Genomic DNA, 61,861 nt, shown 5'->3' with positions numbered 1-61,861 from the left:
TGTATGTTTTGTTTTGTTTTGGTATTGGGTATTCAACCAAGGGGCATTCTATCTCCAGGCTTTTTTATTTTGAAACAAGGTCTGACTACTTTTCTGAAGGTCTAAATTGCTGAGATTGGCTTCAAATCTGCAATCCTCTTGTCTTGGTCCCTGAGATTAAAGGTGTGTACCAGTCTTATACTTACAACAAACAATCCTGTAACCTAAAAAACATACTGTATTAATGCCCACACCATATTTCATTGTGATAGTCACCCTGGAACACCTTACTAGTTAAATGGGACTATTTGTTTGTTCCATCCCTCTTGAATTCAACCATTCTGTTCATATTCTTTTGTTCTATCAAACATGAAAATGAAACCAATACAAAAGAGCACAGTGTAAAAACAATTTCCAACACCTTTCCTATTCAAATTTTTTAATTAACTTTTCTTTATACAATTAGTTTTTCTTTTAAAATTTGCTTACATCTCAGGAAAAAAAATTAAAATTTCCCACAAATAGATTTTTTTTTTTTTTTTTGTGGTACTGGGGTTCCTGGAAGCCCTTCTACCTCCGGGCTACACTCCCAGACCTATTTTTACATTTTTATTTGGAAACAGGGTCTCCTAAGCCAGCGCGTGCGGCTGGCTTTGAACCTGCGCAATCCTCCTGTCTCTGCCTCCCAAGCGTGGGGATTACAAGCGTGCGCCACCATGCTCAGCTCATAAATACATTTTGACATTTACAATTTTACAAACATTTAACATGAGCTCAATTTCCATTAATTTTTCCCCAAATTTCTATCGCATGAATGTACCCCTCAGCAAAGGAATAAGGACGTTGAGTCTGTCATAAACTGCTTTGAGCTGTACAGGAGCGAAGTTGGGGGACCCAGCTTTAGGGTAACAATCATGCATGTAGTTGGCATGGGGGAATCAGATGGATCCGTGCCATGTGCGTCTATGATGATCCAAAGGGCCTAAGTAGATGTCTGTCAGGTTCTGTCTTTCAGAAAGCTTTGACCCTATGAGACAATACTCACGATACAGGTTAACCATGAAAACCTAAACATAGCACTTAAATGAGAAATAAAACCTTTTTTGCTGACTTAGGCTGAAACACACAGAAGTCAGATGTATTAAGTTTATTTTGCACCATGTAAATCCAGAAATTAGTGCTGTGGAGACCTGAAATAGGCTTTGGAATAAAGGTTTTAGATGATTTGATGAGTACCAGGTCATCTGGACAAAACAGAATTTATCCTTTTCCTCTGGCACTCTTTGAAGTTTACTTAAAACTTGCTAGTACGCTGACAATAGTGTAACATTGTTATCTAGGACTATGTCCTAGTCAGAAAATATCTAAAAGTTTCTCCTGGCATATGAGTGAAACCAAGCTGCCAATCTTCACCTGGACATGTGTCTCTAGATTGCTTGCCTGGAGGACTTAACAAGCTTTTGGAATTAATTTCTAAAGCAAATTTTGAATTCCTGTATGATATGACTTAGTCTCCTGTAATTTTTTTCCAGGTAAACAACCTTGAAGCCAATTTTAAAGAATTATTACAGACTTTGGGGTCTCCCAATTTCATTGCCAAAAGTAATCCAATAGCCTTTCTATCCATAGTACACCCCTGCTGAACTCTAGCACATTTTTTCTTGGGAATACACAAGTGGTAGGCTTATTAAAAACCTACACGGTTTTAATAATCCATCTTCATCACATATGCAAACAAACATACCACAAACCCTCTTCAACTTAACACAAACCTTCTGCCAACTTGCTTTAACCCTCTTGATTTTTTTTTTTTTTTTTTTTTTTAATCCTGGTCCTTTCTTTCCCATTTGGGACAATCTTAGGATAAAACTTACAAAAAAAATTCCACCAACACTTTACAACTTACTTTAACCTTCTGATTTTTCTATCCTGGTCCTTTGTTTCCCATTTTGGACAATCAGGATAAACCTTACAACAAGCTTTCTTAGGCTCACAACATTTCCTTTCTCTGTATTTACCAACATATAAAGAAATGCACTCTAGTCTCTCTAAATCTGTCTTTTCTGTATCTACCTTTGGCCTGACAGGTGTCAGAAAGTTACTAGACAAAGGGGGGAATGTACCAGTATTGGGAATAGCCTAGGAAGATTTTAGAAAGCTATGATTATTAATATATTTCAAAATTGGGTGAAGAGCAAATCTGTGCAAGGACTTGGTTTCTGACTAAAAGCAGGCAACTATTCCAATGTAAATTAACCCAGCTAAAAGCAATTAACCAGTCAATAGGAGAGGAGAACTAGGCCTGTCTTTATCTAAAGACAGATCTTAGTTGAGGAGAACTAGGCCTTTATCTAAAGACAGATCTACATGATTGGATAAGCTAGCTTAGATGGTAGGAGGGGTCGACCTTCATGAAAAGAGACACCCTGCCACACGAGGGAGGTACCTTACAAGGTTAAGGGGGGGGTACCTTACAGGGATGTTCACTAAGTCAGAATTACTTAAACAAGATGGAGGTCATGGGTATAAAAATTCCGCTCCACATGTAAGCCCTTTGGTGTATTCATTTCGAGTCACCCCCTCCCCCATGCCATTTTGGCATGGGGCTGTATTTCTATTTTCTGTATTTCTATCTTTATAATAAACTTCTTTAAATCTTCAAAAAAAAATTGCCCATAAGCTCACCACCCAGTTTTAACCATTCAGAGTATTTTGGTTTATATTTTCTTACTTTATGTCTTTATTTTTTACAAAATAACTATTACAATGCATTTTTTATTTTTAATAAACATCTTTATTATGTGTAACAATCAGGAAACACTAATTACTATAACAAATAGCTCCAGTGGCCGCTGTTCAACCTAACAAAGGTGCTCATTTACCCCATAGTTGAGGATGGTTCGCGTGGGGCATTTATTGCATTCAATCACTCAGAGGCCTAGCATACTTCCACCTAGTAGCTATGCCATCTTCTGGTGGCTTCAAAATTCTACACGCACTCTCCAGATCTAGCTGACAGAGAAAAAAAGCGTTAGTATGGAGGCATGGAGGTCCTTGTAGAAGATTTCAGGAGGCAGGATCAAAAGTGGTCCTTAGGACTTCTGCCTATATTTATTGACCAAACCCTGGTCACATGGGAGCACATAAATGCAAAGACTGTGAAGTGCAAAGAAGTTATTTTTTAGGAGGAAATGTCACAGTTTTGATGAGCATCTACTTAATCCCTGCAGCATGGCCTTTTCCCCAAGTTAATATAGTATATATCTTTAGAAAGTATAATTTTAAGTGATTAGATTGATGATTTTCTGGCTGTCAGATTTCTGTCTACGCCAGCGCCCATTTCTGTTTTGGAAACCGTCTCATTAAATTTCCATTTGTCTTTCTAAACTTTCCTTGTTTCTGCTCTCTTCTTCCTTCAGCATCTCATCATAGATTGACAAATTTTCACTCTAACCCTGAGCCTACAAAAATCTCATTAACTTCAAAAGCTTATATGCATGGAGAATAACGGGAGCAAAGGGATATTTGGAAACTGCCCATGATTCACCTTTTATTGGCTGTGAATGCTCTTATTTCCCTTTAGGAAGATTATGAACTTCAAATGGAACTAACTATATAACCAATTCTAGGAATCCAAATTAAACACAAGTGTAATTGATTAGAATATCCTGTTTTTTTTGACATATTTGTTCCTTTTTATTACTGAGTAGAATTCCTGTCTTTTTTCAAGTTGTTATTTCAAAAAAAGTAGACTCAGCTAGAGAGTGACTTAGAAGAAATAAAATTAGACCAATTCCTATTTTTAGATTTTTAGATTTTAGATACATCTATTCTTGAAATATTTATACCAATGGATTTTTTTCAGTTCATATAAAAATATACATTTCAACGCAGGCAAGACTTCATTCTCTTTCAAGAAAGATCTAATTCATAATAAACAGGAAACATAGGGATTAATGTTGGCTTTATCAGTTCAACAAGATGCTACTCCAAGAAAACAGAGTGAGACCCCGAAACAATGGAGTGTATTGAAAATGAAAATAAAAAGTAAAAACAGCTGGGAGGGGTGGCACACGCTTGTAATCCTCGCACTAGGGAGGCAGAGACAGGAGGATCGATAGGTTCGAAGCCAGCCGCGCTGGCTTAAGAGACCCTGTTTCCAAATTTTAAAAATGTATAAAATAGGTCTGGGAGTGTAGCCCTGAGGTAAAAAGGTTTCCAGGAACCCCAGTACCACAAATAAATAAATAAATAAATAAATAAATAAATAAATAAATAAGTAAAAGCATTTTTATGGAAGGCTGAGGCAGGAGGATCACAGGTTTATGGCCAGCATCAGCAACTAGCAAAGCCCTCTGCAAAATAGAGACTCTGTCTTAAAATGAAAAACAAAAATAGGGCTGGGGTTGTCACTCAGAGGGAGGAAGCCCCTGGATCAATCACCAGTGCCATAAAAGAAGAAAAATAAAAATAAAAGCATTTTTATGGAGAAAGTCAGTAAACTGAAATAATTTAGAAAAAAAGAAATACAGTAATAAAAATAAGTTCAAAATAGAACTACAAAATTTCAAATCTAGTTCAGTAATGAATTTATTAATTAACTTGTTTTGAAAAATACTGAGAATCTGTCATGGTATTCTTTTTTTTTTTTTTTTTTTTTTTTTTTGGTGGTACTGGGGGTAGAACCCCAGAGGCTTTCTACCTCCAGGCTATACTCCCAGACCTTTTTTAAAAAAATATATTTTATTTGGAAACAGGGTCTCACTAAGTTGCTGAAAGCCTTACTAAGTAGCTGAGGCTGGCTTTGAACCCGTGCGATCCTCCTGTCTCAGCCTCCCAAGTGTGGGGATTACAAGTGTGTGCCACCACACCCGGCTGTCATGGTATTCTTTTGGGGGATTTGAACTCAGTGACTATCACAAACTAATTATATACTCTGCCACTGAGCTACATCCCAGTGTCCCCTCCATGGATTCATTTTATGCAACATTGAGTAAGCTTCATCTGTGAAAACAGGGGCATATCCTAAATTTTCAAAACAGCAGAGCCACTCTGTCTACATTGTCTACATTTTTGTAAGGCTTAGGCTTAATGTCTTGGGATACAGCAACAATACCCCCCGCAAAAAAAAAAAAAAAAAAAAAAAAAAAGTCAATAGGATATGCTAGCTCAACCTGAGCAGAGATTGTGTGCAGATGATTCTTACACAGATTTCTAGATGAATAGTCATTTATACCTACATTTGGCTGGTAGTACCACCTTAGTGTGTTTAAATATGGATGGAACAGTTGGAATTGGTGGCGCACACTTATAATCCAAGTACTTGGGAGGAAGATCACGGGTTCAAAGCCAACTTGAGAAACTTAGTGAGACCCTGTTTCCAAATTAAACATAAAACAGGGATGGGGGTGTAGCTCAGAAGTATAATTCCCCTGAGTTCAATCCCCAGTACCACAAAAATATGGATAAATCTCGTAGAAGTTTGATTTTTTTATGATCTTTGTCTTTCCATTACATAAGAAGTGGTACTATAACCACATGATTGTGGTAGACCATTTCTTGGTTCTTAGGAAACCACAAAAAATGGGCCATTTGACTGTATAGGTGTTTTGTGGAGACTATAATCAGAAAGGAAAGTGTCTCAAAAGCTGTAGAATTTATGTGCTAAACTGTTTAAGGTGCCAATGTGAATGTTTATTGATGTTTCTTTCAAAGAACATCAAATACTCAAATCTGTATTTAGAATGGTGTGCTTCTGAAATAATCAAGTACCTTGTGAAGATACACGTACTTCCTCTGGAATACTTTGCCACAAGAAAATTAATGTTTATCAATGTCACTGACAAAATCGATGTTGCAGAATTCAAACAGTATTCAAGCATTAGTGCTGACTCCTTAAATAATTCTCAGTAACATCTGACACTGTGTTCATCCATTCCTGTCCAAAATATTCTTCTTAATTCTGCATCAGAATTGAATGCTACAAAATCTGGTTTACAAAAATAGAAGGTGTGTGTGTGTGTGTGTGTGTGTGTGTGTGTGTGTGTGTGTGGTACCCAGGGGCTTTCTACCTCCAAGCTATATTCCTAGCCCTATTTTATGTTTTATTTTTGGAAACAGGGTTTCACTAAGTTGCTGAGGCTGGTTTCAAACCTGTGTGATCCTCCTGCCTCAGCCTCCCAAGTACTGGGATTACATGCATGTGCCACCATGCCTGGCTCTTTTAATATACAAATATGCAAACTTCAGGAGCAGTGTAAGAAAAATTAGGGAGAGTTTGATCTGGGTTCTAACTCAATTTTTACACAGTTCTTTCATTTCTGCCTTTCTAGAAGAATCATAGTCATTCATAAATATGCTCTTTATGGCTACAAAGTAGCATACGGCAAGATCTAGAGAAAATTTCTCATTGACAACCAGAAAGAAAAGACTAATTGCCTTTAACTATAGAAAAATAAAATATTGGTTTTGCTATTGATTGGCATAAACTAGAATGAAATCTTATAGTTGAGATAACAACATGCACTAATAGACTAAACTAGGGCTCCCAAAATCAATTAGTGATTCAAGGGAATAATATTAACCTGATAGATTCACATCGATTTGGATCTTTTCTTAAAATGTGGTGAGATCAATCCCATTCAACTTTCACAGTCACCACATTGAGAAGAAGGAATAAAATGGAAGAAGCTTGGTCAAATGCACTGTCTATCACATCTTTGGTGAGGCCAAATATCCTTTCCTTGGTGTTCATTATTGTTCCTTGCCTCTGTCCAAATTGCAAATACCAGATGATTTAGCTCTTGACCCTGGACCTACTTCTATTCTCTATATACTTTCTTCCTGGCTGGCCTCACCTTCTCCCATGACTTTTAAATATTGTCCATTGGTGAATGAATCAAATTTATGTCTGTACCCCAGACCTAGCCCTTAAGATTCATGTTTACTTATCCAACTTTCAAAATAAGACCTGAACTTGAGTGCATCTCATATTAAGCATGTTCAAAGAATTACTCTTTTCCCCACAAAAAAAAAACTTTATAGCCCTTTATTGGCCCTATTGCTAAAATTTACATTTGGAATGTTACTTAGGGTCCCAGTTGAAATACAACTGAGTTCTGAGTAATGCTTTTGAGAAGTGAATGGATCTTGGGGTTTCTAACTTCATCAGTGGATTAATCCATTGATGGCTGAATGGACTACAGGGAAGTGGGACCTGGCTGGAGGAGGTGGGTGTGCCCAGAAGAGTCTCTCTTTCTCTCTCCTTCTCTCTCTCCTTCTCTCCTCTCTCCTCTCTCCTCTCTCCTCTCTCCTCTCTCCCCTCTCCCCTCTCTCCTCTCCCCTCTCCCCTCTCCCCTCTCCCCCCCCCTCTCTCTCCTTCTCTCCTTCTCCCTTTGTGTCTCTCTCCTGCCATACACTGCTGGAACCTCTGTAACTGTGAGACTATATAAACCTTTCTTCCTCTCAGTTGTTTATTCTCAAGGATTTACCACAGTAAGGACAAGCTGATTAACACACCTGTTAACTAGAAGGTTAGCTAGTAGCACTTCACCTATTAAAATGTCAAAAATTTCTAGAGGTTACCCCAATTTCTCCCCCTACTCTGTCATCCAATTCATCAGGAAATCTTTTCAGCTTTTGTTTCAATATATGTTGTGGTTCTGATTGTCTTCTCCTATTTTCTGTGGCTGCTGCCCCAGTCCGAGCATTATTGTTAATTCAGTTCTGCAGTAATCCAACTGCTGTCTTGCTTCCATTCTTACTTCCCATATAATCCATGTTTCACAAGAGAAACCTAGATGTATTTTTGAATTTAAGTCAGATATTGTCACTATCTTTTAAAAACCATATGGTTTTCCACAGCATGAGAACATTCATACAAATCACACACACACACACACACACACACACACACACACACACACACACTTTTATTGGTGCATTGTAGTTTTCTAATATAGTTCAGAGTGATAGGGATGTACCAGCACACAGCACTTGATGAGCTTTCCCCTGATGAGTACTCCTCCTCCCTGTGCCCTGCCCACTCCTTCCCCTTTATTTCCTTCCCACTTCCTCCCCTTCTCCATATGCCATATTGAGTTGGGCATTGGCAACTTCACATAGGTACATAATGGTCAGTTGAAGTGTTTCTTTCATCGATTCTCCCTTACTACCACTCTCCCACACCCCTTCCATCATTCCATGGGGGTATCCCTTCTACTGTCTAAAGTCCCTCATATCCTGATTACTCTCTAGCTTCTCCATATGAGAGAAAATCATATGACCCTTCACTCTCTGGAGCTGGCTAATCTCATACATGTCTTGATTCCCTCTTTCCATCTCCAGGATTGTTTCATTCTGTGTTTCACATTTCCACTGAGCCCCATGTGCCCTGGCCAGGCTCTTGGTCACCCGTTCTGGGGAGGAGTGTCTGCCATTCCTTTCACCCATAGCTCCCTTCCTCCCACTGCTTGCTTGGCTGACTCTTCCTTACTGTTAGGTCCCAAATAAAATGTCAGTCCTATAGCAGGTGTGGAGGTTCCCCATCCATATCCTCTTTGCTCTGCTGATTCCCATCCCAAGCTGCTTGGGGGTATTATTGTTAATAGCTAACAGCTGTCACCTTTTCAAAAACATTGCCCTCAGACCCTTGTCTAAGATGTAGTATGTCCCCTACCAGGGGGAAAAATGCATCCAATGGCTAGAGGAAGATAAGAGACCAGCCCTACTGCTTTAAGGTGGGACCAACACCATGGTGCAATTCATGGCATTGAGCTGCTAGTGGGGCCAGCCTGGGGGGACCCACATCTGTTACCTCCTCCCTGTTGACCTTTCTTCACCTGCCCTCTATTCCCCCTAGTTCTCTTTCTGCTGGGATCATTTCAATTCTTTGGTTCATTCATTTATTTGTTGTGGTACAGGGGATTGAACCCAGGGGCATTCCACCTCTAAGTTATACCCCTAGACCTTTAGTTATTTTATTTTGAAACCAAGTTTCTCTAAATTGCTGAGGGTCTTGCTAAGTTAGTGAGGCTGGGCTCAAATCTGTGATTCTCCTTTCCCAGGCTCCCAAGTACCTGCCCTGCTGAAACTTTTTTTTTTTTTTAACTGAGGATGGAACCCAGGGACATTCTACCCATCCCCATTTTTTATTTTTTATTTTTCATTTTAAAACAGTGTCTCACTAAGTTGGTAAGAGTCATGCTAAGTTGCTTATGCTGGCCTTAAACCTGCAATCCTCCTCAGTCTCCTAGTATTGGAATTGCAGGAGTACACCACTATAACCAGCTCTTGCTGGAAGTTTTAATATTAGCACAGGCAGTGGTCTATGGGCAAATCAGCTCTCTAGTATCTAAGACAGCAAAGGCCTGTCCAAAGGCTCTGACAGACACTTAAGCTTGAAAGAAGGCCCCTAAGGGGAAGATGGACATTGACACAGGAGCAGATTTGCAGGTTTAACTGCTAAGTGGCTTCATTAGAACCCAGAAGCAGAATGACTTAGAGGGATTCTGGTTTTATTTGATTTTAAGGTAATTTTTTAATTTCACATGCTTTGCTTGTTTCACACTGGGGTGCGTATTTATTTATTTATTTATTTATTCATTCATTCATTCATTTATGTATTTGGTACAGGGGATTAAATCCAGGGACATTTTACTTCTGAGCTATGTACCCAGCCCTATTGTGTTTTTTTTTAATTTGGAATCAGGGTCATGTTAGGTTGATGAAGTCCTTGCTAGGTTTCTGAGGCTGCTTTGGGACCTGCAATCCTCCTATCTCAGCTTCCCCAGTACTAAGATTACAGGCATGTGCCACTGTGCTCAGCATCCTAGTTGTTTCTTAAATAGATTACCCAAATGATAGCTCTACTTTCTGCATTGACTGTAGTTAGAAAAACCTTCCTGAATTTTGAGTATTGTTAAGCTTAGACTAAGACAAAAATCAGCAAATGGAAGAAATCAGACCATTGAGTAGTTTGGAAATGCCAATCACGCAGCCAAGTACACTTGTTTTATGCTCTTGTCTCCAGCGTTCATTTCATTTCTTGCCCTTTGCTCTAGAACTTCTGCCATCTGATCCTTGAGGGAATCGACAACGTGTCTTGTCAGACAGACTTCCTGTCAGCAGCCCAGCGGCTCAGTGTTTCTGAGTGATGTCTTCCTCTCACCCCTGCATTTATGCGGGTTTCTCTGTTGCTGGCCCAGTGTTCCATATCCCATATTCAAGTTGGTGTTAGTGGTGGGATTCCATGATCACTCCCTTCACATCTTGGAGACAATGCTGGGAAACCAGTGCTCACACTAAGCTGGGTCTAACAGTGTAGGTTTTAACCCCATCACCCACAGCAATGGGGAGAAATGGAGAGATTTATATGAAAGTCAGCTACCTTGTGGCTTCTGCTTGAACAAGACTATAAAATCTGGGAGCTTGAGAGATTCTCCTAAGATCCAAAGGAGTTTGCTATGTGATACAATTGTGTCTCCTCAAAATCCATATGTTGAAGTGCCAACCCATAATACCTTAGAATGTGACCTTATCTGAAAATAGGGTGCCTGTAATTGGTAAAGATGAGGTCCAAGAAGAGTTAGGTGGAAAACTAATCCAACATAACTGGTACCTTTATGAAAATAAAATCATGTGAAGAGTCAGATGGATATACAAGGACAATTCTGTATCAAGAATGGAGTTATGCTGCCTAAAGCCAAGGAACTATCTGAACCCAGGAGAAAGGCCTGGAACAAATCCCTTTCTAGCACTTTCAGCAGGGCCATGACCCTGCTGGAACCTTAATTCCACATTTATGGCCTCCAGAACTTAAGACAATACATGCTTTTATTTGAAGACATTTAGCTTGCAGTTTTGTTTTGTTTTGTTTGTGGTACTGGAAATTGAACCCAAAGGCAATCTATTGCTGAGCTATACCACCAGCTCTTTTAATTTTTTTTTTTTTGTTTGTTTGTTTGTTTTGAAACAGGATCTTGCTAAGTTGCTGAGGCTGGCTTTGAATTTATCTTCCTATCTTAGCCTCCAAAGTACAAGGATTACAGGCATAAGCCACCATGCCTGGCTAAATTTGTGGTATTTTGTGCAGAAAGCCCTGGAAAAATAACACATAGGATTTCTGAGTTTGCAGATTTTGAATTGGATACTATTCCCCATCCACTAAATTGTGAATTTATGAGATGGAAGGCACAGTGTCGGTCACTAGGATGAAATATGAAGAGATATAATAAATGATTGTTACCGTCAGTCAGCTTTTGGGGCAACACAAATTTAAGTGCAATTAATAAATCAATAATAAATAAGAGATATATGAAAATAAAAGTGATACTTGCCATCAATGGCACAGAAAGGCAGGATACACCAGACTTCCAGACCATTGTTTCCTTCCTTCTCAGTGTTCCCTGTCTCTCTGCCCCACACCCAGTTAGTTTTGAGGCAGGCACGGCTGCTCCTGTAACCACATCCTAGGTGTTACTACTAAACCTCTATTTCTCAGAAGATAGCTCTTTCCAATTACTACCCATCTTGAGTTTCATTTAACTTGAGTATAGACTATCTATGGTGAATGAATATCACATCATTTTTGAATTAGCACTATTCCTGTGTTCTAGAACAAAATTGGACAAATTACAGAGCCTTGCTGAGCCTTGGTGTGTGTGTGTGTGTGTGTGTGTGTGTGTGTGTGTGTGTGTTGCTTGGGATTGTGCTCAGGACATTTTTCCTCACTAAGCAGAGGTTTGACCAGTGAGATATTTCTCCTCCAGTCCTTTTTTAAAATGTTTTATTGGTGCATTGTAGTCAAACATCTTAATGGAGTGCAAGATGGTAGAGGCATACATGCACACATCAACCAATTAGCCCTTAGCCAATTCCTGCCCCTATTCCCTCCCCTGCTCTCCTTCTCATGTTTTGATTAATGATTGACTTTGATATGTTTGTTAATGTACATCATGAACATTACAGAATTTTCAACTTCCCTCCTCCCATCCTCTCAGGTCGCCTTATTTGCTCATCTATAGTATCTCCTTTTTCTAGAGTTCCTCCCATAACCCATTTTATCCCTAGCTTTTGTATATTAGGGAGAGCATCCAATTTCTAATTTTGTGTGTGTGTGATTGTCTAATCTCACTTAAATTAGAATATTGGCTTTTTCCATTATATATATTTTTTTGCTTTGGTTTTGTTTTTGTCCTGAGGATTGAACCCAGAGGCATCCTATCCCTTAGCTATACACCTAGTCCTTTTTATTTTTTTATTTTTGAACAGGTTTCTTGCTAGGTTGCTGAGCGTCTTGCTAGGTTGCTTAGAGTCTCACTAAATGGCTGAGGCTGACTTCAAACCTGTGACTCTCTTGTCTCTGCCTCCCAAATATTGGTATTACACAATGTGACACCATGCTCAGCTCCAGTCTATTCCAAAATATGTGCCTGAGTATCAAATAAGAAAGAATATCTAGAGGCATTTTAGTAAGCTGTAGTATCAAACATTTATAAATAATGATTGGTTTAGTATAGTTACATTGGGCTAAACATTCCCCTTTTACTAGGAGTCTCTGGATACTATCTTCAACCAAATTCAGAAACTTAAAATCTCTGCATTAGTCTGGCACTTTCAACAGATTTACAAGTCTTAAAAATCAGATAATCTCATTTAATTTGTACCACAGTTTAGTAATTTAGGCATTTTTGTGCCTGTTTCAGATGAGAAATTGTTTTTCTTAGAAATATTCAGCAGTGTGATGTGAGGTCCAGTTCAATGCCCATCTCCTTGCATCTGGCTACCCCGAGTGAGTGTAGAATTATGAATCACCCAGTTCTTTTATAGCTTTTAGATTAATCTTTAATTCAGGCAATCATAATGTTATCACTGATAAAGAATATTTGGGTTTTTGAAAGCCCTCTGGTGACACCCCACATTTTCATATATGTTTTTTAGGAATGTCATAATAACTATTCTCTGTCAAAAGTAACTAGAGAAATCTAGTTAATAAAAAGTTTAAAATTTTAAAGCCAGATGTAGTGGCACATGCCTTCAATCCTAATATTTGGGAGGTAAAATAAGAGGACCACAGGTTCCAGGTAAGCCTCAGCAACTTAGTGAGGTCCTCAGCAACTTAGGACAACCCTGCTTCAAAATAAATAAATAAGTAAGTAAATAAATAAATAAATAAATAAATAAGGCTGGGAATGTATCCCCCTAGGGATGGAAACCCTCTAGGTTTAATCCCTAGTACAAAAAAAGAAAAGAAAAAAGACATAATCATCAGTTTAAGCTAAATACAGCAGCTTAAACTGAATCTACAGATAACTATATTATTTCATGGGTTGAATAAAGTACATTTTTGAAGGAACACAAAATCTGGTGATACCCTTAGAATAAACTTGCCCTTATGTATGAGAAACAAAACAGTCAATACTTACACTTTCTCTTTACTTTATATATCACCTTGACTTTGAAACTGAATATTAAAATAGAAGAGAGAGAGAGAGAGAGAGAGAGAGAGAGAGAGAGAGAGAGAGAGAAAATATGAATGAATTTCTGTAATAAATGCTGTGTGTTTTCTTTCTGTCCAGAGTTGTGGAAGTCAGGGACAAGTGGATCATGCTGGCTTAGAATCCTTATGTAAGATGTAGAAAACAGAATACATTTGTCAGTATATTTAGATTATTTCCCATGGTCACCCTCCATCACTCCACTGGGGTCTCACTAAGTTGCAGAAGGCTTTGCTAAGTTGCTGAGGATGGCAGCACACTTGTAGCCCTCCTGTCTCAGCCTCCCAAGTACTAAGAACACAGGTGTGCATCTCAATGCCTGGCTCTGTTCATGTCTTAGCTGTCACACTTAATGCATTGACAACTCTATGGAAACAGAGTTCATTTAGTTTGTTTTTGTTTTACCCATTGTGTTTCAAGTACCTGTTGCACAATATAGTAGTTTGTTTATTTATTTATTTATTTATTTATTTATTTATTTATTTATTTGGTGGTACTGTGACTCCTGGAAGCCCTTCTACCTCCAGGCTACACTCCCAGACCTATTTTTTATTTTTGGAAACAGGGTCTCTTAAGCCAGCGCGGCCGGCTTTGAACCTGCGCCATCCTCCTGTCTCCGCCTCCCAAGCGCAGGGATTACAAGCGTGAGCCACCACGCCTGGCTATTTTTGTGTACTTTTTTTGTGTGTGTGGTACTGGGGTTCCTGGAAGCCCTTCTATCTTCGGGCTACACTCCCAGACCTATTTTATATTTTTTATTTGGAAACAGGGTCTTTTAAGCCAAAGAGGCTGGCTCTGAACCAGCGCGATCCTCCTGTCTCTGCCTCCCAAACGCGGGGATTACAAGCATGCGCCACCACGGCCGGCTATTTATTATTTATTCTTTAGTCATTTTTACAAACTAACTTGTATAATTAAGAACTGGTTGTGAGTACCCCCCAAATCCTATGAATTTCAAATTTCTTCTCTGCCATTAGATACCCAGGTATATTTATTTAAAATACTTTTATATCCCAAATGGGATATGATTTCTAAATGGGATCAGTTTTTTTTTTTAAGCTGAACTCGCCTTTGATTATATAAAAGAGAAGTAGTAGACTTAGGCTTAAACATTAATACTTCTGCTTTTTTATTTTTTATTGGTGCATTGCAGTTCTTTCTGCTCTTTCTATTCTCCATGGCCATTGGACTTTATATGTGCCTTTAGAATAATGGCAACATACTCATTTCCATTGTTTTTATAAAGATGGGCATGCCCTTCCCCATCTCCACTTTTGTCAAATCCTTGAGAAGCAGTCCAGTAGACTCCAAGGACATCTATAGAAAAGGTGGCTTTCATTTGTGACATTTATTGTCATGCACACTTTTGTTGGCTTTGTGCAGAAGAACTTCATTTGGATTCATAAACCTCTTCATAAATGTGTCTAATGCCTCTTTTACCTTGAATTTATAAAATAGAAACATTTGTCAAAGCTATTGGATTCAATCCTGTGGCTTCAGAAAACTGTCAAATGTCCTTGAAGATCCTTACAACATCTTAGTTGGAAATTCACAGATTAGAAGCTAAATGAATAAAAAAAAGAGAAATAAGACTTGTTTGCTGGGGAAATTGTCATATATGGTTTGATTATTTTTTGTAGTTTAAAATACAAAATATCTACATATGAATTCCCATAATAAAACAAATATTGATATTTTATCATATTTGCTTCAAATCTTTTTCCAAATGAAAAAATGCCAAATTAAAATTTTTCTCTGCTTTGTTCCTTTTTATTTTCAGATGCAACTATCAATGTTCATATGTGTATCTGTTCAATTTATGTTTTTATGTTCTTACTACATAGTATGTTGGCATGTTTTATAAGTATGTATCATGATATTTTATGTAAACAATATTTCATAGTGCTTTTTGTTCTATTTTTGCTTTTGGAATATAAAGCTTATAAAATATAAAACAAAAATAATGTCCATACAAGCATAAATAACTCAACAACAAATGCTGGTGAGGATGTGGGGAAAGAGGAACTCTTTCACACTGTTGTTAGGAGTGCAAACTAGTTCAGCTGCTATGGAGATCAGTGTGGAGATCTTAGAAAACTGTGAATGAATCCACCATATGATCTGGCTCTACCACTCCTGCCTATCTTTTCGAAGGGAATGAAATCAGAGAACTACAGTAACATATTAATTCCCATGTTCATAGCAGCACAATTTATATTAGCCAAAATATGGAACCAACCTAGGTCTCAATTAACAGATGAATGGATTGCAAAATTATGGGTAATACACACAATGGAATTCTACTCAGCTATTAAAAAAAAGAATGAAATCATGTCATTTGCAAGAAGATGGAAAGACCTGGAGAACATTATGCTAAGTGAGATCAGCCAATCACAGAAAGAGAAGGGACTTATGTTTTCTCCAATATGCTCAAACTAGGTAGTATTAGGACTCCAGACGGACTCCAGACAATGGAGGAGAAACTTCATCAAAGCTAGAATGGAAGGATAGGAAAGGAAAAAGGGTGAGATTGATTAATGAAAGAGCTACATCTGAATTTGTGTAAAAATATAAATATAGCATGGTTAACCTAGACACTCATTGTTGGGAAGGGGAAAGAGAACAGGGGGGTACCAAGCATAGTCTGAATATATGCCACTTTCAGTATGTTCTACATTAAAAAAAATATAATGTCCATAAAAAGTCTGTGTAATTTAGTAGTGGGAAAATACCTTGAGATAGTTTCCAAAATAGCCATTGTGAGAGATTTACCATTTAATTCACACTTGACTTTTATTTAATTAACATCATGGGCTAAGGAGACAGAGAAATGATACCTGTCAAGCAATTAACTAACATACAGGATAGTGTGCTAAGCATATTATATGTTATTGACTTAATCACAATGCCAGACACAGATGAGGTATGAGAGAGCTCTATTATGGATTGCAGAATGGAGGATCAAAGAAACTCAATAGCTTTCCAAAGTCACATAGTTATTCCTCAGCAGTGGGTTGTAGTGATGAAGAGCAGACTAGAACCAGACTGCTTTTGCTCACATACTAACTATGTGTTACAGCTTTGTACCTTGTATAAATTACTTACCTTTTCTGTGCCTCATTTGTAAAATTGTAAAGTTGCCTCATTTGTAAAATTGAATTTATGATAATATCTACCCCAAAGGTTTTATCATGAAAATTAGATGAGTGTATGTTATTATTATTTCTGAATCCCTCATTCATATGTTCCTCCAAAATAAAATAAAATGTAAATAACATCTAAACAAACAAACAATAAAAGACAGAAACCAAGTCCAAATGAATGAAATAGATAAAATAGCAAATGAGCTCAAAAATGTGTTGCTAAGCTTCCTGGAAAAGGAGACTGGCGAAGAAAAAGAAAGGCTCCATGTCCTTTCACAACTAAGTGTAGCCCCTGCACTAATGGATCCGGAAGAGCATTCTTCAAACCTTTAGAAATACAAGGATCTTTATCTAATGCATATTGGGCAAGTTAACAAAACATGTCTTCAAATATAACTTAACAAAACTAGAGTGATTTCTTCATTCTTTTAACCCCCGGTGAAAGCCAAAGTTTTTATTCAATAAATGCTGCAGAGAGTGGACAGAGCACTGGGGATATGTACATGTTGTGTTGTTTTTAGATACCTACATACACTTGGGGGGCAGGAGAGCTTGGAGAAGTCTAAGCATTTTAAGAGGCTGAATAACATTAGTTCAAGCTTTACAAGTAAAGTAGTATTGACAGAAGCTGAATGAAAATTCAGGTTTGATATCTTGGGTAAGGATAGAGAGAAAAACATGAATAATCCTTTCAATTACATTACTACAAAAGGGAATACATTTCAATAGCCACTTCGTGTTTCTAGAAGTAAAGGCAGTAACATATAAGTGAAGAGGAAGAACACAACAGAGAAAAAATTCAAAGAGAACTGAAAAGTGCATTTAGAGGTTAAGGCCACATCCCCATCAGAAAATGAATATGGCAGTAGAGATGGTGGGTGCTGGTTTTCCCCAGTGCTCTAGACTTCCTGCAGCATAGGGTCTCTGAAATGATAAAAGCTTCCTCACTTGAAAAAATGTGTTTAGAAGTGGACACAGAAATCATCTGAAGGCAGCCTATCTTTGGAAGTGTTGGGGGCTTAAGGAAAATTCTTTTTCAGGGTTGTTAGTGAGAGCCTGGCTCCAGGAGTTTCTCCCGGTCACGTCTATGTGGCCTCACTGGACAGCTGGATGCTCTGCAAACTAGATCTGTCTTCTCACCACTGTTTCCCCTGTGCCTTGTGTAGTGTAGGTACTCAAGAAGTGTCCATCAAGTAGACAAATTAATTAGCAAATGAACCCCACAAAAGCTAATTGCCAGTAGTATTCTATGAAGAAAAAATCTGGAATAATACACCACAGAGGGCAGCTTGATCATCCATCTTGGTTAGAAAAGTTAAATGTGTGTGTGTCTATGATTTTGAAATTCTCAAAAGTGTTCACCCAAACAAAATAAAATAAAATAAAATAAAAGGGACACAAATATAAACACACAATGACATTTGTAACACTACTGGTTATGGGAGCCAAATATTGGAAATAACTAAAAATGCATAAATGATAGATGAAATAAATAGGTAACATTTAAAGTTGTGTGTTGCTTAGCAACAGGAAGAAGTTCTTAGAAACAGGTCATGAGGTGATCTTGGCATTGTGAGCGCATATAACATGAAATTTGTTTAAAAATAAACTTGTTTCGTAAGTTACAGTGGGTACCACATGCTGTACTCTATGCAACTGCATGTGCTATATGTTTATACACTGGACGTGTGGTAGATTAGTTTACACAAGGGTCATCAGAAACACGTGAGTGTTTTGCACAATGCTTTGCACAATGACATTGTGATGGCTACCAGGTCAGTTAGCAAAAGAAAATGAAAGTTGCTTTCTAGTCTTACAGGGCCACCCTTGTACATGCAGTCCATCATTAACTGAAGCATCATTATGTTAAGTGTGACTGTGTTTTATGTTATAAAACAAAACATTAAACTAGAGAACTCTATTCAAATAGTATAATATGCTTGCTATACTATTAAGTATAAAAGTGCATTGTAAAAGAAAGTCAAGTATAATTTATAATTTGAAAATTACAAAATATATACATAAGTTTTCTATGGGTTTTTTAACATAAAATATTTTGAAATGCTAATAGTGTCTATGTCTGAATAGCAGAATTATTGATTACCTTTACTTTCATTGTTTTAAATACCATTAGTTAATGAAGCTTTCCTCACTACCGCCACCCAATAACACATTTATAATCAGAAAGGCAATAAAAAATCAATTTAAAGTAAAAAGAAGACACTTTGTTGCTATGGCCAGACAGTCTATATTTGGTTCTGTCCTTGCCTGGAGATTGTTTAGGATGTTAATAAGACTTTCATAGACTTAGTCTCCTTACCTAGAAAATAAGAATAACTAATAAAGACATGTGGCCTTTCAATTTTACAAGGCAAATCTGAAAATGAAATGGAGGAATGCATGGGAAAACATGTTGCAAAGTACAAAATATTAGATATCTATTATGATAATGAGTAAAATAAGGAAAAAGAAAGGACAAAGGGGGAAAAGGGACCATGATCTTGTATGATTGGGTTTAAAGGAAATGAATGTGGCCAGTAGTAATAACTGAAGACATCAGTAGAGCAATTTTCATACAGGAAATTTAAATTGTGTAGAATTTGCGAAGTTATGTAGTGTTTGGGTCAAGAACGTTCATTCGTGCCGTCACATTATGAAGAAATGGCCCAGGAGTCACCACAACAATTAGACTGGGACTCTGGCTACTCTTTTTGCAGAGGAAGGTTGGAAGAGAAGCCACATTCCTTCAAATTCCACCCACATGCAAAACTGAGGCTCTTTGTGTGGTTAGTATGGACATAGTGACTTAAAAATAAATAAATAATGGTTGAATTAAATAAAAATCAGGTTAGAAATAAAAGTCCAGCTAATCATAATAATTTACTTCAAAATCCGTAACAATTTCTCTGTACCCTTATTTAAGTATGGTCTCTTTATTGACCTTCGGTTTCTTTGTTTTTGTTTTGTTTTGGGTTCGTGTGCATGCATATGGCAATAGTGATTGAATCTAAGGGCATTGAATATTGGGTGTTAGTACTGAACTGACAAGTTTCAAGCTGTTTCCAAAATTTTCTTTAAACTTAGCAGCAGTTGTGACAATACTGTCATCAAAAGATAAAATTTGACTCAGAGACCTACTTCATAGCTTAAAATCGTCTCTACAGTAACACATCCCACACAGTCAGGAGAATGCCATGTTCTTCCATTAAATCCCAATAGGCAAAAAATACTGTTACTCTTGAGCCTTAATTTTGCTTCACCGAAATATCCACAAGCTAAGTTTATACTAAAGCTACAAACTAAATCAAATAAACCCAAATTAATATGCTGCTTATTACAAAAAGGATAAATAGAGCATTTTATTAATACTTTTTTTCTGCAACAAAATGAGATCCACATCTTTTTATTCATCACAACAAAAGCTATGATCACATCACATCACTTTGAGACACAAAGCGAAAGGTACTTTTATTGTCTTGAGGTCAAGGATGGTTTGCATTTTTTTTAAACAAACTTCACACTTTATATTTGCAGTAACAGGGCCTCCAGTCACAAGCACAATACAATGAACAGGATCAGATATCCAGAACAGACAATTAAATACATCGATATTTTAAGTTGAGCTGGGAAATGCATGATTATCATTTTAGAGCATTATAAAGAGATCTGATGTCAACTTTTTTAAAAGAAACAAATCATTCCAACAACCCAAATAGCTACCACAAGCAAAATGAAGATAATATACAGACAGGAAATGTTTTGCATTGCACTTATTGCTTGGTACACAAATGTTGCAATTCCTGGTGAGTGATATTAAGAAACGGCAAGCAAAATGCCTCTTCACCATCTAAAATGCTATGACTCTATGAAAGTAGAAATTGCAATTCCCTAACCCAACATTAGGTGTATGCTATTTTTGGTTTTGTGTGAAGATTGTTAATTATGTTTTTGTGTGTATGGATATGTATAAGATATACAGATATATATATAGATATAGATATAATTTTAATATAATTTATTGTCCTATATATTTAAGACAATATCTCTTAAGTGGGACTTTAATAAAATTGTGTACTTACAATATCTCTATTAAGTTTATCTTTTCATATTATATATAGCTCTGTGGCACAAGTTTCATATAGTATTTGTTCTTAAGGAAAAATGATCTCTAAACCATCTTCTATTTCTTTTGTTGTTAATATTGCATTAGAAGGGCTATATCTTCATAGTAAATTTATTATTAGATTCTTTATGGTGTATTTATCTTTTTCCTCTAATGCAAGTTACAACCAGTACAAAGTTGTAATAAAAAATACATCGAAGTCTATTTGTTTTTATATTTTTTGCAAAAATTTTATGTGATATGCTACATGAAAAGTTGAACTTTATTGAAATGTGAAGTGTCTTATACTGTTAGGTAATGAATGGAAGAACATGAAGCATACCCCTCACTTTACAAGTTCTTTCACAAAAATAAGTGTGTCCAAGCATTTCATATAAAACACTGCAAGATATTCCTTTTGAAGATCACAAAACTTCTCACATTATGAAATCCTAATAATTATTCAGTACAACTTGCTAGCTGCTAGTACCCAATAAATGTACTTTTTAGATCAAGAGATAACCTTAACTGGATGACTTTTACTTAGTAAATGATGGCAACATCTAATGTAGCCAACATGACAGTTTCACTTTCTTAAAAACAGAACTTTCTGTATGATATCTTGCAATACAGGGTAACAAATATATATAAGTGCATTTTGCATGATCAAGTAGCTTTGGCTTCCTAACTGTTGTAGTATGAGATGTGCCAACTGTTTCAGTTGTGCTTCATTAAATGATGATGAGTTTTAGCTCAGATGAATCCAATGAATAACTACTTGCTTCTACAGTAAACTGTTAAATCACAAACACAAGAATGGGTGGTTTGAATGGAAAGGATGTAGCCTCACAATGTCTACAGGTTGCACTTGATGGGAATTTCATGGGTTTGTTTTTACTTCATTTTTATAGCAAGACTTGCCTGGTTGATATGTTTACATGTTTACAGCACATGTGTTTAATTTTTTGTGCAATCACAATTAATTTAATCACAAACACCAAAAATAAACCCAGTGATTAGTTTTGTTATGAATAATCATCCCGGTCTTTATAGGTATATGAGTCTTGTGCTTCTTCTTGTACAAACTCTTCTTTCTTTTCCCAGCCATTGGGCCAACCTCCATTGGCCTGTGTGGTGGCACCATAAGATTTGGCGGTACCATAATTTATGTAATTCTGAGTAATGTCCCCTGTTTCTTCATCTAGTTCATCTTCATGGATAAATCCACATTTTTCTTCACTTGTTTCCTCTGGGTCTGCCCAGGGTTGCTTCTCTCCTGAGGCAAATATGCCATAAAATATAACTCCGCCATAGTGGACAAGGGCAGCAATCAGGAAGACATACTGCCACTCTTCACGGGACTGCAGTGACATAAAGTGGTACTGTAAGAATAAACTCCCCACAATTGAAAAGATTAGCATCTTTTCCAAGCACTCTGCCATTACACTTTTCATGAAACATTGTCTTTGGGGAAATCCAAGTCCTGATTGTGTAATGCAAATACTTCTATAAAAACTTTTTATGATGAAACAATTTCTTTCATTATTTAATTTTAATTTAAAAGCTCCAAAATAAAAGTACAAATACATCTATAGTCTGCTGATTTAAAAATGTTAACATTCCTTTTTCAATTCCATTGATTTACTTATCTTTTGTTCACTCCTTCTACTTCTTTCTATGAAGCCAGACTTTTGAAGCTCTACATATATAATATATATATATATATATATATATATATATATATATATATATGGACAAATAACTGATACTATTCTCTCATGGAGAACCACAGAGGAGTCTCAGTGGAGGCATATAAATAAAGCTAAGAAGCCTTCTGTTTGCCCATTTTAATAAGCTAAGAGCAAGCCGGGCATGGTGGCGCACGCTTGTAATCCCCGCGCTTGGGAGGCAGAGACAGGAGGATCGCGCAGGTTCGAAGCTAGCTGTGTGCTCTGGCTTAGGAGACCCTGTTTCCAAATAAAATATAAAAAATAGGTCTGGAAGTGTAGCCCGGAGGTAGAAGGGTTTCCAGGAACCCCAGTACCAAAAAAAAAATAATAATAATAAGCTAAGAGCATATCAAGGGCATAATAAATGTTATATTCAAGGTCCTGGGAGAGGGAGAGAGAAAGAGAGAAGGAGAAGGAGGAGGAGGAGAGGAAGAGGAGGAGAGAGAGGGGAGGAGGAAGAAGAGGAGGGGGAAAAGAGAAGGGAAGGGAAAGGAGGAGAGGAGAGGAGAGGAGAAGAGAAGAGAAGAGAAGAGAAGAGAAGAGAAGAGAAGAGAAGAGAAGAGAAGAGAAGAAACATGTCAAAAGAGGTTGAAAAATATTTTGCCTAATTGAAAAAAAAAAGACTTTCACCTCAAGAGATATTTTCTTTTGGACCTCAATTATCTTTTCTACTCAAAAGTGTGGCTACCCATCCAAAAGGATCATGCCACGAGAACATATTAACTCTCTTATAACCATGAGAAAGGATCTTCTATAACTGTACATCTGTCTTGCTTTATCTTACCTTATTCTTTGTCATTGCACCAACAATGATAGGGCAAACCATTCCAGACAAGGTGCCAACACCATTCGAAATGCCCATTAAGATACTGGCATATCTTGGAGCAATATCCAGGTGGTTAACATTGAAGCCTGAAATATACATGCAAAGCACAAGCTTTGGCTCCAAGAATGAGAAACCTTAGTAAGTGCCTACAGGACATGATACACAACTCCTTGGAAAATACTAGGCACAGAGCATCTACTCTGTGGTAATTTATCTCAGGGATATAGTCAGAATGGAATGAGCCACGATTTCTTTTTCCAATACTTAATATGTGATGCTAATTTCTTTTCCAATACTTAATATGTGATGCTACTTTCTTAAGATGAAGGAAATAATCTCTTAATAAAACAGATAGCAACAAAATAAATATTAAGTAGAGGGGAGGATTTGCTTTCTAAATGTTTTGACTATTATTTGACATATAAATTTATACATATGTATGTATATAATCACAAGCTAAAATCAGGATGTTACACACCCTAAGTGGGGAGAATCTTACCGGATATGGCAAATCCGCTGAATCCCACTGCAAGTACCAGGAATGAAATTGCTACACCTCTAGTGTGAGAATAGCCAACAACCAGAAGCAGTGTGGCTTCCATGCCAAAACCTGTGGAAGAAAATACATAGAAATACTTCAAAAACTTATGAAAATGTTAGCAATAAGTCAAAACTGCTAAAAAATATTAATACCTATTGACTTAGACATTCTACTTCACAAAGTCTCAATTACAAAAAATGAGAATAACTTATGCCAGAGATTGCTAAAGTATTCCTGTGTTTTAATTTAAAAAATACCCTGAACAAACAAAAGTTTTCACGCTAGGCAAGGTTAAGTTAGTTAAAATAAATACAAATGATATTATTGTGCTGTGACTAAAAATAGTAAGTTACACATAGTTTGAAGTAAGATGGAAAAATGATTTAAATGAATAATAAAGGCACAAATTTAACTGCAACTAAGGAGGTAGACAAGTATTAATAGGTCTTCACTTGTTTAGATCAGAACTTACTGAACTAGAAACAATTAAGATGCTCTTCCTGGCACGTGTACACTTACCTCCACAATTCATGATCTTTCTCACTGTAGTAGTCGAAAGAATTTGCCTGCTTCTCAGAAAGTCTGCAATTTGTCCTCCGATAGGCACAATGATTGTCATGACTAAGTGTGGCACAGCAGACAGCATGCCAACCTGATGGTAAACAAGGAGGAAGAGAAGTGTGCATGGCCATAAATGACGTGGGTCATTTAATGGAATTGGTTGTCTGAATCCATCATTGACTCTTTATGGGAAAAGGGAAACAAGATACCGTCTCCAAATGACCACTTACTCATTCCCAGAATAAGCAATAACTTCCACAGAATAAGTGATGAAAGCTAAGTAAATTTACTTTGATCCCTGGTTTTCTTCATGAGGAAGAATTTTTTTTATTGCTCTGTTATGACTCAGTAAATTTTGTGTTTATGAATCAACTCTCCTGAATCTTAGCATTAAGTTTTTCACCTTGTTTGTTAACTTTATATTTTTAAATGTGTTTGCAGAAATTTCTCCTTAGCAAGAAGGAAAAGAGAACGGAGAGATGGAGGAAAAATGCATTTGACACACTTTGAAGGGGTATATTTATAAATTCATTTTTAATTCATAAAGCTAAAAACTACATATTTACATGTCAGATATAAAGTCTCTCTTATGAGTTTTGAAACATAAATTTAACTTTTATACAGTTAAAACCCATAGAGTGCAATATAATTCTTTATTTTTAGATATTTTCTGTCAAATATAGTATGTGAACACATTGTCATACAAAGGTATAAAATGTCTGAACTGACTTCATAGTATTAGCTCAATCTAAAACCTAGCCCATATATATCAATTTAACAAACATTTTTACCTTTAATTATGTGCAAGAAATTTGGGGGGAGCATTGGTAGGGCAGAAAGTATAGATAAAATGCATTTAAATTGTATATTAACATATGTGAGCTTAGCAAAATTTACTGTAAACATATAAGGAAGTTTCTCACTATGTATACTTTGAAGGACAATTTTTGTCTTATGGTAAGAATTCTATCAGTGTTTATTATATGTAATGTAATATAATAGAAATCAGTTAACAAATACTGTTCACTTACATAAGTTAATGCATATGCACATACATGTTATTTCTAATATATGATATATAATTACATGCTATAGTTAACTTATATGTGTGGCTAACATAAGAAAATGAGTAGAGTCCTCGGAATGAATATTAAACCACTTTACATGTGGTTTTCTTTGCAAGATGCCCAATTTGAGGAGGATTTGAGAGAACGGACTTCCATGTGAATGTTTTATTTTACTTGAAATTTACTCCACTTCTGAAAGTTGGTATTAATACCATCATTCATAGATTAGAAAATTGAGGCTGATGATTATGCAAAAACTGTAAAGCTTGTATTTGGAGTCACATAAGTCCTCCATCACCTCCTCTACACAGTTTCACTTAAGTCAATGTTTTATTATTTTTTTAATTTTCCCAGCCTAATAAAAATCTTCAAATTAAACTGTGAATATGGAATTTATCTACAACTTATTAAGATGTAAATAACACATTTGTCTGTTATGTAGTTTTTGAAATGCTAAGTTTTACTTAAGCATTTATTAATAGCCTCTCAGTGTCCTATTTGCCCTAGATTATGAAAATGGACTCACACCTCCCACAGACTTCATTGAAAAGTGTAACACCTCTTAGAGCTCCCAAAGGCTACCCTGCAATGTTTGATCAGCTCCAGAGTGAAGAGCCCTGTCTAAAGCAGTCATTCTTCTCAGGGATGGAGGAAACAGTTTCCTTAGAAACAGGGATTACAAAAGAGCTCTTAGAATAGCTACTCCTAAACTAAGGTTTCCTTCAGTCCCAGGCCTGGGCCTCACATAGTCTTTCAAGTAGAGACATAATATGAATAGCAAGAGACCAGCTGGACTTACGTAAGGACATGGAGAAAAATGGCAAGACCATTGCCAGCACAGACAAGTGTATTCAGGACTGAGAAAAAGGCTTGGCACAGAGATGGCATTCAATAAATATTTGCTAAATGTTTGAATGAAATTTAAATGGAATTAAATGGTTTACCTGGATTTAAATGGGATAGTAAAGGGAACTGAAAAAGAAATCAAATGATCAGGACTAAACTTGATTCTGTCCATTATTACTACCATGGCTTTAGAGAATTTAAATAATGTGACTAGTATCTTTTACCCATCTGTTATATAGAAATGATGATAGCTGCCCAGCTGGTCATCCAAACAATATTGTTCATGAATATAAAGGGCCTTTATAATAAATTTCAAATATACATATATATAGTAGTATTTTAAAGTTCGTTTTATCTTTGCAGAAAGTCTCAAAATGAGTATATTTCCATAGCTATGAGCAAATGGCTGTGGTGCTTAACAAGCTGTGCTATAATTGGTAAATTGGTTTTTGTCTGTGCCACCAAGCTGTGACCATTTGGGAGATAGAAACTGTGTTTTTATACCAGAATCTAACACAAAGATTCATATATCATATTCAACAAGTACATGCTAAATTAATAAATTGGATGAACAAAACACACACTTTCAGAATTTTTCTTTCTTTGTTCTGTCTTTCTTTCTTTCTCTTGTTTTTTCTGTTTGCTAAGGATATGTTTTAACTGGACAGACCTCTGAGAGCATTGAAGAAGAGTTACATGGTAATTACCAAAGTACGATTCCATTTGAATAGAACATCTTTTTGTTCACTATTATATCTGACTTCAGGTTTAAAAGAAGCTGTATCTCTCTATAACCAAAATGCTACACTGATTGGGATATCAGCTCCATCCATATAGGCAGAGACTAGATTTGTTTTGCCCTTTTCCCCAGTACTGGACAACAATTTCTAGAAGACAGCAAATTACGCCAGAACAGTCAAACACCTGACTAAGCTTATATTTACCAGCATTTTTTAAATAACTCATTAAAGTTAGAAGGCAAACTCTTGCCAAAATAATTTCAAGTTTACTTAAACACAAAACACCCCTATAAAAATAGGGTTAATTTTTACATACCTTGCTAATTTCAAATCCAAAGACTTCTTCAAAATATGCTGGCTGGCTAATAAGCAATAAATAGAAAGTCCAGCTTCTGCAGAAGTTCGCGACAATTATTGCATAGACTGGCATAGATGTAAAAAATTTCCTCCATGGAGTCTTGAATTTCTGAAATCCCCAAAAGTCAGTTATTCTGACCATCTTTATCATTTTCTAATTTAAATGGGAATAACAGGTGCTTTCAGGATGCATATGGTGGGGCATGAATAGGAGTGGGCAAGAGTTAGTGAATTGACAATTTTAACCACCCAGTGTACCTTAGCTATATAAAAAAATCATTGGAAGAGAAAGTAAAAGAAAATATTAAGCTTCTTTTGATTAAATTCCAGCTTTAAGAATATGCCAGTTCTGTGTGTATAAAAAACAATTCCCAAAGCATAGATTCTCATCTTTTAATATTTTAGTATATTTTCCAGCTAAATACTTGCAGCTTTATGATAGCCAAAATATTTTAATTATGATGTTGAAATTTTGATGTAGTTGTGAGAAAAAAGTAAGAAAATTTTAAGAATCCAGCATCTTAGGTCCTCTCTGAAGTCAAGTAATTTATTACTCATCTATAAATTTTCTTAATTGCTAATGAATATCAAAATGCTCTGTGACAATGGACTTCAAGGGCCTATAAAGGTCACATGATATGAAGCTGAGTTAAAGCACTTGACCACCCAGCACACCCTGGGTACATCATAACTAGTTATCTATGATATTCAAAATACTAAATTAACCTGGATATGATTGCTTTTGCTTATGATGCCCTTTAAAAATTAAAAGTAATGCATTTAAATAAATATCTCTCATACTCCAAAATATAAAACAACACAGTTTGGTTAAAAAATAGTTTAAAATAACTTCATTTAATATTAGTTTGTGACCCTTGACCTGACCAATATATTAAAACAGGGGTAGGCATATATTTATACAGATTTAGCAATTATTTCTGAATGTGGAATGTCAGAATTGTTATTATAACGTGAAAATGTAGTGATCACAAATATATGCAATAAAAATATAATAAATAAAAGCATGAATCCTCCCTAATGATAGGTGAGTACTGTGGTTTTGGGTAAAAATATATAGTGACACCTCATCAATAGATTCAAATTGAGAAGTATTACTATAATGCACCAATAAAAATAATAAATATGTGTAATTTATAGAATATTTAATAAATTTAAGAAAATTGTCCTAGATGAAAATATAATCTCAGAGATAATAAAAATAGCTGGACAGGAACAATTGCATTATACTGTATTTATATAAGAAATAACCAGAAAATTATTAGAAACAAACAACCTTTTTCTGCTGGAAAAGTGTTCCTTTATTCATAGCAGGATTCCTTTATGGAAGAACTATTTTTCAGGTGGTAGAAAATGTCATTAAATGTAAGAAAAAATATCAAGTTTTATACCATAAAAAAATATTAGGAGCAAGAGATTGACTCAGATATCCTTATAACATTTTATTTATTGCACTGGCTCCCTGCTTCACAGGTGTGCTTGGGTTATTAAAAAAAAAATCAACAAGGTGTCCATGTAGGATTTTTGCACTTTTCCATATGCATATTTAAGTATTATTCTTGAATATAAAAAGGAAATTTAATGAAATTTAATGAACATTCTTGTCCATTGCAGTCAATTGCCACCTGTGCTTCTTAATTGGCTCTGGACTCAATGCAAATAGTTGCAAATAGACATATGAATATAGACTAGATGTCAGAATATGGACTGGGTATTAGAAATTGCCAGGTATGGAGCACTTGCTTGTAGTCCCAGTACTTGGGAGGCTGAAACGGGAGGATTGCCAGCCTCAGCAACTTAGTGAGGCCCTCTGCAACTTAATGAAAGCCTGTTTCAAAATAAAGAATTAAAAAAAAAATAGGGCCGGGGTGTAGCTCAGAGTTAAAATGCCCCTGGGTTCAATCTCCAGTACCACAAAAAGAAAGAAATTTCAATGTGATTGGCTATGAGATGATGTTCGAAAATTACTTCCAATTGTGTTAGATGTGATACTGTATTATTTTTCTTGAGATGCATGTGAAGATATTTATGGGCAAAGTGTTTTACTTTGAAAATGTTCAGCACAACAAAACTTAAATATATACCTCAAGGTGTTAATACTTACTGCACTGACTTGGTAAAAAGATGCTTTCTTTTAGGGTACCCAAGTTTCACCTCCCTCATTTTCTTTCTGTGTTCTGACTGAGAAGTGCAGGGACCCAGCTAGCTATGTATTTTCCCCACAGACTTGAACTCAGGCCCATCCTTTCAATATTCTCAGGCTCTGGGACAGATATCTAGGTTAGGTCAATGTGCAAAATACTGGAATAAAATGGCCCTGCCTTAGCCAAATTCCTTAACCCTCACATAAACTCAAAGCCTGATTCCCTAACTGCAGACATAGTAGGAAGAACATCCCTTTTTCCAGCTATTCAAGGAGTTTAAGGTTTGGATTGATTTCCCCAGAGTTTAAGGCTTCTCCCTTTGAAATTCTAACAAGCTCCATTTCCACGTGTTTGGGACACTCCCTTATGGAAATTCTCCTACTGCCACTTTTGAATCATCCCACCCACTGGTTAGGTGGGGCAAATCTGTCTGTGACTATTGTTTCTGCTTGGTTGTGTATTGAATTAGTTCACAATAAAAAATTCAAAAAACTAGGCCTGGTGGTACAAGCCTGTAATCTCAATATTTGAAATTCTGAGACTGGAAGATGAGAGGTTTGAGGCAAGTCTCAGCAACTTAGCAAGGCCCTTAGCAACTTAGACTCTTTCAAAATAAGTAATAAAATAGGATGGGGGTATAGCTCAAAGGTAGAATGCCATTCGGTTCAATTCCCAGCACCAAAAACAAACAAATAAACAATGATAACTAAAGTACCAGTTCTAAATTAATCCAAATAGAGACAAAAATATAAACGAAATAAAAATCCATATCTGTTTTCTTAACAGAAGTTGGTTGATAAGTCTATTTGGATTAACTTACAACTGATATCATAAATGCATCAAGGAAATGAGAAATTCACTTAATGTTTACTATAAAAATCATTTTAGTTATTTTAGTAAAAATACAACTTTTTACTTCCATATGTAAACAGCAAACATCACTAAGAAGTAAAATATTGTTTTTATTTTATTTGGTTTTTTTTTTTTTTTGAAACAGGGTCTTGCTAGGTTGCTTGAGAGGCTTACTAAGGTACGGAGGCTGTCCTTGAACCTGAGCTCCTCCTGTATCAGCCAAGTACCGGTACTACAAGCATGTGCCACCATATTTTTTTTTAAATAAAATACTGTATTTTTTAAAAAGCAATAATGCATAGGAAAGGGGGGTTGGATGTTATGCTGTTTTGCTAACCTACTTGCTTGATATTTGAAGGTTCATTTTTAGAAATTGGATTTCACAAAGTTTAGGATTTTAAAAATTTTATGTCTAATCTAAACACATGTCCTTTCACTAACTGGTAAATTAAGAAAAGAGAATGTACTAATGAGGATAAAGAATGATTGCATTATTTTGGCTAGGAATGGAGGCTAAATTCACAATGGGCCAGCTTATATTTAGCTTTTGTTCACAGTGAATATGAGTGATCTTTTACAGACGTACTAATACCAATCTGTCTAGTTCATGGAGTAACTACAAATTCAAAATTGTTTTAAATCATGAAGATTTTCTGAAAGATCTTCATTATGAATATTTATTATTAATTAAAGGCAAGTATATGCTCAGGAACAATGGGTGGCAAAACTTTTTTACCTAGATCTTAAAAAATAAAAGTATTCACTAGCAAATGAAGAGTGAACAATCCTGTTTAGATAAAAATTTGGGGAAGAAAGGGAATAACTAATTTTATTGATAAATTACTTGACCAGACTTAAAAAATACTATTCTTGCTAACCAGGTTTTTTTTTCTATAATATCAGATGGATATTTATTAACTACTATGTATGGTATGGTAATATCATTTGGAGTAAAATATTTAAATTTTCTCTCCCTAGGCAAATCCTAAGAAACCAAATTGTAAGAAAAAGGCTCACAACACTATAATACCTCACATTCATAATAATCATCCTTAAAATGATGACATTTTATAAGAAGAAAGGTTAAAGTACATTAAGAATATTTTCAATATAGATATTGTTTAGCATTCCAATGTCTCACTATTTCTTCACCACATGTAACTAAATACATGTATATAATGCGTACATGTAGGATATTCAATAAGCAAAAAATAAATCTTTTCCTAACTGATCTGAATATCTCCTATAAATGAATATTAACTAATATCAATAAAACTTATTTAAATTATTAACTATATTAAGCTACTTTTGAAATTTCCATAGGTTTGAAGGCATGGCTATAATCCAGGACATTTTTAAGGATGCTTGAGAAAAAATTATCACAGATGGGGGAAGTAGCAATCATTCCTAAGTGAGTCAGGGAGTATGGATGAGAAAAAAAAGAAATGATGGTCAGTACCAAATTAGCTTACTGAATAGAAACCTTTTAAATAGTTTGGTTGGTCAAAGAAGATGAGATGGAAAATAAAGATAGGAATATACACCATAATAAAGTTCTTACTTCCATTGCACCTAAAAGATTTGCACTCTCTCCAATGCTTTCTTCTATGTACCTACGTTCTTCATCTGTAATGGTAGGGTGCTTTGCAGGGCTCTCATAAGACACCAAAAGCCAAAACATGTACCAGACCATTCCAAAGCTTCCTGCAAAAAAAGAGTTCAAAGGGAGGAGTTCTAAGAGAGTCAGAGTAAGTACCCATCTAACAGTTACATGCAGAAATAAAGCTACGGTCGTCTCATGGCAAACACATTATTTGCAATGTAGAATTAGAGTTTATATTTGTCCTATCAACATTAGTGATTTCATCTTGTCTTTTTCATTTGACATAAAGTTTCCTGAAGGTTGGTTTTGTGTTTTTATTTCTCTGTATCCTTTAAATAGCATTTCTATCAAAGAAAGTCATAATAACTATTGATGGTATAGTCTGTAAGATATTCGTTTGCCCAGCAAACATTGACTAAGCAGGTCTTATTTCAGAAACTCAGAGACATATAACGAACAAGAGAAAATTGTGATCCTCAAGTAATTTTCTGATGGTGAATACATTCTTATTTGTCTACCTTGAGTATATAGAAGTGGTTATTTTTTTCCTCTGCATTTCCAGAGAAAACAAATGTTCATTTCACTCTCCTGTTAATACTTTTAGACCTAGTAATCAGATTACTAAATAAAATCAGATTACTTTATCTAAGTGGTTATATTGCATAAAAATGGGCCTCTGTAATCAAGGTGATAACATTTCACACTGTATATCACATTGTTTGCAGCACATACTATTTCCTATTGATCATTCTTTGGGCAAACGAAAGTTATAAATTTCAAGTCCATAAATTGCTTGTAAGTCTTTTTTGTCCCCTTTTATATTTAGCACTCTTACCATTAAAACATGTTCTTGTTGTGCACCATAAATCTGTAGGCATTAATAATAGAAAGAATTTCAAGTGATTTATTCTATTTTCCCAGCAGCTAGTCATTTCATTTTTCCCTCATACTGTTCTTTTTGTCCCTTGGGTAACAATCCAAATGCCCTTGATCTCTCTAATGCTTTATTTTTGCCTATTGAATCTCTAAAAAGTGTTTCTTAATACCACACATAGCTTCTGATGTGCTGGGTTCCTTTTAATTACTGAATCTGGAAGCAAACATGATTTGATGCCAGATATTGTGTGAAAACTTGATATGGTGGAGTGGTTTCAGAATAGAACCCTCCCAGATTCAAATGTGGGCTGGGTTTAAGCCTTAGCCATATAATCCAAGCAACTGAATCTTTCTAAACCTCTGCTATACAATGAAAAAAATTCATTGTTAAGAGACTGTGGCAAGGAAAAGTTAAAGGAGATGATGTAGAAATAAAATTGTGTGAAAACTTGATATGGTGGAGTGGTTTCAGAATAGAACCCTCCCAGATTCAAATGTGGGCTGGGTTTAAGCCTTAGCCATATAATCCAAGCAACTGAATCTTTCTAAACCTCTGCTATACAATGAAAAAAATTCATTGTTAAGAGACTGTGGCAAGGAAAAGTTAAAGGAGATGATGTAGAAATAAAATAGCACAGTAGATGGTATACATTAACTATCTGATAATGAGAGCACTTGAAAAACAGTAATAATTATTGTTTCCATGAACTGAATTGATCTAAAGTGTAATAGACTTTGCTAATTGCTTTTCATGCATTATATTTTTCAACTTACTCTCCTATACAAGTTTTACCTTGTTAGTTTTAAAAGCAATAGTATTAAATATGTAGTTCAATACACAATTTTTATTATAAACAGTGAGTAAGCAAGTACTATGAGATGAGATTTTCAGATAATCTAATGTTTATATTTCAAATTTGTTTCACTCAATGATAAATAATAAACAAGATATAACTTGAAATAGAGACTAGTTTTTATGAGTGCCTGTTTAGATTAATATTTTTTGTTCTCCATGAAGAAATGATCAGGTTTTGGGAGATATGCTCATTAATTTGAAGTCACAACTTATCTTCAATTAAATAATAAAGAAAGGTACAAAAGATTTAGCAGATAGGCATAAAATCTAAAACTACACACCCTGTAAACAAATATGTTTAAAGTAGTTGAACTTCTATGATAATCTAAATGAAAAGTGTGAATTAAAATGTTATAAAAGTATCTCCCAGATCGGTATGATGGTGCAGGCTTGTGATCCCAGCATTTGGGAGGCTGAAATATGAGGATCGTAGTACTCAGAAAACCTCAGATACTTAGTGAGTCCCTTTGCAACTCAGTGAGACCCTGTTTCAAAAATAAAGAATAAAAAATAGGGTTTGGGGTATAGCTTGGCGGTAGAATGCCCCTGGGTTCCATCCTCAGTACTGGAAACAAAAAAGGCTTATATAGCTTAAAATTTAGGGAATTTATTGATCCAAAACTTTTCCACAATCTTTGAACTGCAAAAGACTTCAGGCAAGTGTGGTGGTACTTAGTACTTAGGAGTAAGTACCAGTACTTAGGAGGCTTAGACAGGTTCACAGCCAGTCTGAGCAACTTAAGACTCTCAGCAATTTAGTTAGACCTTGTTTCCAAATAAAAAATAAACAGAGTATAGCTTGGTATAATTTGGAAGTAGAATGTCCTTGCATTTTATCCCAGTACCAAAAAAAGAGCTCCTATTACAAAGTAATATTTAATAGCACCCTTCATTTGCTCTCATAAGTACATTTCAAAATGGAAATGAATCAGGGCAAATTTGGAAGCATGCAGATACTTTTCTATTGCATGACTTCATTATTATTTCAGATTCCCATGTTCATATCCAGAGATGATATTAATTAGGGACACTATCAGGTAGAATCCAATTCTCCAATATATCTCCCTTCCTCATTAGTAAGAAAGTTGTCTGAGGGGAAAGACTTTGGGAGTTCTTTCAAGTGGTTAGCTTTTAATTGCTTGTTCAGATATTTAGAGTTTTATTCTTTATGGCAACGTGGGGGCTGAATTCTCTTAATTCTGGAGAAATGGTAACTAAGATGTGCGGCTGCAGGAGCTGGTTACTGGTATTTCCTCACAAAACTGAATTGTTACTTTGACACTATCACTGTCTTCTGACTTTCCATCCCTTTTCTGTCTTCAGAGGCAGAATCAAAGAAACAACTAAAAAACAATAACAAGAAAAGAGAGATGAGCTGCTGTCCAGTTCTTTCCCTTCCTCCTTATTGACTTTCAATAAACAGCTTTGTTTCAGAAACAAGAAAATATATTTTTCCTAATAAAAATTTCCCACCAGCAATGTGCTTGATTTTAAAACTAAGAACTAGCAATATAGGGAAAAAATAGAGATAACATATTTTGTTTCACCTGCTCAGAATACTAGGAAAGGGTTCATGCAACAAGAACATACATGAGGTCAACAAAGAAATAAATTCAGTGACTGATCTCTGTCTGTGACTATGTTTCTTTTAGCCCATGCACATTTCATATAACTCTATTATAAAAACATGTAACATACCATAGACATAAAACACGGAAGACCAGCCCGTGTACTGTACAAGGATTCCAGCTAAAGGCATTGCAATGACAGCTCCTGCATAGGAACCTAAAATAGGAAGGAGACTAGGAGAGTTAGTAAAAGCAATAGAAAATCTCAATTCCATCTCACATTTCTTTCTTTTTCCTTTTTTTTTTTTTTGTTTTGTTTTTGTTTTGTTTGGCGGCAGTACTGAGGTTGAAACTCAGGGGCATTCTACACTGAGCTATGCCCCAGCCCTTTTTTTTTATTATTATTATTTATTTTGAAACAAGGTCTCACTGAGTTGCAAAGGGCTTCACTAAGTAGCTGAGGCTGTCCACATACCATGTTCCTCCGGTCTCAGCCTCCCAAGTACTGGGATTCCAAGTGTGCACCCCCATGCCCAGCTACATCTCACATTTCTGGGTTAGTTCACAAAAAACTTGCACACTCAGGTGCATGTGCACTCACACCGACACGTTTCCCCACTTAACACACATAATCTGCCTACAAACATATATAAGAACTTAATAGTGCACCATGAACAGCAACCACCTACTCAGGATACAATGGAGATTTTTTAAAATCACAAAAGAGCCATGTTGGCTGGTGTGTGTCCTGCACAGCCTTGTGCTGGGCTGGGGGCAAAGTGTATCATCATTAACTAGACTCTAGAAACCTATTTCAAAACTCAAGTATGTATCTCATAGCAGAGACATGCAGTTTTAGCTTTACATAATTTTGGGGACTTAAATTTAAAACTTCTTAAAATGACTTTGAAAATAATGTCCAGATGTATATTACAAAACTTGCAATATTTATCTCTTATAATTTAAGCCCAAATGCTTTTAAATATAACATTGTAGGCAGTAAACGCTACTATTCTTTTAATAGGACTTAAATGTAAATGAAAATAACCTAATTTTTTATTGATTGATAAGATTATTTGCAATAGTTCTAATGATTGAATTTTTAAATGGATTTTTTTTATCTGATTCATAAAAGAAATTACTTTTGCATTGTAGTTTTGGTATAAAAATGGAAAATGCCAGCACTTCAAAAGACAAAAAAATGTTTACCTTAAATAATTGCGGCCTTCCTAAGTGATTTTAAATGTTAGCAATAAATGAAAAATAGTTTATGATAGCTTAAAAGACACCAAGTTTTAAAAGTTAAGATTGAAATTTAATAAATGTTTATTAATTATCTTTCCTAAAAAAGAGCAATGTTTAGTTCTAGACCCTAAAATAAAAGTTTAAATAAACATAAAACTATAGTAGTAGTACTTAGGAGACTAGTTGAAGATGATATTAATTTTTAGTCATCTTTATAAGATATCCATAATTTGGATTTTATCAATTTTTGTCCACTATAAATATTAAATATGTTGTCTCAAATATAAATTCTATTATTGTTAGACTTTAATACCAGAGAGGATTAAAGTAAAAATAATGTTTGCAAACATAAATCAATTGTCTTTATTTCTTGATGCTTTTACCTTTGTAAATGTATTTAAAATTTATATTATTTAGTTCTCAGGATTAAATCCAAGGATACTGAACCACTGAGGTACATTCTCGGTCTCCATCCTTGTTATTTTTTTATTCTGGGACTGAGTCTTGCTAAGTTCTCCATGCTGGCCTCACATTTGCAATCCTCCTGCCTCAGTTTCCTAAGTCATTGGAATGACAAGCATTACTGTGTCCAGATGCTTTATCTTTATGTCTAAACTTAATAAAAAGAAATAGTACTGAGATTTTCAAAAGCATACTATTATAATAAAAAACACCCATGAATATATTTGAAAACCAAGAAGAAATGGATCAACTTCTAGAGAAATACAAGATACAAAAGAAATAAGAGTGTTTAAGGAGACCAATAAGAACTGAAGAAAGGGAAAGGCTGTTCAAACTTCAATCCCCCTACAAAACCCAGCTAGTCTGATAGGTGATTTTGCCAAATTTAATTCTCATCCAAGTTGTTCCTAAACTTGTACCTGCCATTCCCATCTCTGCATGAGATACTCACCACAAAAGGAGGTGGTTGCCAGCCTACTCCTCTCCAGGGGAGGGGCCCATTTGCTCCATATCCCATGGCATGCTGGGTAGGTGACACCCTGTGATTGAGAAGATGGATATTACTGTTTAGGTGTACAGCACTGGAAAATAAGTGTGTCTCCTTTTCTGAAGCTGTTTCTTTTCTTTCTTTCTTTCCTTCTTTCTTTCTTTCTTTCTTTCTTTCTCTCTTTCTTTCTTTCTTTCCTCCCTTCTTTCCTTCTTTCTTTCTTTCTTTCTTTTTCTTTCCTTCTCTTTCTTTCTTTCTTGCGGTACTGAATATGAAAGCATTGTACCTTTGAGCTACACCCCAGCCCTTTGAAACAAGGTCTCACTGAGTTGCAAAGCACCTGGCTAAATAGCAGAGGCTGCCCGGAATCACTGTGATCCTTTGGTCTCTGCTTCCCGAATGCTGGGATTACAAGTGTGTGCCACCACGCCTGGCCTCTGAGGCTGTTTCTTATGGGATGGTCACAGACCTTAGGGAAAGCTGCTACTCATGGGTCCTCGCTAACTCCCTGAAATTCCATTTTAAAATCTTTCAGTCCAGACCACATTCAACATGGTGTTTTTTTAGTGACCTGTTCGAATTTTCTCCATATCTCAAATATGTCTTCTACTTCTAATTTCTTGTGATTAACACCAAAGAAAAGACTTTATATTCCTCAATCTATCTTACTATGAGCAGTTCATGAAATTTGAGAAGGCTTTTTGTAAAGCATTCAATTAAGTGATTCCTTCCCAATAAAAAGGAATCTCTATACAGGGGAAGGTGAGACATAGATACTTGGAGTTCACACTTCCTGAAAGTAGTATCTAGAATTTAAAACATTTAAAATAATTAACATTTTCTATTATTTTTATTCTACCACTTTTTTCTTTTTTGAAGGATAATTTTTAGCACCTTCTTAACATTTTAGATTATTTATTTTTGATGTATGGCACTAGAGATTGAATCTATGGGCATTCTAACTCTGAGTTATACCCAGCCCTTTATATTTTTTTTACTTTGATACAGGGTCTCACTGATTTGCTGAGGATGGTCTCAAATCTGCAATCTTCCTGTCTTAGCCTCCCAAGTAGTGGTGGGGTTTTAGCCAGATAATTTATTTATTCCTACCATATTCCATAGAAAGAGAAGGAGCAAAAGGTAAGTCAGTATCAAGTTTTTAAATAATATTTTTTCAGACTCTTCAGGCTGATGGAAAAAGACCCAACCATCAGCATTACATATCCAAAGGTGGCGTATTTCTGTGGAAACTTATATCGTGATTAAAGGAAAACAAAGACTTAGTATAAAATTTGCAAGGGAGCTGCTCATGATGGAACACATGTGTAATCCTACTACTTGAGAAGCTGAGACAAGAAGATCACAGGTTCAAGATCAGTCTCAGCAACTTTGTGAGACTCTCAGCAACCTAGCAAGTTCCTGTTTCAAAGCAAAAATTAAAAAAAAAAAAAGAAAGATAGATTAGAGGTAGAATGCCTCTGTGTTCAATCCCCAGTACCACAAAAACAAAACAAAACAGAAACCTCCCAAGGGGTAAGGATATATAGTTTAATGATATATTATTACCTGTCTAGCATCTATGAAGCCCTAAATTTGATCCTCAAATATCTGATTACCTAACATTTACGATGTTGAGTTTTTTTTATTTTAACACTCTGTAGGGCAACTTAACAAAAAATATTTATTTGTAGACGAAGATATATATAAGCTTGTCATTCTCAGTAATACACCAATCTGAAATGATGTGGTCCCATAGTTCCATACCTCAACAAGTCCCTGCAATATCCTAACAAAGATAACACATCCATAATGCACTCTGGCCGCTGATGGAATTAGCATATTTAGAGTAGAGGTAAGAAGTATGGCAGCTCCGAAAACCCTGAAATAGAAAAGATGGGAAGTCTTTAAACGACTCAGTATTTTATACACAGAGATCTAAATTTCTCATGTCATTCAAGGTAATTAACAAATTTGAAGTACATTTTTTCTCTCTTTGTGTATGTATGATACCAGAGATCAAACCCAGAAATATCCTACCTCTCAGCTACATCCTCAGCCCTTTTTTATTCTTTATTTTGAAATAGGTTCTCATTAATTTGAGGAGGGCCTCACTAAATATCTGAGACTGGCCACAAACCTGCAATCCTCCTATCTCAGCCTCCCATATACTGGCATTACAAGTGTGCACCACCACACCCAGCTGAGTACATTTTTTTTCTAAAATAATAATATATGTTCTGGACATAATAGGAAAATCATTGTAAATGCATCCTTGAACTATTTAGCTGTTATAGATTATTTGCTGCACTAGAAATAAAAGGGCCAATAAATCTGATGATACTTGCTTTTATTTACCTTCTTTCTAGATCTAATTACATGTTAAGCATATTTAATGAATAATTACATAAGTGCTTGGTGCAAATCTCAGTTTACAATGTAGATTGCTTAAGGGCAAGCAGGAGCCTGCTGTTTATACTAGTTGTTATGGGCCCAGCACTCAGCTCAAGGTCTGAGACATAGCTGGTTCTCACTGAAGACTTGTTGACAGAACAGTGATTGCCCTCTGCAAATGCTGCATATACATAGAAATTTTATAAATGAATCATATCCTAAATGCCCCAAGAAATCTTATAATTAGATCTTTCTCACAGTACCTAATTCAATAATACAAATAACTACTTAATAACTCCTAATTGCTATTTTTTTTCTTTTTTTCTGTTTTTTTTTTGGGGGGGGGGGTAGAGTTCAGGTAGGTGAGACATTTATTTTTTAGGGACACCTCCACAATCATACATACATGCAAAAATTCAGGAGAGAATTTTCATAAATGTGGTTCTAAACTTTTTATCCACTGGACAGTAAAAAAAATCTGTCCCATCCCACTGTTTATAAAGAGAAAATGCTTCCATAAATTTTCATAAGAAGGAAAATGCCCCTTCAACTGAGGATGTAGTGATTTTTCTTTTGCAGAGTTGTTTTGGGTACATACTACCCGTAAACTGATCTCTGTATTCTGGGCCAGGGTTATCAAGTCACACTCTATCCTCTGAATTCAGTTCAGGTCGGTTGCTTCATAGTAGCTCCAATTTGTCCAGGGGGACATTAAAAAGACCTAGACTTCTGAAGGGGACCTTGATTGTTATTATCCTGTTACAGAAATTTAATGGATGACTCCATGAAGGTATGAAGTGGATAATCTTTTTCTATCAGTCATATACCTAGACAAATACCTCTGTGTAAAAATCCATGCAACCTATATCTGTCTTCCCTTGGTAGCTGAGGGTTTCATTATTCTTGCGTCATGTCCTCTGAGTTGATATTTGGGGGTTTGAGTCAAAGATAAAACTGCATATTAAAGTTTGAGGGGGAAAATCTTTTATCAGGTTTATCTAACATGCATTATCTCCTTTTCCTATAATTATTTTGAGGGTACAATGCATATATTTTATTTCTATCAATATAACTTTCTATCATCACTTTATTTCTCTTTGAAGGGTTTTTAAACATTGCTGTCACTATAAGCTAGTGAAAATGAGTTTTATCAAATTTTCAGTATAGACTTTCAACCTCTGCACTACTGACATTTGGGGCTGGATAATTTTTTGTTGTGGATTGCTGGCCTACTTATGGCATAATGTTTAGTAGTTTCTCTGGACTCTCCCCACTGTATACAAGCAGTATATCTTCATACACCCCCAATTTATGACAGCTAAAAATATCTCCAGAATTGTCAAATAGCTGCTGGGGTACAAAAATCACACAACAATGGGGCTGAATCAACGTGAGCTAGTTGTTGAATACCCACAAAAATTAGAGTTGAAGTCAGTAAGTGCTTTTTTGATTCGACGGACACCATGCTAATACTAACACATGTCATAAACTCTACAAACACTTAACAGCCCGATGGCATAGGTATCATTAATAAACCAATACTATATGTAAATAAAGCCTTACATAAGTGAAAACACTCGTTGTTAGCCTCTTCTAAGAGATGGAGACCTGTTTCCGATCCAGTTCTGTTTTATTTCCAAGCCAGTGGATTTACCATTAAGATTTACATCTGATACCACACTGAATACATAGCAATATATTTCAGGATCCTAACTAGAGATTTAAATGATAATCCTTACAAAATAATTGAAATCACACTACTGTTTTTGAAATAATATGCCAATAGATCACTTTCAATATTTACCTTCCACACTCGTCCTAAATAGTGGTTATAAATATCTCATGGTATCATCTGAATGCGTATATGTCCATTCATTCCTTTGTCCTTTTTGTTATTAGATGCCATTGATTCTGAAAATAAGCTGGCTTTGTTCTAACTCATTAAATATAAAATTCATCAAACTTTTCATAATGTTTAATGTCTCCTGGCTTCTAATCCTTAACCTCTAGAAAGAACAGCTTTGTGTAATGACTAAGAGCAAATGAAAGTGATCACTTGAAAGCAAAACGTTGAAAGTGATCTATCGGCATATTGTTTCAAAAACAGTAGTGTGGTTTCAGATACTTTTGTAAAGATTATCATTTAAATTTCTAGTTATAATCCTGAAATATATTGCTGACTATGTATTAAGTGTGCTCTTAATGGTAAAATCCATTAGTTCATTAAGCTAGAACAGATTGAGTACAAAGATTCTCTCCAAAGCTTATTTCTAGAGTGACTAGAGTAGTTTATTTCACTTTCTGTGCTTTATTTCTCATCTCCAAAATATAAATATTAACAGAACCTATGTGTTATTATTCGTTAAGTACACAGAAAAGTACCTGGCACATCCTAAGCATTTAATAGATATTAGAACTTATACAGTAATGATAGTGATGTATTATAGCTCCTAAGACTGTCAAAAGGATAAATGAAGGTCTGGTGCTTGACACATAAAATAGATCCTGACCATGAACCAGTCAAGTATAAAAAAGTAGTCAATGGTTGTTTAATAGTTAACGTGTGAGCCTGGTTTGTTTGCACATACCTATAATCCCAGCATGTCAGGGAACCTGAGTCAGGAGGAATGCAGGTTCGAGGCCAATGTTAACTTCCTAAGACAAGACCCTATCTAAAAATTAAAGAATGAGGATCCCACTCAAAGGTAGAGAGCCCATAGGTTCAATTCCCAGTAAGACACACACACACACACACACACACACACACACACACACACACAACAAGTAGCTTCTTGATTCTCTTCTTTTTTAAACATAACAATAAACAACAATAATAGACATCTATGTTAACCCTGTTTTACAGATGAAGTAACCAAGTCCCAGTGAGTTTAAATAACTTGCCAGCTCATATAAATAGGAAGCTGAGAAGTAGGGTTTATGTTGTTTATAGAACCTGGATATATAATCACTATGATATACTATACTGTAATGGCAGCACAGCTGATGCTAGTACTAACAGTGTAAAATGCAGAATATAAAATAAAAGCCCTTGAGAAACTAAAACTTTATTGAAGTACGAATGATGACAAGTGGAGAGAATATACTTCTATGCTTTGCTCCTATGATTTGAATTGAGTAGTTAAAATAAAAGGCTTACTTATTAAGGGTTTTGTCTTTTGTAAAAAAAAAAAAAAACACCCTAGAACTTAGTGTAAAAAGGAAATTCAAGAATATAAAATGGTTTAGGCACAATGTTTTCCTAAAATGCTATGAACATGTACAAAAATATCAACACTCATCTCAGTAACATGTACAGGGAAGTGGAAGGCATGGGATAGGATCTGAAGGGGAAAATGCCAAATTCTCTGTACATGTCTGTTCCTATCACTCTAAACCTCATTATGATGTATAATTACAATGTACCAATAAAATATGTTTTAAAAATAAAAGGGGTTTTATTTTTACATAGTACTGGGGGTGGAACCCAGGGGCTTTTCTACCTACAGGCTATACTCCCAGACCTATTTTATACTTTATTTGGAAACAGGGTCTCACTAAGTTGCTGAGAGCCTCACTAAGTAGCTGAAGCTGGCTTCTAACCTGCGCGATCCTCCTGTCTGCGCGATCCTCCTGTCTCAGCCTCCCAAGCATGGGGATTACCAGCTTGAGCCAACACGCCCAGCTATAAGAGGGTTTTTAAAATAAAAATTCCTAGCCAGGCATGGTGGTGCACACTTGTAATCCTCGCGCTTGGGAGACAGGAGGATAGCGCAGGTTCTAAGCCAGCTGCGCTGGCTTAAGAGACCCTGTTTCCAAATAAAATATAAAAAATAGGTCTGGGAGTGTAGCCCGGAGGTAGAAGGGCCTCCAGGAACCCCAGTACCACCACCACTAATAATAATAATAATAATATTAATAATAATAATATAAAATAAAATAAAATAAAAAAATAAAAATTTCTGAGTATTAAAGTTTCTACTTTAGTATGTTTGTGTGGACCTGAAAACTGCATTTCTAACATTGTTTTCCAGTGCTAGGCATTTCCTCAAGGTATCACAAAAAGAACAGATATGGATTGTGGGATGGAGCAACCTAGAATAAACAGAACTGGATATTGCGCAAATAAGGGGCTTAGCTTTTATTATAGAGGGAAGAGGCAAGAGTAGAATGGAAACACTTCTGAAATGAAAGATTCCCTTTAGAAAACAGAAATTGAAATTGGGTCAAGAACCAAATTAAGTTCTCTGGCCTGGGTTTGACTGTCATCACTAACTAGATTGTCTGAGCAGCTGCTATGTTGTGCTGAGGACATATATACAACCTGACATATCTTTGATTAATAATACAAATTCTGCAGTTCTGTGAGAATTTATGTTCCAACTTTCATTTCTTACTAGGAATGACCCTGGGCCGGTGTCCTCATTTAAGTTCTCTAAGCTTCACTTACTCCATATGCAAAAAGAAATTATGTTTCCAAACTATAAAAGGGTATCACAGAGATTAAATTAAAAAATTAAGAGAGGGGATAGGGTCAGCTTCGGAGTGAATGGTTTAGATATATTAGCTATCATTATAGGGGATGATATATTTCCCAACCTTCAATAGTATTATAGTTAGTATAAAATGTCCCTCAAAGAGCTCATTTATTAATATTAAGGGTTGATATAGCTAAGTCATGAGGGTTGTAATCATAGCAGTGGTTAAATCTACTGTAAATTTATATTTATTTCAGTGTGGCTGGAGAGGTGGGTCCGTGGGGGAGGGAGCAGCCTTGGGGGGATTATATAGTCTCAGTCTCTCTCTCTCTCTCTCTCATTGTCTCCATAAAATGAGGAGTACAGTACCATTCCTCTCACTCTCTCTAACTTCCACAGCCACACTTTGAGATCCTTGGTCCTTGGCCTCACGTGGACTGAACCCCAAACCATAAGAAAATAAATATTCTTTCTTTAAAGTTACACAGCCAGGTTTTTAGATTATGACTGTGAAAGTGCTCATCCAAACAAATAAACTTCAGAGGATTATTATTCCTCATCCATTCTTTCATGAAATATTTTCCCCTGGTTTCTTAATGATATTTCTGTGACATGTATGCAGAATTGTTCACATCATATGGAAATTCTAGCAGCTTAAAGTGCATGAAAAATGTAGTGGAAATTCTATTTCCCATTCTGAAATCATGCAAAAGATTGTTTGAGATGCCTCAGCCTTTGAATCTGTGCCTCAATATGCCACCTAAAATATCTGATGGAAAACAAATATTGAGACGAAATGGACATATTTCTCTAAATTAATACCTATATTTCCCATGTTTATCCCTCAATCCCACCCTCTACGTGTGGGTGCACATGCGTGCGCGCACACACACACACACACACACACACACACACACACACTTCTCTTTTATAACATAATCACTTCTCTGAGATGTTCATAAAGTACTGGTAGATCACTGAGTGTGTATGTATGTGTATGTTTGTGTGGGGAGGAAGGATACTGGGAATTGAACCAAGGAGCTTGCTACACTTGAGCTGCACCATCAGCCTTATTTTATATTTTTTTATTTTTAAACAAGGTCTTGCTAAGTTACTAATGCTGGCCTCAAACCTATGATCCTTCTATATCAATCTCCCAAGTACTGGGATTATAAGGCATGTACTACCACACCTGGTTTGTATATCACTTTTATAAGAGTTAACCAAGAGATTCATGTGAATTTCCACTCTTATCATTAATTTGTTTCTTTTGGAGAATGGAGTTCAGGTCTTCACTTCTTCAAACCCCACAGTGCTGAAAGAATGCTTTATACAGAGGACACATTTTTAAAAATGGGTATCTGATTATTTTGTGGAAAGACCTTTATAAGAGGTTAATTGTAACTTCCCTTCTGCAGCATACATCACCAATAACAAATATTTCTTCTTTGAATCTTCTTTATCTCAATATCCTTTTCAATCAATTGACCACTTACTTGTTCTTGAGATCTGATAAAGACAAACTGTTAGTCTGGTATCCTATAAATCCCAATAAGTTGAATTAGTTTCCTACAAAATAACTGGAGGTCGGCAACTATGGGTTAGAATTAGAGTAGTCCTGTGGATATATCTTCACTTTAGATGTTACTGAGATCAGTTACATGGCCCAGTCTGGCCTCATCTTTAAGTCTTCCAACGAACATTGGAATCTCCTGAAACCAACTATCTATATACTATCTGTTCTTTCTATGCCCTCCTGACACTGAAACCACTATATCTGAGGATCTGCCTTCCACAGTAAACTGGATGGTCATGTTTCAGGGGTGGAATGCTATTCTCTAAAAGAACCTCATCATTTTAAATATTTACCGTAGTTTAGTATATTATGCTTGTTTGACATTCATTGTTTTTATTGGTCTGATGCTAGAAAATGAAAATATAATCACTGAAAACACTTATAACATTTCAACAAAGAGGAACAGATTACATTTCAAGAAACATTTAATTGTCATGTGAGCTTTATTACCCCTAGCATGGTCTTAACTTTGACACATAAAATTGAGTTTCACAGCACTACTATCCTTAAAATAGCTCTCCTGTGATCCCACCATTGCCTATACTTCGTTTGTTCTCTGATCAAAAGACATTTCAAACAATCAAAAACTATGCAGATTAATAATACTTTAATAATTATTCCATATTCATGGTCTTTTCTATAGATTTAGCCCAGGATTTAGTAATATAGTAAGGAAGGAACTCTAGAATAGCTCTATTAATAAAGAAAACAAAGTTATTTCAGAGGAGAATTGTGTTTAGTAAAGAGGAATATAGGAAATTAAAAACTTGGAGTTTGTACACCAGTCCTGCCTTTTACAACCTAGTGGTATTTGGAAAAACAACTGCTGATTCTGGATTCAGTTCTCTTATGAGTAAGAAGTGTTGGAATGCTTCCCTTATAGGGCCACTGTAAGAAAGAAAGATGGTGTATGTGAAAAGTAGCGTGATCCATATATTTTACTGTTCTTTCAAATCTGATATCGTGTGCCTTCTCAAATGGAAAACTACAGCAATTAGGAAGGTGGTTTATAACTTGTACTCTCTGTCTTCCTACTTTTAATAAAAATCTTCACTATTTAGAAAGAGATAGAATTTTTTTTTTCTTGCAGGTCTGGGGATAGAACCCAGGGGCATTTGACTTCTGAGCTACACCCCCTGCCCTATTTTTTTATTCTTTATTTTGAAACTGGATCTCACTGAGTTGCAGAGGGCCTCACTAAGTAGCTGAGGCTGTCTGCAAACCGTGATCCTCCGGTTTCAGCCTCCCAAATGCTGGGATTACAAGCGTGTGCCACTACACCTGGCTGATAGAAATCTTAATAATCTGCTCCATGCTGACTGGAAAGCTCTTTTGATACCCACTAACTCCTTTTTTTTTTTTTTTTTTTTTTTTTTAGTACTGGTGATGGAACCTAGGGGCATTCTATCTCTGAGCTACACCCCAGCCCTGTTTTTTATTATTTGCTTTGAAACAGGGTCTCACTGAGTTGCAAAGGATCTCACTAAGTGGTAGCTGAGGCTGTCCTCGAATTGCGATCCTCCTGTCTCAGCCTCCCAAATGCTGGGATTACAAGCATGCGCCACCACGCCTGGCTTCTCCTTTCTATTTTCTATTAACTATCTCATCTGTGTTTCCATTGAGTTGATCTGATTTTCTTATTTTCCCCCACTTTAGCCTAATAGCTATATTTATTGACTTTTTAATTATGAAGAACAAGTCTCCTCACTCTTCTTAAATTAATTTTGGAAGGTCTAAAGACAACTTCTGAGCTGACTTTAGATTTATTTTTACAATATTTTTGTCTTTTATTATTCCACTGAGATATTTCATCTATATTTACAATGTTTCCCTATAGACCAGATATTATATGTAATAACATGAACATAATGTAGTTTATCTGAGAATGTCTTAATAGATTTGTGGTTATAGGAGAGATATAAGACTCTTTAATGTGATTAACCAACTATATATTTGTAAAATTCTCTTTGAATTTATATTTGCATTCTGGTATTGTTTCATTTTACTTTGTCTTCTGTTTTATAATCCATTTCTATTAAGAAATGCATTTAATGCATTTATTATCTGATTACCACTTTGTCTACAAGGGGTAAATAATGAGCATGGAAATATTAGACTTAACATAAAATGAATTTTCTAGAAATAAATGTTTCCCAATTATATTTTTTGACCTTTTAATTTATTTATAAAGGTAAGCTCTGTATAATATCAGATAGTATGTTTACATATTAAAATATACCAGTAATAAAATATTCTAGCAAATAAAACAAATATTTTCAACAGTGAGCTAAAACACATATTAGCTTAGCTAGTAATCAAACTACACAATCATTAAATATAAATATATACATAGCTGAATTTCAAATTTAATATAGTAAGTTGAATATCTACCAATTTGATATTTCATTTTGTTTAAACTCCTTCTGAGAGCTGGAAGGTGAACTGCTGGCATAAAATCAACTCGTGTTATAAATTTAAGTCAGAGACATGACATCTGTAATCAGCCTGGGAGGAAAAAAGGAATGAAATGTACTAATTAATGTGTAAAAGAAATTCCCTTTCTTTTTTTTTCCTAAGAAAATGATTAGAAATTTATGGGTACTCAATTTTTCAAAGAACAGTATTATATTTTCTGGGGAATAAAATGAGGGCCATTAATTTATTATAATTGTTTTTTTAAATGATAAACCATTTGGAAACCATTTAAATTTTCCTCATACTAAGATGAATTCACTTTATTTTCAGTTAAAGTCTCTTCTCCTCCTCCTCCTTCACCTTCTTCTTCTTCTTCTTCTTCTTCTTCTTCTTCTTCTTCTTCTTCTTCTTCTTCTTCTTCTTCTTCTCATTCTTTTTCTCTATCTCTATCAGTCTGTCTTCTTTCTCTTACATGTAAATAAATGATCAAATTTGATCCTTAGGAACACTAGTGTGTGTGTGTGTGTGTGTGTGTGTGTGTGTGTTTGTGTGTGTAGGCACGTGTGCATGCACTTAGTGGAAGTTTCTATATCACTAAAGAGAACAGAAATGTTTTAAAAAGCAAATGAAAATGCTGAAAACCTGCATCACACACTGCCTGATGGTTAAAATCCAAGGGCCCATTATGAGTTAGCTATGAAATTCCCAGTTACATTCATTTCCACAACCTACACCACAAACACCCTGGAGTCTTATGACAGAAACACTGGTAACTTGCACTTCCACAGACGATGATTGCCATTTTCTCCTAAGTCAATCAATCAACTTCCATTTGGGCCATGGCTTGTCACTTACCAGGAGACTAGTGTTCCTCACCCCAGGTGTGGGACTAATCCTCTCCTGGAGGGTCTGTAGAATTAGACTGACTCAGGGCTGTTTAATCTATTTAATCTAATCAATTCAAGGCCTGGGTGCCTCCCTTCATCACATCTGATGCCCTGTCCCCATATTAAAAAGGGAGTTTACCGGCACAAGCCAGCTCACTAGGTCCCTTGATACATCATTAAGTTGTAAAAATGACTTCATCACTCATGACAGAGAAATTAGATGGCCCCAATGGTGGCATATGGCAACTGCAGAAGTGCTGTACCAGCTGCCCACCTGACTCCCTCTCTCACTCACAATCACATCCCTCCCCTTCCTCCCAAAGCAGCCTCTGCATTGCAGTAGAATGCTGCAGCAGCAGAAGCCACAGCTAGAAGGGGTGAGGGGATTGGAGAGGAGAAAGAAAAGCTCCTGTCAGCAAAGGACAGGCAGGCCCTTGGAGACCCCTCCCCCTCAATCTATCTATTCATTTCCCAGTAAAGGGTATTTTCTTTTGTTAGGGGGGGAAAAAAGAAGAAGGAGAAGGCTGCACTACCCCCAGATACCTAACCTATAGGGCTCACAGTGGGAAGGCAGCTACATGTTTGTTTGATAGGTGAATAAGACAGAGAAGGTGAGTGTGAGAGAGAAATTCACCTTTGGCCCTGAAAGTCTGGGGGCTAAAAGCCATTTCACCACAGCAGGAAGGGGGTACTTTACAGCAGGCTTTATGCTCTGTTTGAATTGTTTTCTCACAGGAAAGAGATTTGCAAATATTTTTAAATTAAAGGATTACAAATCCCCTTTTTGAAATGGATGTTGCAATAGATGGGTAAGTCAGGAGTGGGTGCAAATGATAAATAGAAAAAAGTAAGGAAGGAAGGGTTTGTTTTGTGAGTATGGTGATGGGGCTTAGGAGGTGAAACTAAGAGGAAAGGGAGGAGGGAGAGAGAAATTCCCTACTGTACATGATGTGCATTCATAAACATATCAATATCAATCTGGCTGGCAAACATGAGAAAGAGGGAGGTGGAGGAAATGGGGTGGGAATCGAGGAAGAGCTAAATGAGTGGCATCTTTAGCTGGGCATGGTGGCACACGCTTGTAATCCCTGCCCTTGGGATGCGGACACAGGAGGATCGCGCAGGTTCGAAGCCATCCTCGCTGGCTTAAGAGACCCTGTTTCCAAATAAAATATAAAAAATAGGTCTGGGAGTGTAGCCCGGAGGTAGAAGGGTTCAAAAAAAAGTTAAGCTCATCTTTATTGTTTGATTTCGTCAAAGAAAAAATTAGCCTTTGCAAAATAATTTCTTTCTGGCCCTAAAATATGAACATGTTATGCTTAAAAATATCATGCTTCTTCTGAGAATTATCCAACAAGAGATTTTTCATAATCAGAGAAGCCAGAATATTGACCTAAGATATGCTAAATTTTATTTTTATAAATAAAAATGCACATTAGTAAATAGTTTAAAATCATGCCTTTGGGTTTGCTTATTTCTAAGTCTGTCTCCTCTTCCTCTCTCTCTCTCTCTCTCTCTCTCCTTCTCTCTCTCTCTCTCTCTCTCATGTTAGGGGTATGACTTGAATTGTATTAGTCAAAATACTAAGAAAGAATTCCTTCCTTTCTGCAGACAAAAGGTATTCACTGCCTTCAGCCATGCTCAGATCTCTGCAGTCTTCTAGTAGCCCACATTGCCAAAGGAGCTGAGTGAAACAGACCATTATTAAACACCATGTTTTGTCCTGCACAATGTTACATTATTTGTCTAAGTCAGGATCATGCATGGAGTTTGTCTTTTGCGGAGAAAACAGAATCATCCATGTTGTGAACAAATAGTTTAGGAGCCAATACACACAGAGAGAAATAAGAGTATGTTTCTCTAGAAAAAAAAAAAAATCTAAGGATCCCTGGGGTCTGCTAAAGGTTTCTATCTCTAATTCACAATTTTTTTCTAAATTTGGGACATGATAGATTATAGTCATTTCCTCAGAGAGTAGATGGCTTGGCCTGCTTCTAAAAGTGAACTTTGTAGTGAAACACACCATGTTAGCACACAGGTTAAGTTTCAGTGTAGAAGTAGCTTGCAGCCAGCCGTGCATGGCAAGGCACCTGAGTTCCTGAGCTCTAGTCACAATTTCTTTGTGGCCTTAGTAAGTCATCACCTCCCTGATTCTCCATTTCATTTTCCGCCTGTAAAATGGGAAGGTTGGGTTAGATGAGCTCTGAACAGCTTTCATATGGGTTCCTGTCAAGGAATTGCATGCAACAATTACCTGGTTCCAGGCACCTCAACAAACTTTACCTATACTCCCTTATGTAGCTGACATGGTAGCCATATTAGTCCTAATTTTTTTATAGAAATACAACTGAAGTTCAGCAAGGTTAAATTATATTTTACAATATGTACTTATTAATTAATGCATTAAAAACAATCTGAAACAATAGATTTTATTTATTCAGTAAGTATTTATCCAGTGCTAGGAAATCTTCAAGATGGCTACAATACAGCAACGGAAAAAAATGGATAAAACCATGTGCACTAGTGCAGCTTATACTTACTGGAGAAGACATTAGGCAGACAGAAAAATAAGTAAAGTTTTGGTGTGACAAGTGGTAAATGTTGTGTAAAAAATGAAAGCAACAATGAAATATCAGGAGGACAGGAGCAGGGCATGAAAAATGTTAAATGGGATGTAAATACTATTGCCACCTAAAGACAAGAGTAATCTGTAGATATAGGTTTATGCATTAAAATCATAATGTTCCATAGGTTGGCAATTGTGAATTGTGCCTCTATGAACATAGATATGTGTGCATTAGTTTGGTAGTTTGGTTTCCATTTTTGTGGGTAGGTACTCAGAAGTGGTATTGCTGCCAAGATATGCATCAACAGAGAAATTAATTACAAAACTATGAAACAGGTGCACACTGGAATTTTACTCAGCCATAAAGAAGAACAAAATTACATCATTTACAGAGAAATGGATGGAACTGGAGAACATTATGCTAAGGGATATTAGTCAGTTATAAAAGTTAAAAATCAGATGCTTTCCCTAATATGCAGAAGCTAGGGAGAAAAAAAGTCATAGGAGAAACTCTAGACAAAGAAGGAGAAACCATAGAGGAGCAAATAAGACAATCTGAGGGATATGAGAGGGGCGAAGAGAGAAATTCCCTATACATGAAGTATATTCACAAACATATCAAAGCCAATCACTAAGCCAAACATGAGAAGAAGGGAAGGGGGGGAATGGAGTGGGAAGTGGAGAAGGGCTAGAGAAGTGATCTGCACACATGTGCCTCTATCATCTTGTATTCCATTAAGATGTATGACTACAGTGCATCAATTTAAAAAACCTTTTAAAAAACATAATGTTGATCAAACTTCCTTTGTTGTATCTGGCCTTCTTCAGTTATCCTCTTTGCAAAAAAACAAACAAACAAACAAACAAACAAACAAAAAAAACCCACCAAAATTGTTGCTTATTTCCCTGTAATTAAATGCTTTCTCAGGTTCTTCATGGCAATTTAAATATAGGACAAAACAATCCTTAGAAACATCACATTTCTAAATATGCAAATTGCTATTATTCCCTGTCCTTTATTTATTAAAGGCAAAATTAATTTGCCCCAATACCTTTTTATTGATACATTATAGTTTCATCTTAAAACATTACATATTTTTAAGAAAGTCTTCCTTTGACTTTCAATCTTAAGACTCTTCATGGAGGCGACTAAATTTCCCGGCCCAGCCCTTGATGAATAGTAGCTCCTTTAAGACAAAGGAAAAAATGGTGTAAAGAGCCTTCCTCTGGAACTAAATTTCTTTCCCTCCTGACTTGCCCAGCAATTTCTCCTGAGGAGCAAGAAGGCAAAAATAGTATTTGACCAGTAAAAAAAAAAAAAAAAGAAAAAGAAAATAAAGACACTGTATTCTAAGAGTGGGGCTGTTTTTGTTTAATGAATGGAATGAAGAGGCCAAATCAGCATTGCTGCTTATTTTTCATTGAGAAATTTGCCAGGAGATGTAACCAGGAACCCTTCCCTACTGGGGAGCTGTCTCCACACATTTCAGTTCCTCCACTACAGTTTTGCCCATAACAATAATGACAAACACTTTCCAAACTGAGCTTCTCTTACATCTAGAGGGAAAAGAGTCTGTCCCCAGTCTCCTACCCAAGGGAAATCTCATCCTACCACTGAATTATCTGTAGAGAGAAGCTTATATGAATAGGCATGCAGTGCTTGCAGGTACAATTCTGTTTTGCTGTATTGTTTTTACTGTTTCTTTGAAAAGGTCATAATAGGAAATATATATTTTTTAAGCCAATTCTATGGATATCTTAGATATTCATATATATATAATATATATATGTGTATATATATATGATAAAATTCTAATTGATATCTGTGGGACTAGTTGGACATTCACCAACATACTACTAATAGATCTATCTGTATGCATAAATTATTTAATATTTGTATTATGCTTTCTTAATATATAGTTCTTATTTAGCATATAAGGCTTTTATAATCAAAAAAGAAAATATCACATAATGTTTAAAACCTGTTTCACATAAAGCTTCAACTGTATTTGCAATGATTCATTACATTTTTAAAAACTAGAGCAAGTATGTCAAAATTTTCAGATATGTCTATATAATATTTGCATGTCCATAATTTTTACAATAAATTATAACTTAGTCTTACAGAACATGAGATGTATATAAATTTATTAAGTTTCTTTCCCTTGAGTACCTACTTAAAGGCAAGATAAACTTGGAACCAGTAAGAACACCAAAATTCAATTTTTTTCTTTAAGAAAAAAATATACTAATTACAAACTGAGTCAGCACCAGACGTTTCATTATGAAACATGATATGAATAATAGCAATGAGCCTGCAGTTTTCTTTCTTTCTTTTTCTTTCTTTTTTTAAATCAGGAAAACCTGTTTACTGACCTCTCAGTGTTACAAAAAGGCAAAGCTAGAGCATCCCTGGTGTTTCTTCCTGGCAGGAAAATGTTAGCATTTTAGCATTTGTCAACCTGAATAGTTCTTCTATACCCTTAAGGACACCACCTTATATTTTCATTTGCCAGGATTCTGGAGTTTTTTTGTGTCATTGCGCGTGTGTGTGTGTGTGTGTGTGTGTGTGTGTGTGTGTGAGAGAGAGAGAGAGAGAGAGAGAGAGAGAGAGCGCTATTTTGTTGGATTTTTCTTCTAAATTAAAAATTACTACTTATGTTGCACACATGTGTATTTGAAGAATCAGCAAGCTTTATTTTAGGAAAAATCTTAAGAAAAATAAATTGAAGAAACTATATAATGGAAGTTTGAAAATTCAGTAATATTTAATTAAATAAATATTATCTTTAAACTATTCTAATATAATTTTTCTTTTCAAATTTGTAAAACTGGAGTCTTTACATAATCAGTTTCGTCTTTGATTTTTATTTATTTAATTTTTTGTACTGGGGATTGAACTCAGAGGCATTCTACCTCCGAGATACACCCCCAGCTCTATTATATTCTTTATTTTTGAAACAAGGTCTCACTAGGGTGCAGAGGGCCTCACTAAGTAGCTGAGGCTGTCTGAGAACTGCGATCCTCCTGTCTCAGCCTCCGAAGTACTGGGATTACATGTGTGCGCCACCACGCCAGGCTTGATTCATTTTATAAAAGAATATTTGCCTCCTGCTGTGTTTAGGTACTAATCATCCCTGTAGTCAGGTGAAGATGGTATTCAAGAAGCGTTATTCTTAATCGATTGCACTCTCCGCTTGACATTTTGAGGAACTGTCCAAAAATCCTCCCTCTAGGATCCTAAAGCCTAAAATAAATTGCCAAGATTTCTTCCAGAGGCCCTCCTAAATTGGAGAAGCACTGGGCAGGAAAAAACCTCCAGCAAAAGAGATTGTTGTGCCCAAAACCACAGTAGGAAGAGGTTCGGAACATTTTCCGAGAGGGCGAGAGCGGCGGAGAGGGACCAAACTACAGAGACTGGATGGCGACGAGGCAGGTGGGGGGGAGGGTGATTTATTGTTTTCTTTCTCTAAAATATTAGTGTAGAGTGGCAGAGGATGATTGAAGGTATAGATACAAGGTCTGAAGAAAGACCCTAAGTCACTATTTGAGGTGTGTAATTCACCTGAAAGAGCAGGTGAATATTGTGGTCTATGCCAGTTAAACAATTCAGGCAAGAAAAAAAAAATGTTTAGTGTTGCTTAACCACATATACACAGTAAACCAAAGCAAGCGGCCCGTCCTCGGGGCCATTCTGAGCTCTTCTACCTTTCTGCCCATCCGTCCCTATCCTTGGGTACCGCGGAGCATCCTCAGGAAACGCCGAGGAAGTGAGTAAACTGGCGCTAGGACCTGGGTTGCAGCCGCCGCCTCCGCCCGGGCGGCGGACGCTGCCGAGCGCCGCTCCCCACCCCCGCCCCCAGCGCCTACTCCTTAACAGGTGGAGTCGGACCCCGGCGCCAGAAATCCCGCCGGCTTTCCTAGTAACAAGTGCCGCCGACTCAGAGCACCATCTGGGCGGGCCCCAGGGCCGGGCAATCCACGCGCCCTGCGGGGAGTCGGTGGCACGGAGATGCCGCCACCTGCCAAAGGCGCCGCGCACGGCGACCCCGAGGCCCCTCGGCGCACCCGGTCGCACCGGCCCCGCGGGGCGGGTTCCGGGCGTGCCTTGCACTCTCCCCACCAAAAAAAGCACTTTATCGGGAAGCTGGATCGGTCGCCACGGAATGGGCAATCCACGTGGGACAGACTTAGCCCCCACCCGTTTAGCACCGGAAAGGGGAGGTGAACATATTTCTAGCCCCTAGGGCGCGTGGCGAGGGACCAGAAGACTTCTTCCCGCGGTCCCCAAACTCCGCGGGGCTGCGCCGGGCTGTCCTGAAGGACACCGGCGCCAAACCCTGCGCCTCAGCCCCGCCCGGCCCGTTACCTGTTGGCGGCCAGCCGAGATGCGATGTATCCGCCCGGAATCTGGGTGATAATGTAGCCCCAAAAGAAGGAGCCGTGGATCATTCCCACGGTTTCCGGGTCCCAGTTGAATTTGGCTTTCTATAGGGGTAGAAAAGGGAAGGGAAAAGACAGGTGAAGGGAAAGAATAGTCAGCGTTGAAGATTTGTTTTCAAGTGGTTTGCAGGTCAATGAACCTACACCACCAGGGACATTTCTAGCATTCTAGGGGTGGGGTGGTCGAATTTTCGTTTTCTACGAAAATTGCTTCTTTTAACTGAAAAAAAAAAAAAAAACGTTGCTTGGTAATGACGACGTGTATTGTGATCAATAGTGAGACAGGGCGCCCTGATTTGCTTCCCGACTTCTGTTAGGCAGATCCCATCGCCCCAAGGACTGAGGAATCTTTAGGGTCCCAATCGTGGAAATTAGGACTCGCGGAAAGAGACTGTTAGCTCCGAAGAAAGAGTCTGGCGAGGGTCCTTTTGGCCTTGGCCACCGCCCACCAGGGAGGACGCAGTGGTGGAGTGGCTTGGAAAATGGAATACGACCCTCTAGACCCAAATAAGGAAATCATGGGAGAGGAGGAAAGTGCACGGATTCGGGGGCTAAGAAAAAGGCGTCTCCCTCAAATCTCGATAAGCCTGGGGGGAAAAAAGAGGTTTAGAATCTCTCCCTGCGAGTTTTGGAGAGTCCATGATGAGGCACACGGAGCTGAGCTAAGGGCTAGGAATTAGGAATATGTATGAAGGTAGGAATCTGTTTGAAGGTCAAGCTTCGCTCTGCCCTGGCCACCCTGAGCATCCATTCCAAGGTGAATGTCAAAGAACACAACCGACCTGGGTGCCCTCTGGACTGTAAGAAAGGAGTTATCTTGCTCAGGGAACTGGACATCCTTTCTCTCCCTTTCAATAAAATGTTGAAACCAGATCCCGCAAGATCTCTTGGGCTCCCTAGAGCCCAGTGGAAGCCCAGGCTTCCCCTCTGCGGAGCCTTCCTCCTCCCAACTCCTTCCCAGCCCGGTTTCACGCCGAGTGCTTGTTTAGGTTCCTAACCAGAAGGACCTGCGCTGTTATCAATGACCTTGAAGTGATCCGCAGCTCTCAGGTGGCCACAGCTCCACACCCTTGTGTAAGATTAGGGAGTGGAGGCCCGGGAATCCAGCGCTTCCCTGGCTCCAGCTTCTCTTAAGCCCCAGAGTTAGAACTTCTCAAGGCGCCCTCCATCCAGTTCCTGCCCATGTGCACACAGCTGATTTTCTGTTTTGTTTCAGTTTGATTATTAAGAATGTTCGGAGCGGATTTGGAGGAAGCCAGCGGAAATTATACCTAACGCGCTACCCGATTCGTCCCAGGAATTCGTTCTAGATTCGTCCTAGATTTAGAGGACATTAGCTACCAACTTGTATTGAATCACTCTTTGCAAAAACCCAGTGAGCTAGCTATTTTCCAATTTGCAAGTGAAGAAAAGAAAGCCCAGAGCAGAGTGCAGAGCAAAAGGGGGTGTTATTACTGCAGGGGTTCATTCTAGAATGGCTGGACTAGAGAAGGATTAGGGAGGGAGTATCTAGGCCTGATTGAGACAGGTGACGTTGCTTGGGGGGGGGGGGCGCGAGGCCAGAGAGTGGGTGGGGGAAGGGAGGGCAGCGGGTGCCCACCTCCTTGATGACTTTGCCCCCGCGGTGGATGGTGCTGTTGTTGACCATGTCCACGATGGCCACGCCCAGGTTGCACCGAATGCCGAAGGAGATGCAGAAGCCCAGGCCGCTCATGATGGCGATGATGTAGCGGCGTGGCAGGCCAAAGCACGTGCAGTCGCAAAGAGGTGCCTTCTTCTCAGGCACCTCCAGGGGTTTCCCATCCTCTGTCAGCTCAATGGTCTCCCCTGTGTCCTGCTTCTTTTCCAGTACCCTGCGTGGCAGAGGAGGGAGAGGCAAGGGCGCCTGGTTAGGCACTTCAGACGCCCTTCCATTCTCATTTGGCAGGCCCGCCTGGGGCTGAAATGAGGTCGGACGTCGCCCTACCGACGCTAGCGTGATCGGGCCTCATCAAGTCTCTGGGCCCCCTATACGCTCCAACATTCTAACACTCCAACCCCAGCAGCAATCTGGCTTCAATGTTAATAAAGCCCAAGACAGCGAATCCACATTCTCTGGGGATCCCCCTCAGACCTCGATTCAGATGCGAGCCGCCATAACTCATCTTTTGTGGGGTCTGCAGTTTGTGAAAGAAAGGTTTAGCAGGGTGACGCCTTCTGGGCACCTGTGTGGACGCCTCCCCACTGGTCCCCACCCCCAGTTCCGCAGTCCTTAACTCAAGGGAACGCGGGTCTTAGTCAGCCACAGGACCTCTGCAGGATCTTGGGCTGCGGACCTGGGCGGCACAACCCCTCAGGGCACAACCGGCTACTCCACCAAGTTGAAGCTTTCCGGGTAGAGGAAGCCGGGACCCCGCCCCTCAGATGAGCCCACCCTCATCTTCCACCCCCGTGAAGTAGGCCTCTCCTCGTCGGTGGCCTCCAGGCCGAGAAAGCTCCCAGCAGGTGCCAAGCACTCTCTTTCCCGTCCCTCTAGCCCCAGGGTGCCAGCTGAATCCTTCCTTCCCGCTTACACATCTTTATTATCTTTTTTTTTCTTTTTACTCCACTTGGAAACAAAGGCCTCCGCAGCATATGGCCGACACCTAAGCTTCCTACTGCTAGAACATGAATAATTAATTATTCACAATCTTGCGTCATTACTATCTCGGTTACAAACACTGAAAATGTCTCGGGCCCATTTCCTAAGAGGAGGAAAAATGCACCTCTCAAATATACAAAGTCGCCCCATATCAAATTCTGTTCCATACCAAGATCGAAATCTCACTCAATTCTTTCCATTCTATTTCTTCCTATTTTTTTCATAGCATTTCTTAAGATTCCACCTGTCTGATTAAATTCCTTTTGGGCTTTCATCCTTGGGGGAGCAAAAAGGGGAAGGAAAAAGCCTAGTGATGAAGTGGATTTACTAAAAGGCGGTATTGGTTTTTTATTCCAACATATCTGTGAATTTATATTTGTAAAAAAAAAAACTGTGAAGGAAAACAGCTCCGTATTCACCTTGATGTTGATCCTTTAAACATTTAAACAGTTTCTTCTTTCACAATTTGCAAATATTTTCCCAGTCCACCAAGCAATTGTTTTTATTTGTGCCCTTTAATACATGCACACAATTGTCCACGCACACACATACATACACAAAGCAACTTAAAATTTTAGATAAATTTCAAGAACACATAGTTTGGGATATTGCTGCCATGAAATTTGAGGCTACCAGAAAAGAGTATCAGACTGCTAAATTCTATGAACTATCACTTGGAAAATAGATCATAATAGTGTTTGTGATTAGGTTAATGCTTATTCCTTAAAAACAATTTCAATGTTAGAAAGGATTGCAGTTATTTATAATTCTGTAAAAAAATTAACCAATGTTATGTTTTTGCATTGGTTTTATATGTCTATATATGCAAAAGTGAATTCTGCACCTGAGGTCCCCACCTGATGACAGTGAACTGGGAAAATTTTGCCTTTTCCAAAGTAGCTGTGGGACTGCAGGGCCCTTGCGGTATCTACTGCCGCATAGGTACATGAAGGTTTCTCCATGGAGCCCACCAAAACCAAAGAGAGCTGTAACACTGGGAGGCACACTGGTCATTTTCTTTGCATCCTTATAATTTACAAAAGCTTTGATTTTCCAAATGTGAAAATTAAAATCATTTATCCTTTTGTGTCTGCCCCTCTCTTGTTGGTTTTGCTCATTAACAAAAATGCATTCATATAGAATATATCGGAAAGGATTTAATGTTGGGCAATTTACAGCATAACTTGTAAAGTGATTACAAAGGGAATAAATTTAAAGCAAATGTTTCTAGTACTTTTCTAGTAAATTTGCTGGTTATTGTCTTGATTGTTCCTATATGCACTATGACATTTCCCATGCAAAAAAATAGACTTCCAGAAGAAGACAAATGATCAAAATATAGAGATATATATTCGTATATGTATATATACATTCATAGTTTCAGGTTCAGAATGAGGAATTACTTCAGTTACCAATTATTGATATATTTTGGTTCCTTTTAGTATAGAAGGAATATCCCATGAGGGATCTCTACTGTGGTCTGAAGCTGAGATCTAAATTTCCTTTTTTTCCATTAGTCTTTGAAATTTCTTCCTTAATTTTTAGAGGGCTGTATTTTGTTATTCGTTTATCAGTATCAAAGAATTTTAAGGTATTTATAAGCACCCAAAGAAAAGCTTTTGAAAGAGAAGCTGGTAATTTCTCAATTTCAAAAAGGATAAGTCCTGTGGAGGAAAGGAAGAGAATTTGCAGGTACCAAAACAAAAATCACAGACACACACACACACACACACACACACACACACAAAAGCAGACAGGTTCATTTAGCACAACATTCCTGCATCAATAAGAAGGTTTCCAGAGCAGCCTTAATCCAGCAATGATCAACAAAAAGACTTTCTGATCATATTACAATCTCTCCAAGCAACCGAGATTTATGGAAATTGCCCTGCAGATTTTTTCATGGTGAGCCCTAGGTAAGCATAGGTTTGCTTTCTCTTACCTGTATATCTGGCCAAGGGATTTTCCAGCAAAATTCTTTAGCCCCTCTTTTCCTGGAGCCACAATCCTTTGTTTTACCGACTCCATTCTTGCCAAGACTGGTGTCCGGTTTTGCCAGACTTAAATAGAGATCACTATGAAAGGCAGGAGCTGCGCATATTGTCTTAATCGCTTAAGGTGGTTGTGGGCTTTTCCTTCTCAGTGGAAAGGTATCGGTGTGCCTCCAGCAAGAGTGCTAGTGAGCGAGGGGAGGGAGAGGGAGAGGGAGAATACAACGGAATAGCTGCATGCAACCCACGGATTTCCTAATAGGAGAGTTGGTAGACACAATCAGAAAGTCTCATTGGAAGAGGAGGATCCGGTGGCAAAGGGCGCACGCAGTGCCATGGTATTTGGGCGGGTGCAGATGAGTCCTTGTCCTGGAAGTCAGTTCACTGAAAAACAATGCAAATTCCCGGGTTTGAAGGCTGATTGTAATCAAATCTGCCGGCTTTTAAACGGAGGGACCAAGAATGTCACAGAACCCTCGCGTAAGGGCAAATCAAAAGAATACTACTATTTTAAGTGGTGTTTTTACCCTGAGGAGCTGGCACTTTCAAAACTCATGGGAGCATCCCAGGTCTCAGGTGAGCCATGCCGCTCGGTTTTCCTCCCTTCCCGCGGTCTCCTCCCATCACGCCGCCGTAACTCTGCTCTGCAGTAAAGTCGAATTAAGATGGAGAAGGTTTTCTGCTCTCCGAGGACGCGAGTAAATAACAGATACACAATTCCGATTTGGGCAGAGTCTGGGAAAATTTTTTTCAGAAAGGCTGACAGCGTCCTTGTGGGCGGATCTCCTCAGACTGGTTCAGCACCACGGACAGAGCAAGTTTTAGAAAAAGATGCAGCTCCTTTTGGCTAGCCAGTTGCCAACTTTCTAGGGGAGCTGGGCAGATCGCCCTGACCAGGACCATTCTGGGGCTCTTCAGGAACGGGTGCTATGGAAACCAAGTGGAAAGATGTCATCATCTCCAGAGTTTGCAGGAAGAATGTTGTATCTGGCTCTGCA

General features: G+C 37.1%; 1 protein-coding gene across 1 annotated transcript; it reads right to left on the bottom strand.

Annotated features, from left to right (window-relative positions):
* Positions 1–21,745: 21,745 nt before the first annotated feature.
* Positions 21,746–60,900, bottom strand: SLC17A6 (solute carrier family 17 member 6; the record flags this gene model as incomplete). The annotated part of the gene is made up of 12 exons (XM_080711608.1): positions 21,746–22,081; positions 23,235–23,362; positions 23,776–23,886; positions 24,337–24,469; positions 27,348–27,497; positions 31,964–32,106; positions 35,436–35,522; positions 37,464–37,551; positions 39,264–39,378; positions 56,179–56,297; positions 57,853–58,105; positions 60,815–60,900. The coding sequence occupies 12 exons, from the start codon at positions 60,898–60,900 to the stop codon at positions 21,746–21,748; spliced, it is 1,749 nt and encodes a 582-aa protein (XP_080567734.1).
* Between the last annotated feature and the right edge of the window lie 961 nt (positions 60,901–61,861).

This window comes from Muscardinus avellanarius (genome assembly GCF_963383645.1).
Source record: "Muscardinus avellanarius genome assembly, chromosome: 1".
In the NCBI taxonomy this organism is placed as follows: domain Eukaryota; kingdom Metazoa; phylum Chordata; class Mammalia; order Rodentia; family Gliridae; genus Muscardinus; species Muscardinus avellanarius.
This window is presented reverse-complemented; position numbering and strand designations above follow the sequence as displayed.